Source organism: Hibiscus syriacus, unplaced genomic scaffold (assembly GCF_006381635.1).
Source record: "Hibiscus syriacus cultivar Baekdansim isolate YM2019G1 unplaced genomic scaffold, ASM638163v2 tig00113124_pilon, whole genome shotgun sequence".
Classification (NCBI taxonomy): Eukaryota; Viridiplantae; Streptophyta; class Magnoliopsida; order Malvales; family Malvaceae; genus Hibiscus; species Hibiscus syriacus.
The window spans coordinates 2,575,645-2,647,733 of NW_024063444.1; the positions used below are offsets into that span (position 1 = coordinate 2,575,645).

General features: G+C 34.4%; 7 protein-coding genes across 8 annotated transcripts; 1 reads left to right on the forward strand and 6 right to left on the reverse strand.

The window, feature by feature from the left end:
* Positions 1–11,329: 11,329 nt before the first annotated feature.
* Positions 11,330–11,952, forward strand: LOC120185585. The gene is made up of 2 exons (XM_039189761.1): positions 11,330–11,752; positions 11,865–11,952. Exons 1-2 carry the CDS (start codon positions 11,401–11,403, stop codon positions 11,879–11,881), a joined length of 369 nt encoding a protein of 122 aa, XP_039045692.1. The 5' UTR covers positions 11,330–11,400; the 3' UTR covers positions 11,882–11,952.
* A 1,623-nt stretch (positions 11,953–13,575) lies between these two features.
* Positions 13,576–15,359, reverse strand: LOC120185547. The gene is made up of 6 exons (XM_039189730.1): positions 15,163–15,359; positions 14,589–14,687; positions 14,391–14,499; positions 14,213–14,284; positions 14,069–14,074; positions 13,576–13,865 (listed from the first exon to the last, which is right to left on the reverse strand). Exons 1-6 carry the CDS (start codon positions 15,342–15,344, stop codon positions 13,746–13,748), a joined length of 588 nt encoding a protein of 195 aa, XP_039045661.1. The 5' UTR covers positions 15,345–15,359; the 3' UTR covers positions 13,576–13,745.
* Positions 15,360–17,170: 1,811 nt separating this feature from the next.
* Positions 17,171–23,325, reverse strand: LOC120185556 (uncharacterized protein At2g33490-like). Its single transcript, XM_039189738.1, has 11 exons — positions 23,044–23,325; positions 22,096–22,168; positions 21,607–21,678; positions 20,853–20,914; positions 20,176–20,244; positions 20,008–20,036; positions 19,721–19,928; positions 19,386–19,610; positions 18,758–18,811; positions 17,594–18,611; positions 17,171–17,492 (listed from the first exon to the last, which is right to left on the reverse strand). Exons 1-11 carry the CDS (start codon positions 23,155–23,157, stop codon positions 17,482–17,484), a joined length of 1,935 nt encoding a protein of 644 aa, XP_039045669.1. The 5' UTR covers positions 23,158–23,325; the 3' UTR covers positions 17,171–17,481.
* Positions 23,326–37,657: 14,332 nt separating this feature from the next.
* LOC120185658 (NAC domain-containing protein 41-like) lies at positions 37,658–38,814 on the reverse strand. Of its 2 annotated transcripts, none has more exons than XM_039189825.1 (3): positions 38,658–38,814; positions 38,295–38,560; positions 37,658–38,205 (listed from the first exon to the last, which is right to left on the reverse strand). In XM_039189825.1, the coding sequence occupies exons 1-3, from the start codon at positions 38,797–38,799 to the stop codon at positions 37,963–37,965; spliced, it is 651 nt and encodes a 216-aa protein (XP_039045756.1). In that variant the 5' UTR covers positions 38,800–38,814; the 3' UTR covers positions 37,658–37,962. The 2 variants fall into 2 exon arrangements, with proteins under 2 accessions (XP_039045756.1, XP_039045755.1); XM_039189824.1 differs by having other exon boundaries at positions 38,295–38,563.
* A 21,796-nt stretch (positions 38,815–60,610) lies between these two features.
* On the reverse strand, positions 60,611–61,100 carry LOC120185757 (DELLA protein GAI1-like). The gene is made up of 2 exons (XM_039189889.1): positions 60,895–61,100; positions 60,611–60,761 (listed from the first exon to the last, which is right to left on the reverse strand). Exons 1-2 carry the CDS (start codon positions 61,098–61,100, stop codon positions 60,611–60,613), a joined length of 357 nt encoding a protein of 118 aa, XP_039045820.1.
* A 1,159-nt stretch (positions 61,101–62,259) lies between these two features.
* Positions 62,260–63,834, reverse strand: LOC120185758 (26S proteasome regulatory subunit 4 homolog). Its single transcript, XM_039189890.1, has 3 exons — positions 63,740–63,834; positions 62,876–63,173; positions 62,260–62,773 (listed from the first exon to the last, which is right to left on the reverse strand). The coding sequence occupies exons 1-3, from the start codon at positions 63,832–63,834 to the stop codon at positions 62,711–62,713; spliced, it is 456 nt and encodes a 151-aa protein (XP_039045821.1). The 3' UTR covers positions 62,260–62,710.
* Positions 63,835–65,820: 1,986 nt separating this feature from the next.
* Positions 65,821–68,186, reverse strand: LOC120185634 (glycerophosphodiester phosphodiesterase GDPD2-like). Its single transcript, XM_039189803.1, has 8 exons — positions 68,043–68,186; positions 67,749–67,937; positions 67,187–67,246; positions 66,821–67,102; positions 66,645–66,740; positions 66,352–66,548; positions 66,058–66,243; positions 65,821–66,018 (listed from the first exon to the last, which is right to left on the reverse strand). The coding sequence occupies exons 2-8, from the start codon at positions 67,860–67,862 to the stop codon at positions 66,003–66,005; spliced, it is 951 nt and encodes a 316-aa protein (XP_039045734.1). The 5' UTR covers positions 67,863–67,937; positions 68,043–68,186; the 3' UTR covers positions 65,821–66,002.
* Positions 68,187–72,089: the final 3,903 nt, after the last annotated feature.

The window sequence follows — 72,089 nt, forward strand, 5'->3', positions numbered from 1 at the left end:
GACCTTTAACCAAATGAGGGTATAAGTCTGAAATAGAAGTTTGGAACACTTCCAAAGTTTTTCTTGATCGCATGACTTTCATTGGTCGATCCGAACAACTACTTGCTCTTTTTCTTTTGCAGTGGCAGGGATTCTGGATGCGACATTCATTCACATCACCAGCTTTCACTTTCTGATCCGTCGGGCTCTTGGATGTGACTTTTGAGTTTCCTTTGTTGATCACATTTTCAATTAATTCTCCATTTATCAATAAATTCTCAAATTCCTTCGTCGGATTTGCCAGTATTAACTCACAGAAAGGAGCAGGAAGAAAATCACGAAACATATGTGATATTTCTTCTTCTAACATAGGAGGTTGAACTTGTGCTGCCATTCCTCTCCATTTTAAAGCATACTTCTAAAACCCTTAATTGGCTTTCATTTTTACTTCTTGAAGATCCATACGTGTTGGAGCTAAACCTTTAACATACCAATATTATCCCAAAAATACATTAGCTAGATCAACCCATCTCTTGATATGTTCTTGGGTCAAATGATTGTACCATACTACTGCTGGTCCAATGAGGATATCATGGAATGAGTGAATTAACAAATCATCAGAATTTAAATATCTTTCCATTTTTTGCAAAACATTCTCAAATAGATTAGGGGACAACTGGTGCCATCATTTTTCTCAAAATCAGGCATTTTGAATTCATGGGGAATAACCAAGTCTGGAACCAAGCTGAGCTCTCTTGCTTCTAATTCTTTGTGGTGGGCACTAACACTTTTTATATTTCTGATTGTTTCATCTGCCCTCTTGAATCTCTCCTCATATTGTGAATAATTAATGAGGTTATTCTTTTGGTTTGAGTGGGATGCCCCAGGGTATATTATCATTCTCGACTCATTATTCTGATAGCACTGTTTCTCCTTAGCAGTTATCTCTTCTTTATCAGATGTCATCCCCTGAGTAATTTGATTTGATCCATCTTGTGATGCTTCTTTCCTTGTATCCTGAAGTAACCCTGACAATTATTCTGGCCACTGATCTTGTAGTCTTTCATAAGATTGCTCCATTGTTGTCATGATAATGGTACAATAATATGAATGAATGATCTCGATTTTACTATTACAGAAACCTCTCAGGAATTATTTACATGTTTTTATAATTAATGTATATAACAATACTTAAATAAATAAAAATGTAATATAAATACGAAAATGCATAAAAAAAATAAGAATGCAAACTGAGCAATGCAAATATAAAATGTAAATGAAAATATAAAAATGCAAATGCAAACATAAAAAATGCAAATGTAATGAAAAAAATACGAATGCAAAATGCAAATGCAACAAAGGTGTTAATCAAGAGTGATCATCTTAGAACAGATTTCATTGAACACAAAAGTTTTGGTGCATCAAACAAAACTTTTACATGTAAGGGATAGCTTTCACTCCTAACTTCTCTATTTCCCTTAAAAGCCAAACTAACTTCCACTCATGCTCAGGTGTGGAGTTGTCAATCTGCTTTAATTCTCTCGTGAAGCCAACTAAGTCCACCAGCTTATGAGCCATATTATTTGCTTGAGCAGCAGCTTCCTTCATGATATTGTCTTTTTCCTTCATCTTCTGTGTCAATTCCCGGAGTTGTAAACAATGTTGTTCATTTTTTCTTGTGAGAGAAACTTTATGTTCAAGAAGTTCTCATACAAGATCTCCATAATCATCTAAACATTTCTTCACTGTCTTGTTCTTGGCCATAGTGGCTTTTAATTCAGTATCGATCTCAAGCTGATGGATCTGATATGATGCTTCCATGTTGGTAATAGCACTATTCAACCTTTGATTTTTGACTTGACATTTTCCCAATTCGATGACAGTTGTATTGTGTCTTACTTCTGCAACTCTTAAACCGTGAGAAAACTTCTTGGCTCGACTTTCATGTATGTCACAGTTCTTTTTCAGTTTGGTGACCCCTATTATCCACTCTTCTGGGATGTTTCATATGCCAACATTTTGAAAGCTTTGGCTGACCTTCTAGAAATCTTCATGCATAGTTTCCATTTTGGTGCTCAATTTATCGTTTTCAATCTTTAAATGACGTAATTGAGCCTCAGACCTCAACAAATGTTCTTCTTTCTGTGTGCCCTTACTGATATTCTTACCTTTGACCACTTTTGGTATTAATCTAGCAGGACCTTCAGTTACCAAACTAGGTCGATCATTTATCATAAATTGTATGGTTCCATGATCCAAAAGACTTTGGACTCGACGTTTGAAGGCAAGACAATTCTCGATGGTATGTCCTTGAGCTCCGGCATGATATTTACAATAAACGTTGATGTCATACCAATTCGGATACGGAGGTTGGAATGGTTTTATGTAGTACGGATCCACTTCTCGTGCTTCAAGTAGCTTCTCATATAACTCTTTATATGATATAGGGATAGCATCAAAATGAGAACCGCCTTTTGTCTTGGATTGAACCTGAATTTTAGACGTCGGGAGCAGACTAAACTTCGACGATTTCAGATTACATGATTTTTCTTCATCTCTGGGAGCTTTTACAGTTGTCACCATTTCTTTGGTATCTCCAGACAGTTTGTGAATACGAATGATGATTGTTTGTAATTTGTTAAGATCAGAAGTCCCTTGTATATATGAGATTGCAGGGTTATGTTCATTGACTTCTCTATCTTTTTGTGCAGGGGTCTCTTTTCCTTTGGTAAGAACAGATATTCTACCCATCATCTTGGACATTTGCTCTCTTATATCTCGTATCTCCTTTTGCTCTTCAATGGGCATACGATCTTTGGATGCATAGCTCTCCTCTATCCTCGGAGTTCCCTCCGGATGCCATTCCATGGTTGCGTCATATTTTATTCGATCATAAAACTTTTTGTCCATTTATGAATTCTTTCCAATTTGATGAACAGTCTTTCAGGTCAACACCTTTTGGTTATGTCATGATCATGCAATGTAAACAAAATAAATCAATATAAACAAGTTAGAGCAAAATAACATGCATGGGAAAAAATAAGAAAAATAAAATGGTTAGTATCAACTAATAGAAAGAAAATTTTATATCTATCAAGGTATAAATCCTAACCTCGTGCTCTCTAGTTCCATGCTTTGTTGGGAAAAATTAACCTAACTGCATGATTTCTAATTCGCATGCATTTATTCAGAAAAAAGGAAAAAATCAAATAAATTAAAAAGACAAAAAGTTAGAACTTATTTCTCCCTTGTGTACACCTACGGACAGAGGTTCAGTACTGTCTTAGATCGGGTGAATTTCTAGGGTTTATTATATGCAGAGTTTCAGTTCTAGGAGTAAAGGTACTCGAATTGTCCTTGTTGGTGCCCCCTTGGGCTGTCAAACCCTCAATCCTAGTCCATCACAGACTTAAGTGGATCGAGTTCAATTCGAGGGGACACATTTCCCTATGCCTGACACGGAGAATAAATTCTCACGAAGACGTCGCTTTCACTCCCACTTCGAAGGGACAAGCTTGATTATAAAGCTTATGTTTATGCAATGCAAGTGTTATGTGTGAGGAGAAATTTTCACACAAAAATTAATATCTAAAAACTAAAATTAAATATTAATATACAATAATATAAAATAAATTGAAGAAATAAAAAGAATCATAAATTAAATAAAATTGAATTCTCAATTTCTAATTATAGAGACAATATATACTCGACTTTGGTTGACCAGGGTCCCCAGTGGAGTCGCCAAGCTGTCGTAACCGGTTTTTGTTCGGGCACGAAATTTTACTTGGCGGGAAAAATAATGTGAATAAATGGTTTTTAATGAAATATTTTGGAGTCCTCATCGGCCATTTGGGTTAGGTAGGTCGAATACCTAAAAAATCATCTTTTAAAAGAGTTTTTAAGAAAACATCAGTTAAAAGATAAACTGGTCTGCGTTAAACCAAAAATTCATTCTTTTTAATAATAAAAAGAGATTTGTGGTCAGTTACATTTGGGGAAGGATTAACACCCCCACAACGCTCAAATTTGGTCCTTGTCGATTATATATTGTCTCTAATAATAGAATTTAAGAATTCGAATATAAATTTAATTTATTATCCTATTATTTCGTATTTTAATCGGATAATTCTAAGGAAGAAAAAGATATTAAATAATTTTTATAAATTATAAATAAAATATTTATTTATTTAAAACATCAAAAAATGACATCTAGTTGCTTTAAGACTGCCCTTTCTTAATACTTGATAAATAAATGAATATTAAAAATAATAATTTTCTTAATAAAATAATTTAAATAAAACAATATGTATTATCTAGTTTTTTATAAGTATGATATTTATTTATTTTTAAAATACCAGAATAGGACATCTAGTTGCTTTAAGACTACCCTTTTCTTAATATTAAAAAATAAATAAATATTATTATTTAAACAAATATATATATATTTATATGATAAAAATAAAATAATAATTTAAAGTACTAAATTAAATATATATAAATATAACATGTACTAAAATATGCTAAAATAAAATTTAAACACTAAATTATAAAAAAAACAATTTATTGATACGGGATCTTTCTTGAAGATTTTATCAAAATGATGAGGATTGTTTATTTACAATATGCATATCACGTGCATATAGTAACAAAATTATATTAATTTAATTCTATACCCTACATACGTATAATATAAATTTATTAATCAATTTATTGACAATCATGCTACCACTAAGTCAATATGATCATTACCTGTCTGTCAATATAGCACTATCTTCGAAAAGGTTAAATTTTAATAGAAAAAATCATATATTTGTCATATCTTACCCTATATATATATATATATATATATATATATATATATATATATATATACCAAATTAAAATAAATAGAAATATGCTTTTATAGAATTAAATTATAAAAATATTAAAATTAAGGGTCAAAAATGAAAAGAATTAAAATATCAATGATTAAAATGTAAAATATCAAAATTAAAGGCTATACTTCGAATTATTATAAAAATATAATTACTAATAGTATAATTAACCCTTAATTATTAATCAGTGATTAAAATAATAATTATTAAAATTAAAGGCTCTGACTCGAAATAAAAAAAATCTAAGTGCTAATAATGTAATTTAGCCTTAATTAATTAATTTGGGTTAAAATATAAATTATAAAAATTATAAGGGACTAATATAGTATTTACCCTAATATATAAAAATATGGCAGTGACTAAATTATAAAGAAAATAAAATCAAGAGATCGAATTAAAATGATTATAAATTGATTTAAGTGACTAAAACGTAAAGTTACAAAACTATGGGTATTGCGGAAAGGGTTTAGCCATGAGGGAAATTACACAAGCACCCCTCCTCCAAAATGACGTTATTTGGGAGAGGGTATATAAACCCTTTAGCTGGCCGAGAAAGGCTCTAAGCCTTTCATTTATTTTTTTCCTTTCTCTCTCTAAAAGAGAGATAATCAATTCTCTCTGCCCTCTCTCTTCAAACCTCCCGTCGGAGGTTGGCCGACCACTAACTGACAGTCGTGCTCCGACACCGGCAGCCCTTCACCGGCCACCATCCGCAGTGGCCGGAAATGAAAATTTTACACCAAAATTTCCCTGAACCCGAATCTGAGTACTTTTAGTCTAAAAACTCCCTTAAAACCCATAGATCTAAACAAAATCGAAGGTTTTACCTCAGTTTTCGGTGGTTCCACGCAGGTTTAGAGGCTCTGATGAGGGTAAGTTGCTTCACTTTCTCCTCTTTTCTTTCGGTTTGTAGTTGTGGGTTGATTGTTTTTGGTTGGTGTCTTGCTTGCTCGTCTATGTTGTTATCTCTTTGTCACCGTTGGTGTTGCTGTTGGTTTTTTTTTGCCGTCTGTCTTTGTCTTTGCAGGTGGTGGCTTTTTATAGCCTCACTGGTGTCTTCTTCGGACCGGTCTCAAATGGTGACCCTAGGTGAGTCACCATAGCTATGGTGGCGAGTCACCATAGCTATGGTGGCGACTCACCATAGAGCTCGACGTGTGGAGGGGCAGATGGCTTTCTGGAAGCTTCGGCGGCGAGTTGGCGTGGCAGTGAAGGTGTCGACAGCATTTAGTTGGGTTATCTGGCAGTGGAAACGTTGGCAGCGGCGGCTGGAAGCTGAGGCGGCGGCGGTGCTAGTTGAGATAGGGTTTAAAAACCCTATCTATATTAGGATTTGGATCTTGTTGGGCCATTCGGGTTTTGAAAAATGGGCCAGAGTTGGGCCTCCTCTTGGGCTTGTAATTATTTATTTAACAATAATAATAATAATAATAATTTTAAAAATGAAAATGAAAAATATTAGTGTTTACAAAGTGTTTTTGAGAGGTGTGTTTATAGGAAGCGTCTTCTACCTACGTAACGTATTACTAGCATGGGTTGGGTTTGAAAAAATCAGTGGTAAAATATATATAAAGAATTATACGAATTTTGTCTAATAAACAAACACGTGCAATGCATGTCAAGGACATTTATTTGCACGAACATGAACCGGACAACAATGACATACGTGTATTAACCTTATCTTCAACCACTTAAAAATATATATTTAAAAGATTATATTTAAACCGTTAATATCTCCATACCTAAACAATGTAAAATTAGAAAAACTCACGAGACTTTTTAAATTCCACATTATTTAGATATTAACGTTTTTTAATATTTAGATATGGCATTAAAATAGCATTATTAAGTGATTAAATATAAAATTAAGATATACACCACACACATTTATTTTTGGTTGCGATAAAAAAAAGGTACTAATTTAAAAATTAATAAAATATAAATATTATTTTCGGAATTAAGCCAAATAAATGATATTTTTGGTACAAAATTCAAGTCCCTTAATCACGTGGCAGACAAGCAAGCATTCACCGACAAACAAGAGAATCTTACCACTGTTACTGAGCCCAACATCAGATCGATGAAGAGCTGAACCAAAGCCGTTTAGTAAGTATGCCTACAATTTTAGGTAGAAATTTCACACTCCCACACTGTATATCTCGTGAGATGCTTGAGATCGCCAAGCCGCCACCACCCCTCTAATCTCCATCACCAGATCCAAATACCCCCATGTCTACTACTAGCACTACCTTGTTTGTTGCCTTGGTTCCATTCCTCGTTTTCCTGTCTAATTTGCAAACTGTGACCAATGATCCTGCAGTTTCAGCCTCTCCACCTGTTTCGCCGCATGGGAATTCACCCAATATGTCTTCATTTTTCCCGACTGAGGCTCCACCGCAATGGCCGCGTTCAGAAGTCTTTGCACCCGTACCGAGCTCCGGCGAGTTCGTGGGGAAGATTTCAGGCTGTTCAGCTAAGTCCGATGGTGCCATGGCTAATCTTTTGCTGCAACTCTTTATCTTGTTTGTCATGAGATTAGTCTCGTCTGTTTAACCACATAAACATATATGTAGTTTATAATAAGTAATGATCTTGAACTCCCTTTTCCTGATTTCATTTATGTTTTTAATTATTTTTTTTAGTTTTTATTAATTACCTCAATATATTTTAATTTATATTATAATTGATATTATAAATGTATCTTAAAATGTTTTATAATTTATATTATCATTAATTTCAATTATAATTTAAATATTAAAATTTATATTGATGTTAGGTGATTAACCTTTACCCTTTTGGATCTAGTTTTGAGCCTTCCCTCAAGTATTTCTGATTTTTTTTTATTACCAATAAGTGGTTTAGAGTTAGTAATTATTTATTGTACTATTTGATTTTGATTTGCGTGAGATTTTATGTTTGAATTTTTAAAATTGTGATTTTGGCTTTAGATCGAACAAATAGTTAGCATATGGATGGTGATGTACGTCTTTTTTCTTTATGGTAAGAAAAGATTGAAACTACTTTAAACTAACTTCCACTACTATTAGTTCCATCCTCGCATAGGATTGTTAGGATTGCTTGTGGAGGCAACGTCCATTCCTTTCCTTCAAAGTCATCTTTCTAGGTCATCTTTGCCATGCAATCTGCTAGTTTATTGGCTTCCCTCCGAATCTGTGAGATTGTGACTATCCAGTTTCTTTCCACCAAGTAACGTATGTGTTGTAGGATAGACGGGGCTATTGCCCTTTGTACGTTCTGTGTTAACATCCGATAAACTTCAGCATTGTCTGTCTCTAGGATTACGCGTCTCATCCCTATTTTCCATGTTCAGATAAGCTTTAAAAAATCCCCCATAGTTCCGCTTCCACCAACGAACATATTCCGATTGTTTTTGCGAATCCTATCATCCACTCGCCATTGATGTTCCTAATTACTCCTCCGTATGCCGTGTATCCATCTCGTTCGTCTCTTGCGCCATCTACATTTACTTTTGCCCATCATTCCCTTGGTGCCTTCCATCGACTCGTCGTTTGTGCCTCCGACACATCCCATATTTCTTGCTCTAGCCGCTGATTCCATGGCTCAGATTCCCTCCATTTGGATTTGTTTGCTTTGCTCTAACACTGATTGTCTCCCCATTTTCACTGGATCAAAGGCATGTAAATTTCGGTGTTTCCAAAGTGTCTAAAGTAGTGCACCGAACATTAAATCCCATTCCTTTTCATCAACCGCAAAACAGCTTGGTTGCAGCAGGTTGGTTAAAATCCGCTTTTTAATACCCAAGGTTAAAAATTCGGACAGCTTCTCTTGTTGAACAAGTCTCTTCCAGGCTTCCAATGCAAGCGGACAGGTTCTAAAAAGATGATTAATTGTTTCCTCCGTCGCTCCACAAAGTCCACATTTCGCTTGTGTGTCCATATGACGTCTTACACGTTCGCTATTTGTTAGTAGTTTTCCGCTTGCGAGTAGCCATAAGAAGATCTTTATTCTTTGTAACCCTCGATATTTGGCAATAGTTTGCCATATCTTCTCGGTCGGTCCTGAGTAATTTTCCGTCTGAATCTGGTATGCAGAACAAACAGTGAACTTTCGATTTGGTTGCCATTTCCATCCTGGGGTATCCATCTGTTGTACTTGCTTCAGGGTCATCGTAGCCTTTAATCTATGGATTATTTGTACGGGTAGTGTCTCGTATATGATTGGCCATCTCCATTTACCTTGTTCATCTATCATTTCTGCCACCGTTGTCGCTGGTAAGTTTGAGCCGTCTTGCTGGTTTAGTAGATGGTTTTTTAAAGGACCAATATCACTTAGCCACGGGTCTCTCCAGAAGTCGATTGACCTTCCATTGCCCACCGTCCAAACTAGGCTTGACTTTACGTCGCTCCAAACCGTACTCACCCCTTTCCATAACCGCGAGCAATTCCTCAGGATTATATTATCAGGAACGAGTCCCCTCCATTTATATTTTGAACGCAACACCTGTGCCCAGAGTTTATCTGGTCGGAGGACTAACTTGAATGTTATCTTCATAAGGAACGCATCACTTTGCTATTCCAAGTGTTTAAAGCCAAGGCCGCCTTTCAATATAGGCTCGCATAGCACATTCCAACTCTCCAAACTAATTCCTTGTCTCTTTTCTGTTTTGCCCCAAACAAATCCCCTAATAATCTTCTCGATTTCCAAGCAAGTTCCTTTCGGTAATTGTGTCGATGGCATAGAATAATAGGGTATGAAAGAAAGCATCGACTTGGCTAGTGTGATTCGACCTGCAAGCGATAATATTTTTACCCCCCATCCAGTAAGTTTGTCCCGTACTTTTTTCACTAAAAATTGATACGTTGCTTTGGTAGCTCGATTGTGCAATTAAGGTACCCCTAGGTATTTGCCTAGATCACCAACCTCCGCAAACCCACACAGATTGTTGACTGTTTCCCTACAATTGCGTTCCACGTTTTTTGAATATAGAATATTGGTTTTGGTTAAGCTTACCTTTTGGCCTGACACTTGAAAGAACTCATGCAAGATATCTTTAATGGTCTCCATTTGTTTGCTCGAAGCTTTTGCGAATAGCACCATGTCATCGTCGTCGTCGAAAAGGAGGTGAGATTTTTTGTCCTTTTCTAGCCATTCTAATTTATCATTATAGTAGATTCAATTTATCAATTTCGCCCATGTTGTATTTTCGCATCAATTTAGCTTCGAAGTTGTTCAATTATATTATTCTATATTCTACTTCTAACTTAAAACCCTAAATTATAAATACTAAATCATGACTTTGTTACCCTTAAACCCTAAATACCAATTTAAAATTTAAAATTTAAGGTCTTAAGTTATGGGTAGGGTATAAAATGATGCAATTAAACAACTTCGAGACTAAATTGATGTAAACATACGATAGAGGCGAAAGTGATAAATTGAGTTTACTAAAGGGGGCAAAGGAGACCCTTCAGCCAAAAAATAATGAGCAGATGCAGCTGATTTACCTTCTTAACGTGTGATGGCATGGAAGTATTGGGATTAACAACTGCAACTTTTATCCACATTTGCATTTCTTCTGTATGTGCATACAAATTATGTTTTCAGCTGTAGTTGGTAATGTTAGTTTGATTTTTGATTACCAAATGACACTGGAACGCTGACCTGCCATTATTAGAAGCAAACCAATGTCTTACTCAATTCCGAAAGCAAGGAACTAGCAGCGTCGTTTCTGATTGTTAGGATGTAATTGAATCATTTTGAATGAATAAATATTTATCTTTAAATATGTACGTGTTTATTAAGAATTTTAAGATTTTATTTATTTATAATGATATGTTTGTATTTGTGTGTTTCTTTAATTTTTGTAATGTACTTGTTTAATGTTCAAAAATATATATTTACTTAGCATGTTCACAAACGCTAAATGAATATGTTCGTGCACGATTAAAAATCTAATCGTAAATAATAAACATGCTGCAAATTAAAATATTTATTATATATATATAATAATTAAATATAAATATTAATAATTATATCAGAAAGACGTAAATTAAGTATGTATGATTTTTTTAAAATATTTTTATAATTTGACTCATGTAGAGGAGTCCTTGGATCAGAAATCGCAATACTTGGGATCTTAACTTCAATTACTATTGGTGACTCAACCCACCCCACAGAAACAAAGTAAGAAACACAAGTGGATGTAAACAAACGAAAACCATGAGCTATAATAGAAGCAAGCAATGTATTCAATTGATAGAGTAATGGTAGAATAATATCTTCTTTTGCTTGTTGACTTAGACTAGCGCAGCATGATTCTAGTTGGTATGGATACTTAAACCATGGATCAGTTTCGTAAGATTGCTGCAGCGAACCAAAGACTTGTTCTCTGGTTCCACGTCCATTGTAATTCATGGAATTCATATTCATTTGCCTTTTCTCAATCTATTTGCTTTGGTATAAATAGTCGAGAAACGTCTTCGTTTGAGTTCAAGCTGTCGAGAAGCATTTTTGTTTGAGCTCAAGTTGTTGATCGAAAGTGTCCCTGCTTAATTGCATTGTAAAAATGGAAACCCTGGTTAAGTACATGTGCGTTCTCTCGTTTCTTGTGAGTATGACCATTGCAGGGCTCAACGGAGTCGAGGGAACCGGTTACTATTACGGTCCGTGTGGGAAACATGACATCGAGAAGGAGGCTGAGAAGTTGGAACCATGTGCATACGCAGCACAGCATCGGAGAGCCCCGGTTTCCGAGCATTGCTGCACCGTAATGGAGAAAAAGGTCAAGAATCCAGCCTGCCTTTGCGCTCTTCTGTTTTCTCAAACAGCATACAATGCCGGAGTGGGGCCGGAAATTGCAGTGACCATTCCAAAACGCTGCGACATTGCCGACCGCCCTGTTGGTTACAAGTGTGGAGGTACAAATCGCATACTGCATTACCTTTACTCGTTTTATTTTCAGTGCATAGTTAATGGCTTTATGGTGATTGTTTCAGCAATTGTAATGGAACTATTGTTTGTTTTTGGCAGCTTTCACTCTACTTTAACTCTGAAGACTCGTATCGGCAGTATTAGTTTATGTTAAACAACATCTGCACCTGTATGTTTCAATAATAAGTAAGATGTGCACTTGTTTCTTTAAATAATAATAAGTTAAAGGATACTTTACTTTGGATAATCAAGTAAAATCTGCATTTGTATGTTTCAATAATAAGTAAAATGTTTATGTTAGGCCATTGAATAATTTGAGACTGCAATTCTTTTTTCGGCCAATTGGGTTTGGAAAAACAGAATATTTTCTTTGCATAATCCAATACTAAAACTAAAAGCTAGAAACTTCCAATTTAAATTCAACGACTCAAGCCAATGGAACAATAGCAGGAATAAAAGGAAGAGGACAGCATCAGATTGGTCCTCTTGGTAATGGTGATGACATTGTTTACTAGTTCCTTCGAGGTGGCAAGTCATTACATCTCGTATCATTGACACACCGTCTCCTCATATGGTTTCCAATCATCTCCTCCACCAGCACATTACTATCATTTCTTCTTCTTCTTTTCTGGTTAAAAAATGGCTACAAGGATGAAATTAGAAAGAGCAATGATGAACAAATACATGAACATATTTGAAATTGAATTTAAAATCTTAGACTAGTACCGAAACGAAGTCGATTAGAATCAATCTTACTTACCAAATTTAGGGTCAAACTAATATAGAAAATTGATATTGAAGATTTTCAAACAAATGACATATTTCGGCCTAATTATTCGTATCAAACAAATATTAAATGAGGATCTACCCCTATTTTCTACCAATGACTCCTTAGCTGAAAATTAAATATATTTTTTAAATATTTAAATAAATAAACGAAATACTTTTCATTGTTTTAATTACATTCTAATTCTAACTTATAAAAAAATCTCATAATAACTCTTGTAAAAAAATTTATTATTAAATTATGTCACATTGAACATGTTGGTAAACCAATACATATATACAAAATATTAAAAATATATATACACAACCAGAACAAACCTTTTATGGATGGGATAGTTTAAGGGAATGTTTAAATTTCTAAAATAAAATATCAAATACCAAATAGAACAACATAAATATTCTTATCATATTATTTAACATCTTACTGATAATTTATTTTGGGTTTAAAACCAAATTCTGAATTGAATTAGTATTCACTTGATCCGATTCGTGTATCCTTCAACCACAATCTCAACTTTAGGCACGGCTAACCAAATTATGAATGCACGTTGTTTAGTTCCCCAGAAGCCAGAACCGACTCTGCTACCAAACAACCTAACTTGGTCCATGTCCGCCATAACCTACAAAATATTGTTCTCTTCGCCTTATTATCCTTCAATACTTTTGTCTGCATAAAACACCACACTGGATGAAAATGAGGTGATGCCTTAAATTCCACCACCAACTCTAACATAAAACTGTGATGGGAGAGATTCATGGCTCTCCTCCTCTTTAGGGTCATGGGCTCATGGCACCCGACCATCCGCATATATTCAACACAGCTGAGCCCTTTTCTGATGGCAGGACCAGCCGGAGTCCATGATCTCCAAACAGACATTACATTTCTAAAATCACTCACCATCTCTTATTCACTTCATTACGTCAAAACAAACGAACACTGAAAAGGTTAAATGTAAAAAGTTCTAAATTTTAAAACCGACACCGGACTAATTTCTTGCATTACCTGTTTCAATCAAGTCTAAGCTTCAGAAGTAAGAATTAGTTGATTCATCTTGCACTAAACTCATTTAATATCCATCTAATTATGAAATTCTGCAAACAAACAAGTTCTAAAACAACAAAAGCAATTTAAAAAAAACCTTTCGAACTGCGAACGGAAACTAAAGTCCGTGTATTCAGCTCAGCTACAAATCCTTAGCGCTTCTTCTTGCTTGCTTTTGCACCACTGGATTTTGATGGGGTAACCAACAGGTAGACGAAAAGAGCCACAATCGATATCACAGAGATTTGAGATCCATACTTGGCCAGCAATATCTGCACAAGATAATGCTCACATTAATTTTTGTTGTACTCCATAAAGCAGGCTAAAAAGTTTAAGAACTAAAAGGATGGCTCATCAAGGATCCATCAATATTCATTCGTTGTGTAAGAAGAAACACTAAACCACTACAAGTTAATCCCAGCAACAGATTTAGAAGCATGACTATTTTGAAAAATACAGGAATAACCATTCATACCTTAGCCTTCAGTATTTAGTCCCAGCCGATGAAAGATTAACAAAAAGAAGAAAAAAAAAACAGGCCTTAGTAACATGGAAAGAAGGATAAAGACATTCAATAAATTCGAATTCTTTACTTATTGTTATTCGAAACAGAACTTACCCAGTCAAGCTTCTTCTCGGGAGGTACTTCGGCAAGTATATCTAACGCCAAGAGTGAAGTTGAATATGCCTCCTAAAACACCGAGCAAATTAAAGCATCAAAGCTTGTTCACACTTTTTTCCCCTTTGCTTTGGCTTATATTTGAAGAATAGAAAATAGACTGTTATGGATCTCAAACCTGTGGAGCAGTCTTTGTGGGAATGCGGAAAGTGATAACTGCAGGGGCACCATAGAACATTCCTTGTCTTTTGGCCTCTAATTCAAATGAATGTGACAGAACACCACCACTGCAGATCGTAGAGTTTTGGAAAATTAATTAAAAGATATAATCCATAACAAAAAAATTAAATCGAATTAACAGAAACGAAATACTCACGCATCAAGTTTCTCCCATGACTGTGAAATATTACTACTGATGACATCAAATGCATCTTGGGGCCAGCTATGATCCACGAGAGTCACATCATATGCTGTCCTGAATTTTTTTCCAGAAAGATTTTCCTCAAGTAAGAAAAAAATCTTCACATAGGAGCATAGTAAAAGGGGAAAATATATGAAACAGGCAATATTTTAGGGAAGAAAAACATGCAAGAAAATAAAATAAAATTTCAAAGTAACAGTTCCAATTTTACCAGATTTGCATCCCTCTCAGATCCAAGTACCGAAAAAATAAAATAAAAAGGTCGATTTAAATCGACTTATTTTCTCTATGTTCTCTAAATTGAATCATCGGCAAAAACAAAGTAAAATTTGATCTTCTCTCAGACATGCAAATCAGATGCTTAGATGAAAAGCCTAAAACGAAACTGTGAGCTACATGAGATAGTAAGGATAGGTAAAATTCAGGCATAATCAATTCAGAGCTTCAATATTTCCATCTCAATGGAGTAATTAGAGCTCGATCGGAACTAAAAGGATAAAAAATGAATAAAATGAAAAGAAAGACGCACGAGAAGCCTTGGTTGTAGATGTCGATGGTGACGGAGACGCGTTCTGCGCCGGATTTGAGTCTAGTGAGCGATGCCTTCTTGTGAGCGATGATGAAGGGGGAGTCGCCGACGGCGGTGGCTGCAGATATCAAGAAAAGAGCAATGAATGCATTGAGCGGTAGATTTGCCATAAGCGTCGCCATGAATCTGCATCGACTTCGATAAGAAATGGAAGTAGTTAAATAAAGGTTTGCGAGAGCAGGATTCATCTATTTTGTTTGAAACGGTACCGTTTCGGTTTTTTACCAATATGGACGGAATAGATCCTACGGAACTATGATTTTATATATAACGACACTAAATCAGTAAATCCCATATGAAAATCTAGTTAAAAATCTTTTAAAGAGTTTACATAAAATGATTTTTAATGATTTTAATATAAAAATAAATGAATAAACTATACAATTTTTTTCTCTAAAGGTGTTTAAATTAAATTTCAGTTAATCTAAGTGTTTAACACTTTCATTTAGGTGCACAAATTGTTACCGCAATTAAATTTTGTTGTTAAAATATGTGTCGACTTTATAATTAAAATTTTATATTTTTAAAAAAATAAAATTTTTAAAATTACATGAGTCTGACATGTGTCACTTAACGATAAAATTTAATGTTTGTTAAGGTTAAGACACCTAAAAGTGTAACATTGGAAATGTTAGGCATATGGATTGATTGAAAAAAAAGTTTAAGCAACAAAATAAGAAAAATTGTATAGTTTGGACACTTAATTTTATAGTATGCATTTTTTAATTAAAAATTTACATAAAATATTGAGTTATTTTTAAGTATAAAATCAAGTCTGATCAGGATTAAATTTAGAGTGAAAATTTCTCAATTGGACCCGGTAATTGTATAACCATCCCTTATATATTTTTAGATAATTACAATAATATTTGTTTTTAGATTCTTTTAATTAAAACCCTATCTTACCAAATTATATATATATATATATATCGAGTCGAACGTAAATTTTTATCTTAAAAATTGAATCAAATTTCGAGTCATAAAATCTCTCTAAACTCAAATCGAATCGGCTGTCAAACAAAAAATATAATACCCAGATCGAACTCGAATCAATTAAAACTTAACCTAACTCGACTCATACCTATCCCTAAATATAATGTAGCGGAGTGCCTAAGTTTATACTTTAACAATGTATCAAATTCAAATTTGGATTTATATTTTCATGTTGTGTCTTGTATTTTTTTTCTATATAGAGGAGAGAAGTTACCATAATTGAATTTGGAAGTTAATATTAATTATGATTAAAGTGGTGTTTTCTTTATCAGTATATAGATTTTTGAATTTTTAAGTACATAAATTTAATTTCCCTTAAGTCCATTTCGTATCGGATGAAAATTAATAAATTCAAACAATGCAAGTCTTAGTAAATGCCTTCAAGCTATATAAACTGTGTTGATTCCAGGAACAGTTATACATATGAAAAGTTTCATCCAGTTAATTAACTTAATTAAAATTAAATGGCTTCTAATTCATGATTTTAAGAGATTCATGACAGAGAAAAATAGGTGATTTGATATTAAATGCTTAATAAAATATGAAATATTGTTTATGCATTTTCATAGTAAAAAATGTTCTTTGAAGCGAACGAAATAAATTTGACTGTTCTTGAATCCTGCAAGATAAATGCAAGTTTGAAACGAGTCTATCGAGTTATATTGAATTATCTTAGTGAAAAAAAAGGTGTTTTTCTCCTTAAAACATTCTGATTCGAATAATTACATTCACATGATAAATGTAAATTATCAATAAGCTAAGATAAATTTTAAACTAATATTATCTTATAATCATCTCAGACTATTTCATCTCCAAACCTTATGCATGACATTCATTGCATTTCGGTTCTCAGATCTGTTTTCCTAAATCAGGGCTTTACCCAAATGCTTTGTTTTCATTCATTCGCATGCGAAACAAAGAAGAAAAAAACTATGAAAAAGATTGAAGTTAAACATATTTCTGGGGCTTTTAACTAGCAAATCCCAAATCCTCTTTCCCTCTGGGTGCTTCCACAGCACAGCGTACGTCAAAGATCAAACAGCAAATACAATTTCCTTATGTGAACAATGGACAATATACGTGATAAACAACGATCACTGCAATCGTGGGAACTTCTTATCATTAATACTCAATATATATGCCAGCCTAATCAAGATTTGGGATCACACACTTAACTAACACATCGCTAAATCTCATATTTACACACCACACCTCACCTCACCTACTCCGGCTTTCTGGATAATGGTTCGACAAGTCGCAAATGAATCAGCTCCCGCCTGCATACACTCCAACATTATCTCACAAACGTATAAAACATGACAAATAGTAATGAACCGACTTGCAGGAAAAAGAAGTAATGGAATGAACCTCCAATTACCTCTGATTTGGTCAGAATGAGATGCCATTTCTGAAACACCGGGTATTGGTTTAATAGGAGTCAGCAAAGGCAATGCAACCTCTCCATCCTTGTCTGGAACTTGTGGAGCCTCCAAAAGCCCGGAAAAATGATTCGCCGATGCTCTTTGATTGCGAGAAGGCATAGAGAAACTTCGAGGTACTATCAAAGGTGGAGTTGGAAGACGAGATGCTCCACTTGCTGCCAGTGGAGGAATATGACTTGCAGAAAGTTCTTGATTTCTCGACATTAGTGAAGCATAGTGACCAACCAAGGAAGGAGGTTTAGCTGACTTGGCTGCTAAACTATCAGGAGGCCTCGGAAGCTCGTGAAGCTCATTTGGTCTGGGTGAAGAACCAAGAGGAGGCGATGTACTTGGGGATACTTTGAGAGGTGACAATGATCGAGGAATCGTTAAATGAGAAAATACAGCAGAAGCTAAATTGGGAAGTTCGGCAGACGGAATAGAACTGCTTCCCGATAAAACAGGCTTTGTTAAGAATTGTTTACTAGTTAACGGGCCAGATACAGCTTTTCTCTTTATATTTTTGGCTTCAGAAGAGATATCCAGCTGGGTAGATTCTTGACCTTCAGTCAAAGGTAGGGGTAGTTGCGTAGAGGTATTATTACTGTTGCTGTTCTTGGGAATTGACTCAGAATTCAAGATGGTAAACTCTGACGGTTGACCATCACCAGAATCTTTCTCACGGTTCTTTTGCTCTAGCGGGGAAGAATGCCATAAATTGTGTGGATGTCCAACTACACTTGTTGGTCTCGAGTGGGAGACGGAGCTAATTGTTCTTGAAGAAGATGCTAATGATGAATCATTTGGTGTTGGAAGGACATATGCGTTAGACCTCCTTGTAGATGACTGCAGCATCTGTTTTACTCTTTCAGCAGAATCAATCTTCCTTTCTGGAAATATGGGGGCTGAATGGCTACCCACTCTATGCTCCCTACTTGGTACCTGAATATCCCCATGGCTTTTCTCTGGGTTTACCTACAAGCAGACAGCAGAAAATAATATTTTAGGAACCACATATATACTTTAAGAACCACATACTGCAAGCATCAAAACTAACAAGTCAAAATTCATGATTTAAGAAAAAAAATAGGGCCAAAATTGACAATTGAGAAAAGATTCACCTCTGCATTTTCCATCTTTGAAGTTTGGGGAAATGAAGAACTTACTTCATCTACCTGAAGAATAAACAAACATATTTTAGGAATAAAATGTGCCAACACAGACGCACAGAAAAGGATCACTATAAAAGATCAATGTACAAAAAATAATGGCATCATTCCTCTCCTCTAGAACTAGAATGAACTGAACACTAAACTGGCAAAAATAAACTACGACTTGTGTGGAATTCTGGCTGAAGAAACCAATCTACTATGGGGTAAATAGGGATAAGGGAAAAGTGGAATATGACAAGTTTTAGACCTCATTTTTGCAAGGTGCAACTCTTGCTTTCAACTATAACAGCTTCAAAAATGGTATCATCCCCTTCCTCCAGAACTAGAGTGAATTGAACCATTAAACTAGCCAAAATAAGCTACAATTTCTATGGAATTCTAACCCAAAAAAAAAGCCATCCTTCTAGTAGTTAAAAATGGGGGGAAATAGGGGATAAGAAGATCAAAGTGAAATATGACAAGTTTTGGGCACCAAAATCATTTCTCCAAGCCTTTATGTTTAAGGGTGCAACTCTTGCTTATAACCAAACAACTTCAAAAATGAATTAATAAATTTACAATAGCGTAAGAATCTGACCTCCATTGAATTCCTTGATGCAGAAGTAACATCAACCCCCTTCTCATTTGTTCTATAGTCAAAACTTAATTCCCCCTCTTTGTTTGGGTCATAGGCAATCTCAGCTTCTTCCTCATCATTTTCAAGGCCGCAGAACTGGTAATCAATGTGTTGCTGTTCTGTAACTTGCCTAAGATGAGGCTCAATTGCCTCAAGTGTTTTAAGTCCTTTCCTAAAGAAATTCAACTGCACTCACAAGAGAAACAGAAATGAGAGGGAAGGAAGTTATCAGCATTGAACTTATAATAAGGCAGAAATCACTGACATGAGAAACTTTTAGAAATAAATTCAGAAACCTGAGCTGCATAGTGACGAGCAGCTTGTGTTACAAGACTTCTGGATTGACCTTGCTTCAAAGATTTCAATCGGAAAACACAAAGGGTAGCCATTTCATCGTATTCATCATGTGCTGTTTGCAACTGCTGCAAAGTGAAAGTTTCACCTTTTCCACCTTTAGACCTTCCTTTTTCTTTCTGTTGTGCCACCAAATATTCATAGACATTTCTGAAGATAATGAACCAGATTCAGAAAAAAGACTTGCATAGCCCAACCAAAATAAGCATGTAGAGAAAATGTGATCCACCTTTTTTCATCATACTGCCTCTTCATATCCTGCACCAGTATACAAGACAAAGGCCACTAAGCATGTTAGTTTCAACATAATATATACAAAGATAAAAGAATTATCAATGGCATGTAAGAAATAGTTTTCAAAATTTCTTAATTAACATAGATAATCAAGCAAACGAACCTCAACTGTCCTAAGCTCATTGAGAAATGACTCAGATGGATTTGTAATTGTCAGTAATATATGTGAGCGCTGAAGCACAACGAGCATCAGGAAGGCAAAGCAATAGGATTATTGGAATACACAACAGATAACAAATTTCTTGTAGAAGTCTATTTTATTCAATTTGTGAATAGACTAATGACATATTCGGCCTTCGAACTTCTAAAACAATGTCTTTTGGGACCTTAAACCTTTTAGCACCTCTTTTGACCTTCACACTTCTATTTTTTTTTTTTTTTTGTCAAATTGAACCAACTAATGGGAAAAGTAATGAACCTGTTTGGTTCTGTCAACTATTTTGTCTGTTTCCCAATACTGACGTCAATTATGTCTTTTTGCAAAAATAAAATATAATAATTTAAAAACAATAAAAATATTTTATATTTTAAAAAATTGTAAAAGAATATAATATGTATTTATGTTATTAAAAATTATAAAATCAGAAAAAATATGAAAAATTGTAAAAAAAGCTATAAAAATCTTCTACTTTTTCCGACAATTGAATTGGTTCAATTTCACAAAAAATAGAAGTTGAGGGCCAAAATAGGTGAAAAAAAACTTAAGGGCCAAAGTGATTTTTCTAAGAAGTTCAAGAGCAAAAGTGTCCTTAGGCCTTTGTGAATATGATTAACACTCACATAGTTATCCACAAGTTTTCGGAGTTCAAGCTGCAAGTTGCCCAACATTAACAGAATCCTCCCTGCAAATAAGTGCAATGTAATTACAGCAGAACCATTATATCACAATAACATGGGGCAGGGATACCATCTTCTGACATTCCCTATTCCACCAAAAAGAAGATAACAGTTGATGCCAAAGTATGCAAATGCATAGTTACTTGATGGCATTGTTTCCTCAATGCAGGATAAGTATCTTTATGCAATAAAAATCAAACATCAAAGAAACAGGATAGGATTGAAAAATTTAATGAAAGGCATGAACTATGAAGCCTAAGACATGGAATAAGGAACATCATTATCTGCCCTGCCCACTAAATGTTGCTATGTTCAAGTAGAAATTCTGATTCATTTCAATCTTTTCTTTCTTTTGGAGGAGGGATATCCAAGAGTGTAGATGTGCTCACGCAAATTGGAAAGGGATATCCATGAATACAAGTAAAAATGGAAGAGATAAGGTGAAACTCAAAAAGTAAATGACGTAACTTAGTTGTTTAAGATGTTGCTTGAACCAATTGGAAGTTCTACTACTACAGTACTACATGGGATATGCAGCCTCATTCAACAACATAGGAACCTTTCAAAAGAAATGGTAAATTCCATAATTTGGTTTAGCTTTACAAGTCTGTAAAATTTCAAGTTAAGTCTTCACAACATGTGCCTATTAATGATCAAACAGCCCAAGCAACTTAAGAAAGCAAAGGAATCTACTTACGGCTTTCTTCATCAGGTAGAAGTCTTTTTCCTTGCAGACAGGAGCCCATTTCTTGTAGTGACTCTGAGAATTCTGAATAAAATTCTTGTCAAAGGTATAATCATTCAACACCATGTTTCATAAAAGTTTAAGTTTCTCTGATTTTAGGTAATTAAACAGCTTGAGCAAGGTGGTCTTAGAATGGATGCAGGGTAACAATAAAAAAGAATTTTTTTTTGTGCTGTTTATAGATTCATATGGACTCCACATCAAGGAACATGTATGACTACACAACAGCTGATATTGAAACATTCTATAAGAAAATAAAAACATGATCATGTTATTTCTGAAACTGACTGTTTCTTCAAAATCCACCAGTTGCCTTTGGCTGGAAAAGCACCATATAACATTAACATGTAATTGGCATAGCCAACCTTTAGGTATACAAAGGGTGGAAAATCACAGCGATACCTACAATTAATCTGACAATATAACACATATTATGTTTACCATATGCACTGTTAGCTGTTGCTGCAGCTGCCAAAAGTAAGCTATCATAGCAATTTTTCATCTCTTGCATATCCTGTAAATGCAGCCAAATGAAAAAAGAAAAATCTATCTATAATCTTTCAAATTGACCAAAGATAACCTCCACGAAGCATTAGTCATTAAAGAAGAATGTTGTAAGTTGTCATATAGAAATACAAAAGCATAAAGCTATCACTAAATATTAAATCTAACAACTCATTTGCTACAAATAATAAGAAATAATAATTAACTGCTGAATTAACTAAATAAACAAAAAACATAAACAAAACAAAGGACAATGGATATTCAGAGTGGCAATGGTCAGTAAAGTCTTCAATTAATGAAAATTAATACCTATTTCAAATCATAGTCAATTTAGGGTTCCTAACAAGGACAAGAAGGTATAGGTATCTAAATTGGTGTATAGCATATTTCATAGCTAAAGCTTAAGAGTTTCTTTCACATAGGTATCTGGTACTCCACTTTCTTTCTACTTCGTTGTCTGGATTATGTTATTAAACCCATCTACTAAGAGCTCACACACTATTATTAAACACAGAAGCCTGCAACTTCTCTGTAGATATTCTAATCCGGATTTAGATTCTTCCAATCCTTAAGCAATTCATGTTTTCTCAACATAACCTAATGGATTAAAATTTCTACCCTTCCCCCAAAGCAATAATACTCCATATATATATTCTAATTTCTATGAAATTACGCTTTTGAAACTCGCTTCACTCAACTGAACTCGATCCATTCAATTACAGTTCAAATAACATGAAATCATTTCTACACTTTCAGAAATAGAAACAACAGGAGTCGATTCAGTTCCCAATTAACAAAGTAACCTTAATCTGCATTTAAATCCAACCAAAGCTCAAACATAACTTAAAAAGAGATAAGAAAAATGAAATAAATAAATAAAAGTACCTGAGCTGCCTGCGCGAGTTCGTCCAAACGAGCTGAGGATAAAAAATCAGATTTATCGTTTCCATCGTTCTTGTGAAGCGCAAATCTTCTAAGTTTACCCCACGAAGACTTCATTTCAAAAAGAAAAAGAAAAACCTAAAGCAATTAGTCAAACAAAGAGATGGAAAAAATCCGTGAGTTCCTTTCGTTTCCTCGGACAATCAAAATTTCCTGAGAATATTAAACGAAAATCCAAGCAAATTTCAATTCTGGAAAAACCCGGGCCATGGAAGAACCCGATTCACGCTCTAATTTTACACCCATTCCCTTGGAGCGAAGAGATTTTTTAAACAGGAGGATTAATTCATAAATTACTATTTTGCTACTGAAAATATTGGTTTTTTTTTTCGAAAAATTATCGGTGACCGGTATATTTATCGATCTAACATCGGTTAGATTATATTTCTCGATCTAACACCCGTAGCAGTAAAGCGCGTTCACTGCCCCGCGTATATGCTGATTTGACGCCACGTGGGGTATAGTGCACCCCTGTATCGTGCTATACGCTGACATGGCGTACACGTGGCTATAGCACCCCTGATCCGCGTTATACGCCACGTAAGGGTATAGCGCCGCCCCTACTCAACGTTATACCTGGATATCTGACAGAATTATATTTAGTGCAGACCATATACCTTTTATCTAAATAATTACATATAACGCGGTACAGGTACCATGCCTTATATGGTTATAAATACCCTTCACTCCCGGTTAAGTTTCTCACATCTCCTCACATCTCTCCTCTCAACTTATAAATTAATACAACAATTTTGTCGACGAGTAATAATTCTGGTAATTTTCTCATATTTGATTTAGAAGTTCGTGCGATTTTTCGTTATAAATTTTGTTATAATTTTTTTATTATACTTATTGTTTGTTATGATTATTTGAAAAAATATTATACTAATTATTTTCAATTATTTTTTGTGTTTATAAAATTGAAAAGCAGGAGCATGCGTCAAAATAGTTTTGTGGTGCAGATAATAATATAAAATTATATTATTTAAATTATTTACGTTGATGTGTAAAAAATTTATTGTGTTATATTTTCGTTCATATATAATTTATTTAATCAGGTTTGATTAAGTTGTTTTTTTACAGATATAATATTGCCGCACTTTTAAACTCAAAGAATGATGCGACTTTCAGCTATTGTTTATTATGATGGTAAAATTCGAGAAGATGAAACCGGCGTTGTTTTCGTATCAAATGAGCGTGTTAAAATATCATTCAAGAGAAACATAACTCTTGAGGAGCTGATAACGAAGATTTCGAGGAAGATTCATGTTGGAAGTAGTAGAAGAATGTCGTCGTTGCAGTACAGATTTCCAACATCATTGTTGCTATTAACTTATACAGCGTTCGAACTTTCGAACAATGATGATGTTCAAATGATGGTTGAAGCTCAAAGTAATTATTCATACGCCGCTATTGAGATGTATGCACATTTTGTTCAAGTGCGTGCTGTTTGGGGTCAATCAATAAGCTCTCACAATGGGTTGGCTGAACAAGTTGATCAAGTTGACAGCCTGACTGCAGTAATGTGTAATGATTTTAATGCCATAATGGGGAGACATTTATCCGCAACTCCTTACGATATGTACCGAGGTGGGTCAACGAACAATCCGTATGGCAACACCGCGTCCAGTTCAAGGGAAAGGCATTCATCTACAAATTTCTTTGATCATATGGAGATGCCATCGATGCAACCATCTGTGCAGTTTCAATTTGACACGATGGCTTCAAGCTCCAAGGGGAGGCATTCGACTGCGAGCTTTTTCGATCTCAATGTCGATATGCCTTCCAGTTCAAGGGGAAGGCTTGCAAGTAGTAGGTTCTTCGACCTAAATGTAGAGAGCATGGAGGAATCATCATCTCCACCAGAAGAACCGATTCGTGAGCCTGGTGCGGATGATGCTGAGACTGGACTATTCATTCACCAGAACCGTAATTCAACTCCGATGATGATGAGTTCCAGGAAATGTGGCACAAACTGACCCTCCTGCACACATGTATGAAGCTGATTATGGTGCAATGTACGGGCCAGAATTTGCGGATATGCCTCATCTCGATGACTATGGATATTACTCATCAATAAATAATGGTGAGTTATATTTAGGCATAGAGTTTTCAAGCAAAGAAGAAGCGGTGATGGCTATAAAAAATTACAATATTCGTAATTCTGTTCAGTCCAGAGTCAATCGATCGACGACCGAAAAATATGTATGTTATTGTGCCCGACGCGAAAACGGATGCAATTGGATGATTCGCGTATCGAAAATGAAGAGGAAAAACAACATATGGGAACTAACAGTATACAACGGTCCTCACACATGTTGTGCTGGAGGGGTCAACCAAGATCATCCCAACTTAGACTCTGAAATGATATGCCAAGTCATCATGCCCATGGTAAAAACAATCTCTCATATAACTGTTGCAGTGTTGATTTCAGCTATATAATAGCAGTATGGGTACACTGTCTCCTATAAAAAAACTTGGTTGGCAAAACAAAATGTCATTGTCAAACTTCATGGCGAATGGGATGCATCTTACAATGAACTTCCAGGTTGGTTTAGGTTGGTGCGGACGTTGAATCCTGTGACAATTGTGGACTTCGAAAGCTCCTATGCATACTATAATGATCGAGTTCTTCGCGATCGAAGCCAATTCTACCAGGGTTTTTGGAGTTACCCACAGTGCGTTAATGCTGCCAAATACTGCAAGCCTGTGGTCCAGATCGATGAGACTTTCTTGTATGGAAAATACAAGCAAGTTTTATTATTGGCAGTTATCCAAGACGACAATCACAATATTCTTCTAATTGCTTTTACTCTTGTCGAATGAGAAGATACAGATTCTTGGGTTTTTTTCCTCCAAAATTTATGTGCACATGTTATCACTAGGGAAAACATCTGTGTCATATCAGATCGCGGAGCTGAGATCAAAGTAGCAATGGAGTCTTTGGGTCCAATGTGACAACCACCCTTTGTCCAACATATGTATTATCTCCTACACATTGCTGCAAACTATCATGGAAGATACAAGAAGAATGATGAGCATCAATTAATTGTGCGCATGGGTAAATGAAACTGATGTAGTTTGTTTTCTTTCAATCGTTTTAATTTTGCAAAGAAAACAAGTTAGTAAGTTATACATTTTTTTATCAGGTTACGAATTACTTCCTCGAACGTTTGAATCAATGCTTCAAGATTTGTGGGCTAAGAACGAGAAAGGATACGATTACATCAGCCTCATCAATAAAGAAATGTGGATGAACGCATATGATGGTGGATATCGATATGGACAGATGATGACCAACTTGGCTGAGACAATCAATTCAACCTTAAAGGGTGCACGTCACTTACATGTAGCAGCTTTGGTAAAAACTATATATTTTTGTTTGGGGGCGCTTTTTGCAAAGCTCGGGGGGACAAGCTCAAACCTGGATGCAAGGAGGTCATGTCTATCACCCTAGATTAGTTGCAGATCTACAGAAAAAAATTGATGCATCAAATGGAATGTCTGTAACAAGCTTCTCTAGAAGGCATGAAATGTTTCGTGTCACAGAGTTGTCGCGACCTCTTCAAGGGATTGAAGCTGTGTCGTTAAGAGTAAATCTAAGGGACAGAACGTGCGAGTACGAGTTTTTTCAAGCTCTAAAGTATCCATGCTCTCATGTGATAGTAGCTTTCTCGCATACACGTCAATACTATAACCATTTTGTGGATCTCGTATACCTACTATCTGAAGTTTTTAAGGTATATGAATTTGAGTTTCCCCCATAGGTAATGACAAAGACCCTGATGAGGTTCAAGATTGGCTTCCGATTGTACCAAATCTGAGTTTATTGAGGGAGCGTGGTCGTCCAAAATCCAATTGAATTCATTGTGATATGGATATTCGAGAAAGATCTAGACAAGACAGAAGATATGGGCATTGTAGAAACCCAGGACACACTAGAAAAACATGTCCACTTCTATTGTCATCAAGTAACAATTGATGAGGAAATGATGTATTTGTTTATCAAATAATAATTCTTGTACTTTAATTTGCATTTACTGCAAGTTAATGTCATTCGATAATCGCTGACGAAGATTAAAAAACGAACACAATCATTAAATTTTATCAAACTAATAACAATTTGGTATTTGAATATAATTTTAAATACAACAAACTTACAATAAGAATTAAATGGTAAATAATAACCAAATTACAATAACTGATATTAAATGGTAATAAACAAAATTAACTGAATACATTAAAAAAAGCCCAACAAATTTAACAAAATAAAGTAAGTATTAAATGAGAAATAATAAAAAATTACAATTTAACAAAATAAAGTAAATACAAATATAATAAAAAAATCTATCGATGCCTGCGACGCGAATTTGTTCCGCAGGGCGGTGGCTGTCGGTCTCGAGGAGGATTTCTTCGTATCACTGGTTCTGACTCCTCATTGTCATCATCGTCATCATCATCGTCGTCGTCGTCGTCGTCGTTTTCATCCTGAGCAGGTACATTAGGTTGATGAGGAGCTGATGACGATGAAGCACCTCCATAGAATAAGGACCCTAGATGTGTATGACTAACTATCCCACCGACCTGCGAAAACTGGGAAAACTCATAAAACCCAGACATCGCTGAGTGTGAAAACTGTACAGGAGGTGTCTGTGCTGCGGCCATGGGTGATGAGGCTGAACCTGCCAGATATCCAGCATATGAATCCCAAGTTGGATCTGCAAAGGAGAGGTCATCTGTGATGGTGGCGGCGGCTGTGGCATCATATATGGCTGCGGCATCATAAATGGCTGCGGTGGCTGTTGTGGAGGTCCTACTGGTGCAGCTGAGGATGAACCGGAAGCACGTGCTCTCCGTCCACGAGTCGAGGGACGATGGTGCTGTGTCGGTAAACGTCTCTATCGACATCGCGGAAAGGTCTGCCCTCGTGTATCCTCAGGAAGCAGAAACGGTTTCCCGTTACTGTTGAACCACTCATAATAACCGTCAACAACACTCAAGAGGTCAAGTAAAATGGGCTCTCTACGGGGAAGGCACCGATGTCGATCCTCGCACATCACGACACACTCATGATGCCTCACCAGTCAATCTTTATATGTCTTGCCGCGTCTATCTAAGCTATGCAACTCGTCCATATTGCGAGGTGCTTCCGGAATTGGTTGAAAATAACCAAACTGTCGGAGCACGCGATCAGTAGAGTACCATTCGACAGTCGCATAACAGATCAGAGGGACCATCACCATCCAAACATCTGATGAGACCCTCAACTCATGTGGGATCACCGCCTTCACATCATCAGTACAATATGGTACCCATTCAAACTAAAACAAATATTATATAATTTTTTATCAAAATAATAATCTAATTATATATAACTATAATCTAAAATTGATTTTTAAACATTAAAATGCATACCTGTGTGCCAGCCTTCTGATCGATTAGCACCCTAATTTTTTTAAATCATCAGGTAGCTCCTGATGATTTTTCCTATCAGTAGACCACCTATTCAAGGAAAAAAATTATTATACGCTGTATAAAATTATTAATATACAAAATCAGTTTTATAATTACTTCAGAAGTAGTGGAAATACGAATGGGTTCTTCACAACGGGACATAAAAAGGGCAATCGATCCATGCCCAAGACTGCAGCAGCAGGAGACATCCGCCGATAGCATTACGCTTGTAGTCAGTGGCTCCACACATTTCCCTGTATAGCAAAGCCAAAACTGTCGAGCTCAGCTAAATGATCCGGCCAGACGAAAGTCGCTAAGATGTCGCAACCACATGCAGTGAACTAGGTTGCGCGATGCCCAAGACTGCAGCAGCAGGAGACATCCGCCGATAGCATTACGCTTGTAGTCAGTGGCTCCACACATTTCCCTGTATAGCAAAGCCAAAACTGTCGAGCTCAGCTAAATGATCCGGCCAGACGAAAGTCGCTAAGATGTCGCAACCACATGCAGTGAACTAGGTTGCGCGATTTGTCCGATATCAGCAACCCTCCTATCAACTGCAGTATGCATGCCCGTGCATACATCTTAACTTCATCCTCAGAGGCATCTGCGCTCAACTCCCGAAAATTGGCATCTAACCAATTTAACGGTATCCTACCTCCGATAAAACTTTCCGGGACACGTCCTAGATTATCCCGGCACAAAGTAGTCCAGGAACCCTACGAGATCCCTGATATCACATCTCCATCCACCGGAAGCCATAGGTGCATAGCAACATCCTCAAGTGTAATCGTGCACTCTCCGCACGGAAGATGAAATGTGTGGGTCTCCGGCCTCCACCGCTCTACTAAGGTAGAAATAAGGTCTGGTTCTATCTTACAGTTACCCTTATATCTACCTATGTAACCAAATCCAGCCTCTATAAATACGGCAAGACACAACTAGGTATCACTAACTTAATATTCCTAATAAAATGATCTAATACACGGTCATTCTCCTAAAATTAAATAATTACACAAATTAATTCTTAATCTAATAATCATGCATTAAATAAATCAACAAATTATTACAAATAATTTAAATTAAATTAAAACGTTAAAATGTTACCGTATCAGCAAGTGTCGAGATATATGATTTCCATCCAAGCGAAGTAGATCTTCCATTATATATCTGCAAAAATTATATTAGTAAAATATTAATAAAGTAAATGCTTAATAAATTAAATACATAATATTAAAAATATTATAAAATATACCTTAAATAGAAAGAGTATTTGAGAGAATATGGTATGATGAAAGTAATAGAGGATGAGGGTATTTATAGGGAGGATTGGGGGTAATTAAAGGTATAGCACGCCCCTTGTAACGCGCCATACCCCACGTGTCAGATAAACAGCTATAGCGCGGATCAGAGGGCGCGCTATACTCACGTGTAAGCCATGTCAGCGTATAGCGCAGTACATGGGGGGCGCTATACCCACGTGACGCCAAATCAGCATATAACGTGGGACAAAGAGCGCGCTTTACTGCTATGGGTGTTAGATCGAGAAATATAATATGACTGGTGTTAGATCAATAAATATGTCGGTCACGGGTGATTTTTCGAGAAAAATGCAGAAAATATTACTTATATTTAATTATTAACATTAATATTATTATTTACCTACGCCTCTCTCTCTCTTCATTATTTGAATAAAATAAATAAAGTCGATTAGAAATTTTAACAATCCGAGTTCTAAGTATGTCTCTCCATCGTGCTACATATATTTATTTGAAGATATTATTGTGTGATTATTCTATTGTTATATTATTGATTAAATAATTTGCTTGTTAGGTTGAATTTATGTGCATATTCGATTCTGATTACGGACTTGTATATGTGTACGCTTATGATGTGATAGGGCACTGTTTTTTTGTTGTTGATCAACTCACATTTTTTTAAAGACATCACATAAAATTGATTTTTGGTCCGAGAAGACTCGTATTGTTTGATGTTAGCAGTTTACACTGAATAGTTGTGCTTACTGGCTCAAATATCCCTGACGTGAACTGTTGTTTGCATATATTTTCATGGAAATGTATAACGTTTAGCAGCTTCAATATACGGTTTAAAAAAATTATCAAAAATATTAATATTTTAAACATTTTTTATAAAACACCGCTTAAAATATTATTTTTTCTATCGAAAATGTTAATATTAGGCGTTACTTAAAATGTTTAATATTTCATGTAAAATATTACCTAAAACATTATTTTTCTATCAACAACAACATAACACTATTCTCATATGCAATGGGGTAAGGGGGAGGTAGGGTAGTGGGCTGCCCCCAACACCAGGATTGAGAACAGCTTCCGTGGAAGACCTCCAGTAGTCAGAAAATTAAAAATAAAGATAAAATGCAATGCATGTATAAATAAATAAATACATAGTTCAACAGTCTTCATATACAGTCTTCATATGCGCGTCTGTAATGAGAATTAATCCCTGCAAATAAATCCATGCTTAAAAATCTCTGCATATAGACAGAAACGTAAGACCCGACTAAATTTAAAAAGAGGAAACCTAGAGAGAATGATACACAATAGTCAACGATAGAAAGCTACGAGAAGGAATAAAGTCAAATGGGTGAAAACCTAAAACTAAGGCAACACTACTCCGCTACCCTAGTTCTAAGCCTTCATAAATTCTAATGACATAAACATATATAAAGTAGAAGTCATGGAAATTATTACAAAGGCATTAAAAAGAAGACATAGATGTTACACCCTATGTCTATGACCCGCACTACTCGGCTACCCTAGTCTTAAGTCTCCATACTTTCCTATCAGAGGTCATGTCCTCAGTAATGGCTAAATCCTTCATATCAGATCTCAAGCAGTCTTCCCACTTCCGCCTTGGTCGTCCTCTCCTCCTGGCACCGTCGACTGTAATCGACTCTACCCTCCTGACCGCATCCAATGGTTGTCGCCTAAGGACATGCCCAAACCACCGTAGTCTTCCCTCCCTCAATTTTTCGAATACATGCACCACCCCCAAGGACATCCTAATAGCAGAGTTTGGTGTCATGTCCCACAGAGTCCTACCACATGCCCATCGAAGCATTCTCATTTCTACGGTCTTCATCCTCCTTACGTGATTCTTTTTGATTGCCCAGGATTCTGATCCATACACATCGTTCAAAACTCCAGTAGAAGCCCTCCATTTTAGCCATCCCGCCTTTATACGATGTGTAATGTCATCATCTACACCCCCATCTTTATGTATCATATACCCTAGGTACTTGAAACATTCCTTTGAGGGGATAACGTGTCCTTCTATGCATACTTCTACATCTTCATCGTTTTGGTTCCCACTGAAGTTTGAACATAAATATTTTATCTTTTCAATATTTATCCTTAGACATTTTTCTTCCAAAGCAGTCTTCCAGGCAGCCAGTCTACTATTCAGCTCAGTTTTTGTTTAAAAACCTATGACAATGTCGTCAGAGAAAAGCATACACAATGGAACACCGTCTAGTGTCCCACAATAGATGTCGTCCATAATCAAGGCGAAGATGTAAGGGCTAAGAGCCGACCCCTGGTGGAGTCCGATTTCCACCGGGAATACCTCGGTTTCGCTAACTGTAGTCCTGACGTAAGTAGTAGATCTACAATACATATCACGAATCGCCCGGATATAAGCAGTTGGGATCCGTCTCGTTTCCAAGGTCTTCCAGATCGTATCGCGGAGAACGCTAACATACACCTCAAGGTCAATGAACGCCAAATGAATATCTCTATTTTTCCCCTTATATTTCTCCATAAGCCGTCGAAGTAGATGAATCGCCTTCGTAGTAGACCTGCCTGACATAAAGCCAAATTGGTTTTCCGAAACCCTAGTAACCTATCTCAACCTAGCCTCTATGACCCTCTCCTATAGCTTCATGGTATGACTGAGTAGTTTAATACATTTGTAGTTGCCATAACGTTGGGGATCTCCTTTATTCTTATAGATTGGTATCACCATAGACTCTCTCCACTCCTCTTGCATGTCATTCACAACTAACTCCCAATATGCACTTTCAATATCTTTTCCAAATTGCACAAGTTCCCTGAATTGATCATTGTAAGCATTTTTCTATCAAATATGTTAATATTAGGCGTTACCTAAAATATTATTTTTTTCTACCGAAAGTTAAGTAGCGAAATTAATATTTCTGGTAAAAAAATGTTTTAGGTAACACTTTACCGAAAATATTAAAAAAATTAACATTTCTGATATGAACTTTCTTTAACCGTATATTAAAGCTGTCGTACGACAAAACTACCCATTTTTTTTGTCAAAGTTATTGTTATGCTTACTATAAAGTTGTTTTATGGCTTAAAGTAAAAATAGGGGTTAACTATATGGATGATAACTTATCTTTATATTTTGTCAACTTTTGGTCACTAATTTTAAAAAATATAAGATATGATCACTTTTATTTTTATTTAATTAAGATATGGTCACTCAAAGCTAACTGCCATTAATAACAGTTAATATTTTGATATATTCATACATTTGATTTCTGTTATTTACATATTCTCTCAATTTAGTCATATTTTTAATAAATTAAAATAAATTATATATTTTTAAATGAAACTAAAAATAAAATATTTTTAAATTAAGTTAATAATAAAATATATTTAATAAGTTGGTATAAAAATATTTTAAGTTAATATATATAAAAGTATATTATATATAATATGGGTCACAGGTACCCGCTCCATAATATTTTTATTTTTTCTTTAAGTAGTATTATTTAAAAAAAAAAAGTTATATAAAAAATTCTAAAATTTAAAACTTAAAAGGCTATAATATGTATAATTGACATATAAAGTTTAAAAATTCAAATTACATAATTGAAATAAAATTTATTAAAATTTAAAATGCATAGATATAATTAAAAGTTTCCAATCAAGTGGTGACACGTGACACTTCATGATTAGAGAGTTGATTTTTTAAATTAAATTAAAATTAGGACTAAATCGATAGAATATATAAATAATATGGACCAAATGTAGAATTATACTAATTTTACTAACTGCCACATCACCACTTTCGTTAACTGTTAATGATTAGTGGTCTGATTGAGTGCATTTAAATAGTTAGGTGGTCTGATTGACAATAATTTAAAAATGGTGGTCAAAATGAAAAGGGGCTATGGTAGGGTGGTCTCTTAACCTTGAGGTCGTGGGATCGAATCTCACAGATGCCATTTCATAATTCGGAGGTCTCTTACGGAAGTTGCTCTCAACCTGGTGTTGGGGGTAGCCTACTATCTTACCTCCCCCTTATTCCATATATATATATATAGGAAAAAGGGACAACCATTTTTTTTCCTGCTTTTTAGATAATTCAAGATATTAGGAATTGATGATTATATTGGTATTCGAACTAATCAGAATCTCATTTGTTTCTTTTAATTTAAATATACAAATTTTATTTTACACTTTGTTAACTTATTTGTGAGATATTTATTATCAATATTTTACTTATTTTATAAATAACAATAATAATTTATAAATTATTTAATTAAGTTTTATTATTTTATAAGAATTAATATTTTTTTTGGTAGCAAAAAGAAACACTGTCAGAACAGCGAATAAAAACCTCAACTTAACTCATTCATATGAATAAGGATAATTTTTGTTTGATTTTTATAAATGTATCGTCACCCGTTTAAATAATTTAATTCGTAATCATTTTTATTTTGTTTTAATTATTAAGTTATCACTTTTGTTTCGTTTTAATTAAGATGTGATCATATATCATAAACAACCGTTAAAGGTTTAACAATTTATGACACGACACATTAATAAAATGGTTTAATTTTTATTTTAACCCGTGAACTTTAGATAAAATTTAATTATGATGATTATAAAATAGTATATGTTTAGATTTTTTTTAATCATTGACAATATAATAAAAGAATAACATTTCTTTTAATAAATGAGATTATTTAATAAGTTTTATGAAAGTTGAGTTTATATGAATTTGGACATATAATTTGTTTCAGAACGAAGTTAAGAGTAAGTAGGGTCCTATTCGTGTGATTGAATAAAAATTGTATATGGTTAATCCTTCTAAAAAGTTAATAATTTAAGTTAAATAATTTTAGATCCTTTGTAATATATATATATTTCAAAACTTAATAATATAAATGAGATTCCTTTTAATTCCTTGGTAAAATAAAAAGTATATTTAAACCCTTGTAAATAAGTGTTTACTTTAGCTTTAAAATTTTATAATTTTATTTTTGACATTTAATAAAAGGGAAAATTATAAAGTTGGTGACTGAACTTTGCTCTTTCTCCTATTTCACTTATTGTACTTTAAATTATTTTAATTTCCTCACTGAACTTAATATATTTAGTTTTTTTGGGTAAGTCAGCTGTTTCCTCGCTAACGGCGTTATAAATGAACTTTTATATAAATGTAAAATGATGTCACTTTTGTGAAAATTTGTTTTTTTAAATGCCATCGTTTTAACGCCGTTAACTATTTAACCGCGGAATGACAAAATAACTCCAATGTATTAAGTTCAATGAAGAAATTGAAAACTTTTAAAGTTCTATGATCAAAATAGGAGAGAGAGTAAAGTGAGTGATGAAATTTGTAATTTACTCCTAATAAAATTCTTAACTTTGTGACTTGATTCGATCGGATATTTACCCATAATCCTTGTAAGATTGATGTGTTCAGGTTATCTAGTAATACATGTATATGTTATCTTCGTATCATACCGTATACCCATATCGAATACATGTATTATATGTTAGTGTTCCCTAAAAATGATGAGGACAAGCATGGATAAAATTAGAAACCAGAATCCAGTGAAGAAAAATCTTATTAAGAACCGATGAAGAGCTCACGTACCCTGTTAGTTTCCCTGCACTATTACGATACACAGAACAAAAAAGGAAACAAAATTATTCCTTCAAGAGCTGGCTGAAGCTATTGAAGAAAAAGAACGTTAAATCTGTTGAATGTATCACCAAGAAAACCTTCCAAATGAGCCTTTGAATTTGATGATGTTGCCTTGACGAGTGGAATATATATATATCGACAAAACCGACTCCTAAAACCCTTCCTTTCTCTTCTTGGGGCATTCGTCGGCTTCCCATATCCAACGCTCGAGAAATGAACATCTATCTTTCGGTTCTCCTTTGTTTCCTCTGGATTGCTATCACCCTCACCGTTGTCATCGTCGATGGGAGATGACACGTAGTACACCCTGAAACTGGGTGCTTGCATGAATGAATCAATGCCATCATCTCTATCCTCCAACTCCTCACTGCTGCTGCTTTCCTATTCGACGCAGGCCTCTTCCTTCTCAACGTTTCCCCTCTTCTTGTGATCAGCACCGTCTCTTCTTCCGGTCGCATCTCGATCGATGGTCAATCGAGTGTATAGCTGCGAGGGGTCTCCTCCTTCGGTGATGTCGAGCTTGGAGATGCCACAACCCATTAGGAAGAGGCTAGGGAGAGAGACCTGCCTGCGGGAAGGAAAATGAAAGGGGTGTGGTTTCTAGCTCGGGTGATTAGTGGGAAGGACTTGCAGGCCTTCTCATGTGGGTGAAAAAAGAACGGAGTTGGCATGAAAAAAGAGGAAAAATCAAATGAGAGATCCGACAACAATTGTGGGTTATATGTTATTGACTGCTAAATTTATCGTAAAAATTTCATGTTGAAAAAGTTTTTTCCCCTTTTTTTAGTTGGAGATTTTTACAGCTGGTTGCTTTAACACTGTTTTTCCAGTTGTTTAATTTGAATTGTGAAGATGGTCACCTCAATTTGGATCAATACCAATTGATTTAGGGTCATATGGTTGTCCCTTGTTTACATATGTAATGGGATAAGGAGGAGGTAAGATTAGATAGTAGGCTGCCCCCAACATCAGGATGAGATGCAGCTTCCGTAGAAGACCTTCGAATTATGAAATGCCCTCCGCGAGATTCGATCTCACGACCTCAAGGTTAAGAACCTTGTACTCTACCAACTGAGCTGGATAGTCATTTCAAAATGGTTGTCTCTTGTTCCCATATGTAATGGGGTAAATGAGAGGTAAGATAATAGGCTTACCCCAACACTAGGTTGAGAGCAGCTTCCGTAAGAGACCTTCGAATTATGAAATGCCCTCCATGAGACTCGATCACACGACCTCAAGGTTAAGAACCTTATGCTCTACCAACTGAGCTGGATGGCCATTTAAGGTCATATGTTTTTTCAATTCAATGCATGCATGGTGGGTGGATGATGGTCACGGTGCTGTCCTCAAGTTGTACATTACATGTGCGGTAGACATTGTGATGTGAGTAGTCATTGACCATTGGGTCCTACCCAGAGAAACCGAAGATAATATATCTTGTAAAAGAGGGAGATTGCACGCTTCTCATCATCTTTGATGAAACAACTTCCTCTCATCATATCTAGAACTAAATGTTATATCGTCTTCGAATTTCTTTTGTAAATAGTATTTATATTGTCATATATTTATCGAATTCATCATTAAAATATTTTTATTTATGTGAAAAGAATTTTTATACACATCAAAATCTCTAAAGTTTTATATTTTTTTATCAATTATGATGATAGAATTATATACTTTGTCAAAAATTAAATCTTCATATTTATTGATCATATTAATTTGGAGATAACAATCATGACTTTAAGACGAGGCAAACACTGAGAACTAATATATAAACAGTCATGCATAACTGTAGAGAGGATACTCTCTCCTTTCTGTCACAAACTCATTCTTAATAAATCTTATTATTCATTACAATCTTCAGATTATCCAATCTCCATCTCCTTTGCAAAACGATCGATCACGACCATCTTAGTAAACTCTTTCGTCGACATTAAGCAATCCATTTCCTTGTTGTTTATAATGTCTCAAACTGCGTGCTTGCGGTCGCTTTAGTTTTCTCCCTTTTTTGTAAGCATCTTTTCATTTGGATAATTTGATAGGAAAACTGAGTAGGTTAGGTAAAACAACTAAAATTACAAACACATTAATACAAGCAGGACCATTTCTTAGCCGTAACACAAAATTCAAACAGAAAGGCATCATTGGCATGGAATTAAAAGATAGTAAGAGGATCTCTTCGACTTTAAGCCAAAAGAAAAATGAGAATAATTACAAAAGCCTAAAAAAAGTAGCACAGATTCGATACATGGAAGCCTATTTTACAGGGGCATTGAATTCTTCTGATGTAGCCGTGTAGGGTAGAATATCAGCCCCCATGTGCCTCCAATCACCATTGACACGATGCTATGCTATGATTATATTACTGCACAACCCTTCTTTCCTCGGATGCTCTCCATTTCATATGCATTTGTTTCATAGTATTTATCTACTTTTGATCATCTTTTCACTTGCAAAAGCTTAGATACCGAAGCAATAATTCGTGCCACCACTTTCCCTGTCACTATGATTGTTTTCTTCCTCGTTTGAGCTTGGTGAAGTAGGTTGAGGAGGACCAGACACGGAGCTGTCTTCCACTGTAAAATCGATCCAACAATGCATGTTAACTGCACTAGTTGTCTTGTTAGAAACCAGTCGTTTTTTAGCTCTTTTGTGTCTCTTCCCCTGAAACAGTCGGAAAACTAACCAATCTCCAATGGTTATCTGCAAATATGGGAAAACCCCATTGTTAAGATGATGATTTTAATCGATTCTGTTTCGTTTACTGGTACTTTTATTTGTTGTTGAATCACCTGAGGTGAATCAAGAGTTGCAACAGAGTCAACCAGGCGATATTGGTGCACCAGCCATCGATTCTCGGTCCCATTAGAACACTTGCCTTCACAGAAGATGAAAGCTTTTCTCATCCCAACTACTACATTGGTTGTTCCAGAAGCTAAAATTTGTTTCTCTTTGCCTATGGGCTTCCAGTAACCAGAACCATCTACTCTCTTGCATTTTTTGGTACTGTCACTATCTTTTCTGGTGCTAAAAAAGTACTTATTTTCTTTCCAATCCCCTGAAAATAAACGGAAAAAATGGATCAAAGGGTTTCAATTTTCAAAGAAGAATTGAAAGTTTTTGTAACTTTGAGAATCTGGTCCGAGCAAAAAAACCTGGCAAGCTCCAAGGATCAGTCTGGAGAACATCGAACTCGGGAATGACAGAAGCAGGTAAAGGGAGACATAATGCTTTTCTCTTCAAGTAATGAACCACAAGCTCTTCATCTGTGGGTTGGAATCTGAAGCCGATGGGCATTTTGATCCCTCCATTTACAACAGAGAGAATAAACAAAAGGGAAACGGGACTTGTGTGGGTTTTATGGGCTTATAGGGACTGGGAGTTTCCTTTATAGAGAGAGTAAATGGCAATCGGCAAAGTGCAAACAAACTCCTTAAATTAGCGTCTCTCGTTACAACCCCATTGCTTGCTTTACGCCGAAGGGTGGTTTCTTAGACAAACGTGTAAGAAAACAACGTCGTCCCCTTGTAAAGTGAGCCCCACGTGTGCCTCTTTCCTGCTGGTTCTTCTATTTCCATGGGACATGAGAAAGGTCCAAACTAGTTTTGGATAATAGAGTGCGTTTGTATTTGTGTATCGTCAATCACTTTCTGTGTCCAACTTGCTGCGTCCAAAATAAGCATGGTTGTCGCTTCCCCACGTGATTCCAACTTATCCCATGCTTGTTTTGTTACAACGCAATCGTGTGGGTGAACATAAAAATTGGCCTGTTCCCGCCCCTTTCCTACACCGGAAGCAAATTCCGTATTAACATTTATGAACATGTTTGGAAGGTTTAGCGAAACTCGGTTGCCTGTTGTAATTAACTGATCATAATATTGATTGAGTTTTAATCCAATCAATATTATTATAATATATAAGATGATATATTTAAGGACGAGTCTGTCACGTTTGACGAACCACTGAACATTATTAATGATTAGTATAATTGAACATTATTAATTTAATTTATAAAAAATTTAAATTATGAAAGATTTAATGTATAATTATAAATTAGTTAAAATTTTAAATGTAAATTATTTAAAATAAAATATTAATTACATTATTTTTCATAAATTTTTTAACAATAATTGGATCAAATATCAATCTTTAAATTAAAAACCCCTAAATATTTAAGGGTTGATATTTTATCCAATTATTATTAAAAGAATATTATAAAAGATGATGTAATTAATATTTTATTTTAAATAATTTACCTTAGATTTTTTATAATTTATAATTACACGTTGAGTCTTTTAGAAATTTAAAATTTTATAAATTAAATTAATAATTCTCAACAATACTTAACGTTAGTGGCGTTCAGCGATACTCGTAAAACATTATAAAATTTTACTAGATTTAAACATATCTATGTGCGGTTTATTATCTTCTGATAAACATATTTATATATGGTTTATTATCTTTGGATTTATAAACGATCAATCAATATAACCTTTAGTTAAGGGTAAATTATATAAATTGTCTTTCAACTTTATTTTTTTTCTTATTTTAGTCACTAAACTTTAATTTTTTTCAATTTATAACTCAAAATTAGAGATTATTTTTTGATAACTCATTTGTTATCTCTCGAAACTATGTTGACTTCCTTTTTTTTGGTTAATTTTTTTACCCATGTAAATGATCAACTCATATTCCAATTATTGCTCGTTCTGATCAATTTTGACACCGCGTATCACTCTCGACGACTTTCATACCCTAAAATGTTTAAATCATTGTATTACAATCTTCTAAATCTGAATTCGACCACTGTTTCATCTGGACCCCAAGACCACCACTATTTCATCAAATACCAATGATTAATTCAAAAAATCTTTTTTCTTATTTTATTTAAATAAATTTTAAATAAATATGATATTAATTTCATTTCCTTTAGTTTGGAATTTAATCATATTGTTGAAAAGCTTTAATTTAATTTTAAATTTAATTCGAATAAATTTATATAACTCAACTTTTATTTCGTTTATCTCAATTAAAAAAGATCGATTTAAGTTAGATTAACAAAATAGAACTTATCAATTCAATAAACTCAAAAAAAATACTCAATCAAATCAAATGCACACCTGCATTGCCAATAGCAAAAATTAATACTCCATGCATTTTTTTATTGTAAATTCATGAAGATTAAGTCATCAAATTTTCACAGTTCAGAATTCGTGAAGTGATCTAGTGGTTAAGAAAAAATTATTCTTCTTAGAGGTTTTGATCTTCTGGGTTCGGGCAGCTACATGTCTGTAGCGTGTGTGCATTGACAATATGCTAATTTTTTTTAACAAATATTACTTATAATCATCACGTATTACTAAAAAAAATTACAATTGAAAAATTAATGACAAAACAAAGCAAAATTATCAGTCATGGATACTCAAGAACAAAAAGGAAATAATAACTTAAATAATAATGGCAATCCTTGATGAGCACAAGACCAGTTTGAACACACTAATCTTGATATCTTAATTTCTCGAGAACTGGCCATGTTTGTGCACAGACTCATAGACATAGACAGGGACCCTTTCTGTCCCTATATGTAAGTCATATAGGGAATTTGACATAACTGACATCTTTTTTTTTTAATTTTTTCTTTTTGATACCGTTTGATCAATATTTTCAGAAGTAGCACTCTTTCTGCTGAGTTGGCAAAGGCGCATCCCCGGGGACGCGCTTTACCCGTGTTTTCGTTGAGTTGGATGCCACGTGTAGAAGGCGCATCCCCGGGGACGCGCCTTTGCCAACTCACGGGACGCGCCTTCCATTAAATGTCATAAATGCCCTCATCCGTTTTTCCTAACTACCCCTCCTCCTCCCCTATATAAACCCCCTCAACCCTCCCCCATTCTTCACACCAAAATCATCTTCTCTTCTCTTATATAACTCAAATTCTCCAACTATTTGAGTTTTAAATTTGTTATTAGTGGTAAAAAATTTATTTTTATGTTAGTATTTTTTTTAAATAGTTATTATTTTTTATATTAATATATTTATGTAAATATTATATTTTTATTAAAATAATATTTATAATTATTATTTATTTAGAATTATTAATTTTTTGCTAATTATATTGTTTTGTCTACAGTTATAATGGAAAACGAAATGCTGTTGCGATTGGATATTGATCATCTCCAGACATTTTAGCGATATGGTAATATTTTTTATAATTAATGTTAATATTTAAATTTATTTTTATTTTAAAGTTATTATGAATTTATATTAATTTTTATTTTTTATAATGTATTATTTAGGATGCTGATCGTATTTTAGAGACTTTTATTAAAAATCCACGAATACCGACACCGGACGTATTTTGCCATATTTGGCTTCTGCCGGGTTCGGGTATATTGCAACAATTATAGGCGGTTGCAAACTCGAACCTGTCCTAATTTCTGGACTGATTGAGAGGTGAGGCCCGAGACACACACTTTTCACCTTCCATGTGGAAGGCGACAATTACATTGGAGGATGTCTCTATGCATCTGGGCTTCCCGTCGACGGAAATATGATGTGTGGTATGGCGGATGGTGATTGGCAATCAATGTGCATTGATTATCTTGGAGCTGCTCCGCCAGAGTTTAATGGAGGTAGAATAGCTTTATCTTGGTTGAAAGCTAATTTTGAGGTTTTAAATGAAAATGCTTCAGAGGATCAAGCAAAGGCATGTGCTCGGGCATATATTCTACGAATAATTGGAGGAATATTGATGCCCGACAATCTCGCAACCAGGTGCATTGTATGTGGTTGCGGCATCTGATCGATTTTGATGAAGCTGGAAGATATAGTTGGGGTGCTGCAGTTTTGGCATTTCTCTTTAGAGAAATGTGTCGGGCGACGAATTAAGAAAACTGCTATCGGTGGATGTCTTCTGCTTCTACAATCATGGGCGTGGTTCCGCAGCCTTTCTATGCCCGATCGTGAATGAACCATACTATTACCCTTATTGTTTAGAGTAATTTTCGAACTAAATTTTGATTTAAATATTTTCAATTAAATAGGGTGATATTTAGTGTGAATGAACCATACGTATTACCCTTATTGTTGAGGTAATTTTCGAACTAAATTTTGATTTAAATATTTTCAATTAAATAGGGTGATATTTAGTTTATATTATATTTCATAGGTGGTCGATGAAAAGGACCATAAAAGTATACCTACTGGTTAGAGGAAATTCGTTTACTTATTGATACAAAAGCTGGGTCTGAGGTATGTTTTTAAATTTGTTTAATTATTAATTTTAATTTAAAATGTTAGATAATTAGAATATTTTATTTATTTGAATTGTATTTATATTTCAGTTTCAGTGGATACCTTATGCGAGCGATGAAGTGAAAGCTTGCATCCCACCCCACCTTAGTGGGTCATTAGAGGTATGGATATCGGTTATACCTCTTATATGTTATGCTATTATTGAGTGGCATCCAGTTGATCGCGTGCTCCGTCAGTATGGTTGTACGCAATATATTCCTGGAGCTCCTAGAATTTAGACGACGTGCATAACATAGATAGACGAGGGAAGAAAGATGTTAACTGGGTGGTGAGACACAGAGATTGGATTGCGCTTTGGGAGAACCGATATACACTGGTGGCCCCTCGACAATATTACGCTGAAACTGGTCATATGGTTACGGATAACTATATGGACTGGTTTAATGAAAATGGGAAGCCGTTTCCGGAAGCACGAGGGTTAACATTCCTAGGCGCCGAGAAAGACGTCAACCGTCTCAATATCATCATCCCCCGACACGTGGACGGAGAGAATGCGCTACCGGTTCTGCATCAGTCCCACCACAACATCCTTATTCGTCGATGCCGCAGGGGTACATGCCCAGCCCTCCACTTCATATGCCAAACCCACCAGTTTATATGCCATCTCCGCAGGGTTACATTCCGAGCCCGCAGGGTTACATTCTGAGGCTGCAGGGTTACATTCCGAGCCCGCAGGGTTACATACCTAGCCCGCAGGGTTTTATACCATATGGAGGTGCATATACGACTATGTTTAATGATCCAGCATATGGTTCATATGCATCTTATTTGGCTGGTGGTGCTTCTCCGCAGACACCTCAATCTCCATCTGGATCACAGACATTGATGCCAATGTTTCCACAGTTTTCACAGTTCCCTGGGAGCGGTGGGATTGTTACTAGCACTCCTCCAGGGTCGTTATTTTATACAGGCCCTTCAGCCCCTTCAGCGTCATCTACACCAAATGAAGAAAATGTTGCTGATGATGATAGTGAAGATGAGGAGACTGAAGAACAAGTTCCACGAAGAAATCCTCCACGAAATAGACAACCACCGCCATATGGAACTCATTCGAGAAGACGACATCGGTGATCCAGTTATATTTAATGTTATTTAAATAATTATATTTCAGAATTTTATGTAATTTGGTTATGTTATTTAAATGTTTCATGGTTGTTACATACATATTTTTTAATGTTATTTTTTATTCACATTTAACATTAAATGTTTGATAAATGTTTTTAAAATACAAATTATATCATTCGAAATTTAAAATAAAAAAATAATATTCAAATTTAAATTTAAAATATAAATTATAGTATTCGAAATTTAACATTAAATTTCAACTTAATATTCTAATTGTATTCGAAATTAAAAGTTATATTCCAATTATAGTTCACAATACTTAAATTGAAATTAAATTTATCCATACATATGATTTTATCATTAACATATATATTAAAACGTATACATTAAAATCAACTTATGTTGAGTTCATCGATCGACGGAATCGGCCAAGAGGGGGTGAATTGGCAATTTATTCAATGTCACATTTCAATGCTCATTCCATACAATTTCAATGTCACAATCAACTTATCACTTCACATTTATTCAATTTATCCATAACATTTTATCTAATTTATTCAAACTTCACATAACGTTTTAATTTAAGTTATTCTTAACTTGCCGAACTTTCAAAAGAAGTTAAATTTTGGTTATAATTTACCTGATTTACTGATATATCTAGTGTCCCCGAGGGACATGAGTGACATAATAGGGCAATGATAACATATTCTATGACAAAATAATGGAAGGCGCGCCCCCGGGAACGCACCTTCATGTCCCCTGAGAAATAATAGGTACTGATATATCTAGTGTCCCCGAGGGACATGAGTGACATAATAGGGCAATGATAACATATTCTCTGATGAAATAATGGAAGGCGCGCCCCCGGGAACGCGCCTTCATGTGAATAGTGAAATAATAGGTACTGATATATCTAGTGTCCCCGAGGGACATGAGTGACATAATAGGGCAATGATAACATATTCTCTGACGAAATAATGGAAGGCGCCCCCCCGGGAACGCGCCTTCATGTGAATAGTGAAATAATAGGTACTGATATATCGGGTGTCCCCGAGGGACATGAGTGACATAATAGGGCAATGATAACATATTCTATGACAAAATAATGGAAGGCGCCCCCCCGGGAACGCGCCTTCATGTGAATAGTGAAATAATAGGTACTGATATATCTAGTGTCCCCGAGGGACATGAGTGACATAATAGGGCAATGATAACATATTCTCTGATGAAATAATGGAAGGCGCGCCCCCGGGAACGCGCCTTCATGTGAATAGTGAAATAATAGGTACTGATATATCTAGTGTCCCCGAGGGACATGAGTGACATAATAGGGCAATGATAACATATTCTCTGACGAAATAATGGAAGGCGCGCCCCCGGGAATGCGCCTTCATGTGAATAGTGAAATAACAGGTACTGATATATCTAGTGTCCCCGAGGGACATGAGTGACATAATAGGGCAATGATAACATATTCTCTGATGAAATAATGGAAGGCGCGCCCCCGGGAACGCGCCTTCATGTGAATAGTGAAATAATAGGTACTGATATATCTAGTGTCCCCGAGGGACATGAGTGACATAATAGGGCAATGATAACATATTCTCTGACAAAATAATGGAAGGCGTGCCCCCGGGAACACGCCTTCATGTGAATAGTGAAATAATAGGTACTGATATATCTAGTGTCCCCGAGGGACATGAGTGACATAATAGGGCAATGATAACATATTCTCTGACGAAATAATGGAAGGCGCGCCCCCGGGAACGCGCCTTCATGTGAATAATACTCCGATTATAAACACTATTATATGCAACGTATTATAAACTTTCAAAATAAACTTCAGTTCACAATCTTTCAAATTCTCAAATTCCCAAACTCTAAATTCTCAAATTCTCTGAAAATGAGTCGTCTTTCTGTTGTTGTTTTGTATGATGGAGAAATTAAGGAAGCTGAAGAGGGGGTTGTTTTTTAGTCAGATCATTATATCCCCTTAACCTTGAAGAGAAACATCACAATTGAGGAGTTAATCACAAAAATTTAGTTAAAGATTCGTGTAGCGGGCCAGAGAAGACTATCTTCACTTCAGTACAGATTTCCTACTGAACTTTTTCCGCTCACGTATACATCATTTTAGCTTTCAAACGATGATGATGTTTCTATGATGGTTGATGCTCATATGGGGAGTTCACAATCTCTTATTGAAATGTATGCCACTTTTATTGAGGTTCGTGCAACTCGTGGTCTCTCATATTCCTCTCACTTTGGCATTGCATATCAAATTGATCAAGTTGATAGCCCGACATAACTGATCTGTAATGATTTCACATCATTAATGGCGGATCCAACGCCATATACCATGCCATCAAGTTCAATAGGAAGGCATTCATCTGCAACTGCTTATGATCTCAACCCACGTGGCTTCACCAATAATCCATATGGCAACATCTCTTCTACTTCAAGGGGCAGACATTCATCTGCCAATGTTTTCGACTTACATATGGAAATGCCAACGAGACGACAGTCTATTCACATCCCACATGATACAATGGCCTCAAGTTCAAGGGGACACGCAAGCGGGAACTTATTTGACCTCAACATTGGATTATCGGAGGAACCCTCATCTCCACCAGAAGAACCTCTTCGGGAGCCAGGTGCAGATGGTGCTGAAACGGGATTATTCGTTGAACCTGACTCACCACAGTTTAACGTACATTCTGATGATGACGAGGATGACGTTCCGATAAATACAACACCAGCCGAACTTCCTGCACATATGTATGAGGCTGATTATGATGCAATGTATGAGCCTGAATTTCCAGATCTTCCTGATGTTGGCAACTATGGACTTCAATCATCAGTCAATGACGGTAATTTACATATTGGAATGGAGTTCGCATCGAAGGAGGAAGCAATGATGGCAATAAAGAGTTACAATATTCGTAACTCAGTTCAGTCCCGAGTTGATCGATCTAACACGGAAAAATATGTCTGCTACTGCGTCCAACGTGACAACGGATGTCAATGGATGGTCCGTGTATCAAAGAGGAAGAAGAAGAACAACTTATGGGAACTAACCAGATACAACGGTCCTCATACATGTTGTGCAACAGGTATAAACCAGGATCATCCCAACTTGGACTCCAACATTATTTGTCAAGCAATCATGCCCATTGTGAAGCAAAGCTCTCATATAGCTGTTGCAGTGTTGATTTCTGCTATACAGTCACAATATGGGTACACTGTCTCATATAAAAAAGCGTGGTTGGCAAAACAGAATGCCATTTCCAAACTTCATGGCGAATGGGATTCCTCTTACAACGAGCTGCCGAGTTGGTTTCATGTTGTGCAAAGACTTAATCCCGGGACAATTGTTGAGTTCGAAACTCAACATCATTACGTGAATGATCGAATGGTTCGCGATCGCTGCCAATTTTACCGAGTCTTTTGGACTTACCCTCAGTGTATTAATGCAGTCAAGTACTGTAAACCAATTGTCCAAATTGATGGTACTTTCTTGTATGGGAAATACAAGCAAGTTTTATTATTGGTTGTGGTCCAAGATAGAAACCGCAATTCTTCCTGTTGCGTTGCCCTCGTTCAAGGAGAAGACACTGAGTCTTGGGCTTTTTTCCTTAAAAATTTACGTTTACATGTTGTCACCAGGGAACGAGTATGCATTATTTCAGACCGAGGAGCCGGGATAAAAGCAGCAATGGACTCTTTGGGTACAATGTATAGACCTCCACATGTTCAACATCGTTATTGTGTCCGTCATATTGCTGCAAACTATTACGGAAAATACAAGAATAACGATGAACGTCAGTTAGTCGTGCGGATGGGTATGTTACTTTTTCCCAATTTTTCTATCAATTTCTTATTACTTATTTATACTTCATATTAACTATTACATATTCCTAATGGCTTAGGTTACGAACTCTTACCTCAAAGGTTTGAGTCGATGCTACAAGAGCTGTTTGGCAAAAATAAGAAGGGGTGCAAGTACATTATGGACATCAGCAAAGAAATGTGGACAAATGTATATGACGGGGGTATCGCTATGGTCATATGACAACAAACTTGGCTGAAGCAATAAATTCAACCTTAAAGGGGGCGCGTCATTTACCAGTCACGTCGTTGGTTAAAACGACTTATTTTCGTTTGGGTCAACTCTTTGCAAAGCTCGTGGACAAGCTCTTACTTGGATGCAAAACGGACATATTACCACCCAAGACTAGTAGTTGATTTACAGAAAAAGTGGTTGCATCAAATGGATGTTAGTTACAAATTTTTCTCGCACCCGTGAATTGTTTCGTGTAACCGAAATGCCACATCCCCTGCAAGGGATTGAAGCTAACTCTTTCAGAGTTAATTTGCAAGAGAGGTGGTGCGATTGTGGTTTCTTTCAAGCACTCAAATATCCATGCTCTGTCATTGCTGCTTGCTCACATTCGCATTGGACTACAAAAATTATGTTGATCCCATATACCAACTTTCACAAGTATTCAAGGTATATGAATTTGAGTTTCCGCCCATAGGAAACGAAAGAGACCCAAATGAGATTCAAACTTGGCTTACAATTGTACCAGATCCATTGCTATTGAGGGACTCAGTCATCCAAAATCTACTAGAATACATTGTGATATGGATATTCGGGAGAAGTCAACAGAACAAAAACGATGTGGGCATTGTAAAACATCGGGCACAATAGAAAAAAATGTCCAGCTCTGTTATCATAATATAACCGTTAACTCTTATGTAATTATTGTATTTAAATGAATGTTTTGTTTCTAATAATTTAATGTTATTGCATTTATATAATTTGTCAATGTATGTACACCTAAATAATTTTTTTAACTTTTAAATACATAAATATTTAATATATTTATTTAATATAATTAATATTATTGTTAATTTTTTAAAATATAATAATATTCCACCTTCTAAGTAGAGAAAAATATTAAATTAAACAAATTAAAAGTTATTAAAAAATTTATGTATACGATGACACATTTCATATTCTGATTGGAGGTTAAATTTATTAAATTAAATTTTCAATAAGACTAATTTTATAAATATGTAAGTCTTGAAGATAAATATGTAAGTATACTAATTTATTAACTTATACATCAATATTTTCGTTAAATATGGATATGAGATGACTATATGATAACATTTAAATAATTAACTGATAAAATTAATAGATCGATAATCAAAATCAAAAATAATAATATAACCATATGTGTAATATTATAATTTCATACATTTTTCCTATAATCGAAACATTTTATAATAATAATAAAATACGTGTCTGCTGATTCTTACATTTGATAATTCTTACATTATAATCGAAACATTTTACATAATATATTATTAATTTATAATAATAATAAAAATAAACTATTTATTATTAAATAAAATACATGTCTGCTGAGTTGGCAAAGGAGCGTCCCCGGGGATGCGCCTTCCACACGTGGCATCCAACTCAGCGAAAACACGGGTAAAGCACGTCCCCGGGGACGCGCTTTTGCCAACTCAGCAGAAAGGGTGCTACTTCTGGAAATATTGATCAAATGGTGTCAGAAAGAGAAAATTAAAAAAAAAAGGGTGTCAGTAATGTCAAATAGCCAGTCATATATCCTTGGTTGACTATTTGGCTAAATGATTGGGAATAATGAAGTATTATGTGTCGGATTTTTGGTTCACGTTATCAGGTCCTTATTATTTTCTAATACTCCAAAGAACATTTCCCTTAATTGCTTATACAAGACTGTTGTAATCCCAAAGATGCATGCATGTTTCTTCTTCATTTTCTGAAACGAGTCATTTCATATATATATACATATTTATAATAATTTTTTCTTTTTTCATACTATAATTAATTGTATTCAGTCTATGTTCATGCATCGTACAACGCTTTATTAAATTTAAATATTATACATTGATTAAGAATTGAAATGTTCAGAGACTAGCTGCTGCTACTATTACAGGTTTGTGCAAAGTGAGCCTATAAGGTGAGTTTTGAAGATGAAAAAAACAACTTAATAGCTTGAAAAAAAAGAAGTGGGCTAATGAGTCCTCGATTCCCACTATATCATTTGTGGTCTCAATAAATAAAAAATCATTTATTTCACTTTTTTTAATCATTTCATTAATTTACTTATAATTAATTTTCAAGTAACCATTAAAAGAGAGTGAAGTAGATAATTTTTATTGATTGAGATCATATATGACAAGATGAAGAGGATTTATGTACAAATTTTTACTTGATAGAGAGATGATAATACATAATTCAATTGGATCTTTTTCGGTCAAAATGTTTTTCTTTTTGGAAATACTAGATTTGAATAGTTACATCTTTAATTATTGGTATAGACTAAATAAATTCTAAATATATATTGTTTTATAGTCACTCAAGACTATTTAAAACATTTATTTAAAAGAATGATTCTTCCACGCTCGACGAGCAGCGATGAGCGCCATTAACGATTAGTACCGATAAATTAATTTATAAAATGATAAAATTATAAAATACTTAACGTGTAATTATATTTTATTAGAAAATGTAATTGTAATTTTAAATAAATCACAATATTAATTACATTTTTTAATCTTTTTTTAAATAATTAGATCAAATATTAACCCAAAATTAGAAAACCCTTATTTTTTTAAAGCTTTGATTTTCTCATCGTCGCAGCTGCCACCAGCGGTTTCATCTTATTCCGTCGATTGAATCTTTATCGTTCATCCTTCCTGACGTGGACGTCATTCACCGCTGTTCGCGCAACCAACCCGTTAAGGTAAGCTAGATTAAATTTATTTTTTTCGAACTTGGTCTTTCGTCCAAGTCGTCAACTGCAGATGGTGGCTCACAGATTGTCGGTGTCTTCACCAGCAGTGATCGTGGTTGCCGGTGTGGGACTACCCCTCTCATCCTTTCCCCCAACCCCTTATTTCCTAAACCCTAACCCTACTTTTGTAATTATTCCAATTACATAACCTGAATTCCCTAATTGATTTCCATAATTCCATATTTAGAACCCTAACTAAAACTATTAGACCTTAATTCTTACGTTCAAACATAATTTTTTCAATCTATTTCCAATTTTCGATTTGAATCAAGAAGGGTGTATCGGTATGCTAGCCATGTGTACTAGTACTCGGGCGTCCTTGTATCATTACTTATAGTGTACCAGTACCATAATTGTATTCTGGTTTTTAAATTCCATTTAGTGTACCGATACACTAATGTAGGGTATCGATACAACATGCTTGGTTTGTACATTTCATGTTTAGTATGTAGGTATGCTGTCATTAACCATTTTAATAATGTTGGCTTTATTTATGTTTGTGCATATAAAGATTTTTTTGAGATAGTTGATAATAAAGATATCAAAATTCACACTACAGAGTTGGATGGTGTTAATAAGGATGAAGATGGCTATAATCAGGAAAAAAAATGGATACAACAGTGAATCGAATTGTGAAACTTATACTGAAGAAGAACAAATTGATTATCAAATTGATGATGGCAAACATATAGATGATGAGAAGATAATTGACAAATTCATTGACGAAAACATGTGAGATAAGATTGGAAAGGAATTAAAAGATTACGATGAGAATGATATGAATTTGTTGAAGTGGAAGACTTTAGATGAGTGCATTGAATTTTATCATATGTATTTTAAGGTGATAGGTTTTAGAGTTCGAGTAGACCAGATATTGAAAAGTCGAAATGGTGGTCACGTAATTACAAAGAAAATTGTGTGTTGTAAGGAGGGATATAGAGAGGATAGGTGGACTAACCTTTGAAATAGAAAACGTGTAACACCCTAAATTCCAGGCTAGCAGTTTCGAGTCTACCTGAGAGGTAAGTGGGCCATACATAAATTATAACTCAAGTTGTTGGGCTTAATTGGTTTAGACTTGGGCCCAATTAGCCATAAACTGGGAACTTTTGCATAGTAAAAAGATGAAGAGGGACCAATAGTATAATTAACCCATTCTCTTAAATATGAAAACCTTATATCATTTTCATCTTCATATTCTCTTTATTTTCTCTTTCTGTCTTCCACCTTCTTTCTCTCCAAGCCATAGCAAAGGTAAGCTTTTTGAGCTCTTTTTATATTTCAAATTCATCATAATTAAACCCCAACAACATTTTTTTAAAGATTCAAGTTTAGGTTTTATGTTTGTAAGAGAAAATTTGAGGTTTTTATCCAAATTGTCAAGGAAAGGATTTTTACTAAGCAATGAGCTCAATTTTAGGATTCAATCAACAAGGTAGTGCCTTTGGAATTTTAAGTTTCCATAAAGTTCAAGAAATTGCTAAGATTTGGACACTTGAGCATGTTTAGGGTTTATATTTTGATTTTATGATTAAGCCATGTTTTAGGTGTTAAAAATGTATTTTTAAGACCCTACGCAACTTGTTAAAACTTCAGAATAAGATTAGAAACCAACCCAAGTCATTTAGAATGATTTTGAGAGTTTTTATGAGCTTAAAATATCAGTTTTCGGGTTCGAGTATCATTATTGGGATGAACAGTATTGATATTGGTTAAATTGGGGCTAAAATTAGGATTTTCAAAAGGGAGTATCGATACTAACAGGGTAAGTATCAATATTGTCCCTGTAGTATCGATACTCAAGGTAGCAGTATCGATACTAAGGCCCTAATTTCACTGCAAAATGCATTTTTGGTACCGATACCCATAGGGGGTATAGATACTTGACCCTAGGGTATCGATACTACCTATATCAGATGATGAGATTCAACTCGATTAAGGTCCATAAGAGCTTGGAATGGTCCACAAGGATAAATCTTAGTTTGAGAGGAACATAGATAGTCAAAGGAGCCTAGAGACACTCATAGGAGTAGGTTATAATCAGTGTAACCATAGCAAGCGTAATGTGTCCAAGTATATTCAGTAAACACGTAACATATAGTTATGGATCGAGGATTAGTGCATAGGGTGTACCGACGAGAGGTATAACTAAGTAATTAGATTATAAGACAGTGGTGTCGTATACCGCAAGAACGATCGAGATCGAGAGTGTTGGACGTACATTTATTCCTTTAATTCAAGGGCGGATTAAGGGAAATTGTAGGATTTCCGAATAGAGAATCGTTACCCAGAAATGAATCAGTCATATACCCGGTCAATCATAACCCTAGCCAGTAAGCAGTAAAAACAATAATCGTCGTGAAGTCTCAAAACGCGTAGAGACTTTTCTAGAGTCAGAGAATGGCTAAAATATCCTTGAGTAGCGTATAACCAGATCAATATATATTATCAGAAACAACATACTAGTAACTCATCGCATAATATTCTAAATTAGAGAATGAACGAGTTAACAGCTAGGGTGAATAGTAAACAAGATTAGTAATAACTCAGAACAGCTAAAAATAGAAATAATAATAGTAACCGCTAGAAACAGTAACAACTAATATATAAAAAAACCTTTCATCTAAGCTGGGTGTGGAGCATTTATTATATTCAAATTGGATGAGCGTTATCAATATTGGAAAGTTGGTAATGATGAACATAACCATGAAATGATTCAGCCAACACATGTTCCTTACATCAGGTATGCAATTCATCTAAAAGTTAATTGTTATATACTAACTGTTATATTATATATATAATGTTCTTTAATGCCTTATTTTGTAGGTCATTCTAAAAATTAATGGGTTAGACAGAATTAAGATTAAGAGCATACTCAACTCTATAATTGGTGCACGTAAGATGATGTGAAATTTCATGAATACAGTTAGTTCAATTGCGAATGTTGGATTTCTACCGAAGGATTTGTACAACTATCTATATAGATTGAAAAGAGAGGAAGTGCAAGATGGTAATGCAGAAATGGTGATGTCCTATTTATATGGAAAGCAAGAATCTGATCATTTCTTTTTTTGTGAGTCACACGAGGGATGAATTCAGAAACTTAGAGAAATTACTCTGGGTTGATGGTATATCATGCGCAGAATATAAAGAATTCGGGAATGTTCTTGTATTTGATACGACTTACAAGTGCAACGCATACAAGGAGTCGTTTGTTGTTTTTGTTGGTGTTAATCATCATCGAAACACATTGCCATTTGGATGTACATTGTAGGTGAATGAGAAAGAGGATACATATGTGTGGGTGTTACAACAACTGATTGAAGCAGGAGATGGCCACATACCTCTTACTGTTATTACTGATAGAGATAAGGACATGACAAATGTCATTTCTGAAGTACTACCCTGGGTAAAACATAGATTGTGCTTATGTCATATCATGAGGAACGTATAGTCTTATGCTGATCATAGTTTTCTCGACGGTTTTTTGAGATACGTCAACAAGTGTATAACTAAATATGATTTTGAAACGACTTAGAAAGAATTAGTAGACAAACACAAAGTTGAATAAAGGAAATGGGTTCAAGAATTATATAAAGATAAAGAGAAATTGATATAAGCATATTTGCAAGGATATTTTTATTTAGGTAAAAGTATATACATTTGATTTATAGTGATTATTATATTTATTTATTGCATTTAACAAATATATATTTTGGTATGCAACAATGAGGCCAACTCAACCGTGTGAGTAAATGAATATAACATTGAAAACTTGGTTAAATAGAAAGGTAATGTTGTATCAATTTGTTGAGAATTATCATAAACAATTGCAAGCTCTAAGATGGGAGGAATGTCATCAAGACTATAAAACAAATGATGAACAACCGTGTTGCAACGGTGTGTTATCAACTTTAAAATGTAATGCAGCCCGAGTATATACGAAAAATATTTTTGCTATATTGTTCAAAGAAATGACATACTAGGGTTATTATTTGGTTAAAAATGGAAGTACATGATGAGCGCATGTGTTATTAGTTAGATCATATTGAAAATGTAACGCACCAAATTATGGGTTAGGAGTTTCAGGTTTATTCGATTAAACCTTAGAATAAATTTCCCCTTAGTTTATGAAGCTTTGGACCAAATGGATTTGATTTAGGCTTGATATGAGCACCACAAGCTTTAAAAAGGGTATTTTTGATCTTAACATAAAAGAGGAATGACCTAAAAGTTAATTGGATAGTTTTTCAAAACTAAGGTTAATTTCCAATTAATTGGGATGATATCACGCATGTTGCCCATCTCTTTTTCCTCACCATTGTTTGTTTTTCCCCCCACTCTTTCATCTTCTTTCTCTTCAAGATTCAAGCAAAGGTGTGTCCTTTAAGGAACTCAAACATCTTTTTTAAATTCTAAGGTAAGAACTAAAATCTACACCTCTCAAGCTTCAATTCAACCCCTCATTTGCAAATTTTGATTGGGTTAACAAAAGATGGGTTTAAGTGGGTTTAGGAAACCTTGGGGTTTTAATCCATTTTTGGGAGAGTTTTGAGTTGTAGGATCGTTTCTAACATCCTCATAAGTTCCAAAATGAGTTAATAACTCATCTTCCTTATTTTAATTAGTGCAAGAGAAGAGTCAGAGCTATAAGACAAGGGGCAAGGAAAAACTCACTCTTAAGTGATTCAAGAACGTATTTCAGTCACCTAGCTTCAACGTAACACGATTCTAACTTGTCCATACCACATGTAGATCATTATATATGAATATATGGTATGTTTTGTTCATGGAAGCATGCTAGAGTAAATTCATGGTAAAATTTGTATTTGTTGTTTTTAAGCATGAAAGATGATACCTTTTGACCACTAAGACCTCAAATAAGACTTTAATAAACATTGTTGGTCTTAGGGAGTGAATAGGTAAGTTTTACATGCAATTTCATGTCCAAAATAGGGCACTCTGTAACACCCCCAACCCGTACCCGACCCGGATACGAATTTGATGTGTCATATTGACTTTTCAAAAAATTTACTCTTACAAAATCATGAAAAAAAAATTAAACTTTCATTAAATAAAGTGAACTAATTTACATAAATATAATCAAAATTGATCAGATCATATGTGATTTAAACTTGATTACATGCCAACATAATTAATACAATAAAATGACAAACTATTTGAATCACTTCTGATCTTCTATAAAAGTTATGTTGCCTTGTTGGATCCTAAATATGATCTTCCTACTTTTTGGTACCTACGTGTGAAACAGTCACAGACTTAGTGAGACATATAATACAATAATGAAATATCTAAGTCATGAACATGCAATTCAATCATTTCAGCATGTAATCACAATCATCATATAACTACTCAACAATAACATATATAATCATGCATTTAACGAAAAACACATGTCATCTTATCATAAAGTTAATTCTTATTATATATTTTATGTGATCATGTACATTACTGAGAACTTACGGTATTATAGTACATTGAGGTTGTGCACATATGCTGTCACCACAGCTCATATAAATTTGTATTGAGTGATATATAAAATTGTCCCAAATAACCTCATATATGTCCCGAAAGACCACATATATGTCTCTAAGGACCATATATATGTTCCAAAGGACCACATACATGTCCTGAAAGACCTCATATATGTTCCAAAGGATCACATATATGTCCCGAAGGACCACATAGAACCCTCGACTTTTGGTATGCATATTATACCCACAACTCTCATATCACATAACATGGGCTTGAACATTTATATATTTCACGTGTTCATATAGTCAACTAATTCATCACGTATATATGTACTCATATAACTCATATCATTTCTCATATAATCATATATGTTCTATCTCATAATATATATAATATGTGCATATAATCATTTATCTCATATCATATAGCTTATGTTTTTTGTTTATGTTCACATGGATCACATAGCATATATCAAAACATATAAACATATATTACTTATGGATGTACTCATAATGATCATAACATATGCATGTTCATAACTATTAAACCATGAAATTTAAACATAAGAAATAGATTTATCACAAGTTTTGTTTCCATAAAATATATATACTATAGTATGCACTCACCTTAGCTTCACTTAGTCCAATTCAACTCCTATAAATCGTTATTTCTTGATCGATCGATCTTAACTCTTTGACTGTTCCAGAACTTGCTTATGTTCGATATCTACACCAATGTACATATGATACGAATATTAGAATTCTAAACCTTATGAATCAATCATCAATAATCTAAGCTAAAAGAAATACCTAATTCATATTTTCACTTTGAGTAGTATCGGTACCCAAGGTATGGTACCAATACTTCCTTTATTGCGGTATCGATACCATGCTTTGGTATTGAAACCCTTTCCCAATTCTGGAATTCTATTTCAAAAATGGTATTGATACTCGCTTAATGGTATCGGTACCCTTGGTATCGTTACTACCCCTTAGGTATAGATGCTCCTCGAGTATCTTATCATCTTTTAGCATACAATATCGATACCCTACTCCAAATATCTCCCATTTCACTTTGAAGTATCAGTACCAGATGAATCAACACCGATACTCCTTGCCCAAAAGTCACTCATTTAACCCGAAAATTTACAAGTACTTATTTAAACCTTCCATTTTGAACTCTCTTCTTGCCACTAAACTTAACTACACTTACTTAAATCATTTTATATCCATATAAAACATTATTATCTTCAATATCTCATCCAAATTCTTGAAACCAAGAATCTTACTAAATTTCCAACATATTCTAATTTCATTTCTAACACTTTATACTTCTTATTCTAACTGATGACAAGTAAATTTTATCTAAAATTTCACTTACTAACTCATTTCCACAATTTCACTTAACCACCTCTTATATTAAATCCTTCCTAACTCCTTCATCTTTTGGTTTTAAGAAATCTTAAGCTTTCCTTAGGCTTAAGTATTATCTAAAGAACATAAATCAAGCTTAAATTTAATAAATAATCAACAAACATAACACTTACCTTCTCTAAATGGGGTTCACGATTGAAGGAGGAAGAAAACTCGTGAAATCTTGATTTTTAGCTTCCCCAATCTCCACGTGGTTATTATATAACCATAACAAGTTAGTAATTATCTTACTTGTCAAATGACCATTTTGCCCTTCTATTCCTCCTTTGCTATTCAATCCTACATAAAATATTTCACTTAAGTCCTTGAACTTTTCAATTTATCTAATTTAGTCACTAAATTCTAAAATTTTACAATTTGTTCACTAACCCAGTGTTTGGGATGTTACACACTCAGTACCGATATTGTTCTTCAAAAAGCAAAAACAAGGCAAATTTGAGGGGAAGTATCGATACTATACCCAAGGGGAGTATCGATACCGATGACAAGTTTCAGATTCTAGTAGCCATTTTTGGTATCGATACTCATAGGAGTATTGATACCAAAGGTAGAGTATTAATACTCCCCACGGGAATATCGATACCAAGGCACTTTACAAAACATCGAAGCTATTTTTGGTATCGATACTCAAGGGTCAGTATTGATACTGCTGACATAATATCAATATCATCGCTAATTTTGGGGAAATTTTGTTCAATTGATTTGGAGGTTTGGGCTTGGGTGTTTTGAGTTCGTACAAGCTTCAAGTATACGACACAAGTTAAAACCATCAAGTTAACTAAATTCTCACCTAGAAATCAAGCAAGTTAGGATGACATAAGATTTGCCTTTGTATGATGCTCGGGAAACGGTTAGGATACCCAAGTTACTCTAGCATTATGATGATCATCCTTTGTTGTGAATATCTTGATATTATCTATGTGGTACGCATCCAATGCACGTAAAATTTTGGATCATATCGGTATAAAATCTGATGCATGTAAAATTTTGGATCGTACCTTATGCTAAAAAAAGTTTGAGATATGAGCTTTCAATACACGTAAAATTTCGGTCCTCACCTGACCTCTCGAGTATCCGAGATAGACTATGGGCTTTAAGTTCCAATGCACGTATAAATTCGGTTCTTACCCCGAAGCTCTCACGCTTTAAATAGGTTGGTATGTTATATCTTATGGATATCTATATGATTTGCTTGTTTAGGTCCTTACACACCATCATGTTCATGTAATGAATGTATGTAGTATTGCCTAGTTATTTTCATGGCACTAAGCTTGTGAGCACAGCGTATGGAATTTGTTTCCATGCACAGCTCAGTAGGGGATCGTTGAATAGCCTATCGCATCAGTATATTTTAGACCAGATGTTGCAGAGTATGACTTGAGTATATTTTAGAGGGCATGTATTTTGTATGGACTTTGTATTATTCAAGTCATAACTCTATTTTGAATAAATTCTATGGTTGTATTGTATGTATTTGAGAGACTCCCATATTTTGTAAACTTTGATTTCAATTTCGTTGATATTATGATGAATGATTTTGATGTTATAAATGTTTTTGAAAAGAAATTTTTGGGTTGACCATTTCGGTGGTCCCGTGTAGCATCTTAATCCATGGATCTTCGGGTCAGACTGGATTAGGGTGTTACAGAAAATTAGAAGTTGTATCTTGTACTTAAAGATACCACGTATGATATCATGTATTATTGTTGTATGAAGTTGGAGTTCGTTGGTTTTCCATGTCGTCATATGTTTACCATGTTGAAATATAAAAAGGAAAAAGAGATACCTCAAGGATGTATAATGAAACAATAGACTATTTATGCGAAAAAATATGTTGGATTACAAAATAGGAATACAGATGTTGAAGATAATAATCCAACAACAGTTCAAGCCAAGTATTCCACTCTAGCATCTTATTGTATGACTATATGTCAACGTGTATCACAAACATTCAAAACTTTTAATGAGGTTAAAGATCAATTTGTAAAATTGAGTCTCAACTTACGAACGATGAAAGTGAGATGTAAAAAGAGAACCAGTCCAAGTGGAGAGACTATTAGAATTGGCAATTACTATAACAAAACATGTTTTTAGCGACGTTTTTAAGCGTTGTAGCGGTGTTTTCAAGTGCATTTAAAAATATTCTAGCGCAAGTAAAAACGCCGCTAAAACTAATGCCGCAACTGTTAGCAGCGTTTGTGAAGAGAAAATACCACAAAAGCTTAAACTCTATAGCGATTTTTTCTTACAAAAGCCTTGAAAGGTCAAGCTCTATAGTGGTTTTTTTACAAACGTCGCAAAAGGTCAAGCTCTATAGCAACATTTTTTATAAACACCACTAATTACTTTATCTTTAGTGACGTCTATTTAGTCAAACGTCACTATATGTTATGATATTAGTGATGTTTTTCTTTACGAATCCCACAAATATTTACTCCATTAATGGCATTTCCAACACAAAACACCTTAAAAGAACCTGACTTCTGGTGGCACAAACGTCGCTATGGTTAACTGATTTCGTAAATATCATTTTTTAGGCATAATGCAATAAAATAACCCTAACGTTTGATAATATTGTCAAATTTACCCTCACTATTTTTTTGGATTATTTGACCCCTTAATGTTTCATTTTGGGTTAAAAAACATCCTCGTTGGATGAAAATTGTTATTCAACTAACGATCAATGCATAGAAATGACATGACAAGCTTACATGACATGGCAATGCCACATATACAAAAGGTGATGAAGTGGTAAATGTCACGTCAGTAAAAATTATTATTTTTTAAATAATTATCAACCAATGTAATGATGACACGTGTTATCTTTTCATTGGTTTAAATATGAAATTGTAAAATTTGTTTTTGGTGGGTATTGAACCCAAGTTACATAGATTAAAGCCTTTTCACGCTACCACTAGGCAAAGCCTATGTATTGTGTTTCTCACACATTTATCCCAACATCAAACACTCGTCGTTCTCCTCTACGTCGTGAATCGTTTCAGCTAATTGAGCTAACTTCCAACCAACTTCCTGCAGATGATCAGAGTCTCGTGACCGGGAGGTCCGATCGCCGGCAGACCACCGACTCTCAAAGCTAAAGCTTGCATCAAAGTAGGCCATTGCATGTCTTAGTTTATTGAGAAACCGATAACATGGACTCTTTTCTTACCTTCAAAAGCTTTGAGAATTGCTTGGTTGGCCGTGAAATGAGCGAATTTTAGACAAGGGCAGACCTCGCAAAAGTGCATGTGAAGAGCATCCGATAAAGAGTTGTCGAGTGGGTTTTGAGGGTATAATCTGTAAATCTTCCGGCTTCGACGAAATACATTGCTGCTTTTCTCATGGCTCTGGTTTGAGAAATCGCCAAGAACCCAATTTGTCTAACTAGGGCTTCGGTGAGATTGAGGTTGTTTTGTTGTACAACTTCTGCACACACCATTAAAGCATGGACGAGCCGAATTCCATTCTCTTGCAAGTCGACGAGGCAGAGTTCTATACAAACCAGCAGTAGCCTGAGAAGGAAGAGGGAAGATAACCGAGTTCAACCAGGTTGTAAATTTCAAACGTTTTTCCGATTTAATATTGTTGTTAGTCGAAGAAGAAGATGAATAAATAGCCTTAACGGGAATTGCTTTGAGAACATAATTCAAGTAGAAATCTTCCTCAAAGATTTGTTTCCACTTCTCCGATGTTTACTGTTGTCGTTCTCGAAAAAAAAAACTGAATATTCTATACATACATGATGAAATGTGTTGAAAATTATAATGAAGAAGGTGTTGATGAAATGCGAGAGAGACACAATACATGGGATAAATATTAAATCTTGCAAGAGATAACCAAGTCCCAAACTTAGCGTGAAAAGGCTTTAATATATATAACTTGGGTTTAATACCCACCAAAAACAAATTTTGCAATTTCATATTTGAGCCAATGAAAAGATGACATGTGTAATCATTGTATTGATTAATAATTATTAAAAAATTAATATAATTATTTTTAAAAAAATTAATTCTTGCTGACGTGGCTGATATGGCATTTACCACGTCATCACCTTTGTATATGTGGCATTGCTACATCAACATGCGATGCTATGAAACTTGTCATGTCATCTCCATGAGTTGACCGTTAATTGACTAACGATTTTCATCTAACGAGGATATCTTTTGACTTAAAATAAAACATTAAGGGGTCAAATATTCCAAAAAAATAATGAGAGTAAATTTAACAATATTGTCACGTGTTAGGGATATTTTGTTGCATTATGCCCATTTTCTACTTTATATTACCCAAATTTAATATTATGTAGTATTATCTAATAAATAAACTTAAAGTTTTAATTACTATACAAATTATGTAGAAAAACAAATCAAAAATTATAAAATTAAAATGAAATGTAACATAATTCAAAATTGTTCACCAGAATAAAAAAAAAACATTATTCTAGTGGCAATTTTGAGCACTGATATGCAACTTCAGTTGATTCTTTTCATCAAGAACGTACCTTCAATTCAAACACCAATGAAAACAATGGATTCAGGGACAATATATTACAAGGAGATAAGCGGGAAGAAAAAGCATAATAAAATATTTACTCGTATACATGGGCAAGGCAATATCCTTTTCCCCCTCACTAATAATGAATCTATAGCATTATTTCAGCGCATCATATGGAAAAAAACTAGAAGAGAAAGCAGAATTAGATGCATGAATGTATGCATGGCAATTTGCAAAATATTTGCTATTATAATTGATATCAGACCAGCTTTTGATTCAATTACATGCATATCGAGAATGTAACCTTGTAGTGTTGAACTTGTATGGAAGTAAAAGTATCAATCTGGTTTCAATTCCATTACCTATGGATCGAGGGTGTAATTTTGTCAATTAAGCTTAATATGTCAGAAAATTTACCTGCATATATTATAAGAAAAGAGCAAAAACTTTCATTATTATGAATTTAACAAGTCTAACCTTCAATGCGTCGCTCTCTTAAAGCAAGCAAACCAGTCTCAGTACATTGCCTTTATATCAGCTCCAGAAAACTCATCTTTAGTCAATCACAAATTCTTCCAAGTTCACATCATTAGCCAGCGTCATCTTTGATGTGTGTATCTGTAGTCCAAAGATTTGAAAGAGCAAAACTTTATGAGTACAAGAGAATAATGAAACATGTTTGATATAGAGAATCAACACTCTCATGAAATAATCACATACCTGGAAAATGCGACTCCTTGTTCTGATGTCGGGCAGGGGGAATTCAATCTTCCTATCAATTCGACCCGGACGAAGCAAAGCTGGATCAAGACTTTCAATTCTATTTGTGGCAAGAATCACTTTGACATCTCCTCTTGAATCGAAGCCATATAATTGGTTCAGCAACTCCAACATGGTCCTCTGAATTTCACGTTCACCACCAGAATGGGCATCATACCTGTATTGCAGATTAATGAGACAGATTCCAAGTGTATATCCATCAAGGTATAACTTTTTCACCGACTTACCTCTTTTAGTTCTTGATTGGAGTAAAATGAATTAACAATTGCAGTAGAATAGAATGAATTAAAATATTAACTAACAATCGTTCCTTGGCATTTGCATGAGTATCAAAAATTATAGAATCATACATTCCAAATATATATATATATGGATGAACTAACATTTCGTTCATCTTTAGTAAACTATATACAAAAAAACAATTATGCTGTTGGTAAATTATGACACGGTAAGTACATTAAATAAAAAACTACAAGTTAATTTGGGTCCTGTTAATCATCTAATTTCCGCATTTAAACTACAAAAATAGATCTGATATAACACAAAAGAAAATAATCATTTGAAAAAAAATGGATCAAATCAGAATCATTATATGAAAGATGTAATCTCTTGGATTTATCAGATAAAGAAATGAACTGACCGTCGGACAACCGAATCCCCAAAAGCGATGACGACCGGAACTTCTAGATTCAACGGTAGCTTTATCAAAACTGAGTATATCTGGGCAATTCTATACTTCGTCGAAATTCAAAAACTCATACCAAAATTTAAATGATTTCGTTCATCAAGGTAATCTCTCACGACCTTCCTGGACCCAACTTTACACCGCTCGGTAAACCGGAAAACTGGTTATCTTGGAGCGCCTTCAGTCTCTCTCCTATAGGAAGTGAATCTTCCATTGCAAGTGAAAAAGTACAAGAAAGGGAGTGAGAGCGGCAGAAACCTAAAAATGAAAAAGTGGATATGGGAGATATCAAAACTTGCCGGAAGTTATGCCGTTAGGCAGCTTTAATATATAGATGAGTAAATATATTACCGAAATTATTATTATTTTTTAAATATTTTTAGTACAAAATTTCTTAAAGTATTATTATTTTTATCAAAAATATTATTATTGGTACTTTATTAGATTTGTTAATATATTTGGTAAAGAGTTATACAAAACAGAAATATTATTTTTGGACGTTTTATCGAATTTATTAACATACTCGGTAAAGTGTTATTTAAAATATTATTTTTTTAACGAAAATATTAGTATTGAACACTTTAGAGGAGATATTAAAAATATTAATATTTTAAGTAAAAAAATATTTTTTATGTAATTTTTTATTAAAAATATTAAAAAAATAATAACATTTTTGATACCATATTTTCTTAATCGTATATTTCACTGTTGCACTTAAACTCCCCCAAACTCGCCGCGTTTAGAAAACAAACCCACTAAAGTACAGAAAAATTTATGGCTTTTATTTTTTTAAAAATAAAGTTATGGTAAAAGACTAAAAAATTGTGGAGTTTATAATTAAAAACACTATTGATAAATTACGGCATTTGATAAAAAGTGCCACTATAAATTATATTTATAACGGCATTTGACTAAAAAAATACCATTAAAGTAGGAGGTTTTTAATAGCGTTTTAATAAAAACGTTGCTAATATTATTATTTGTGAAGTTTTGGATGTAAACATCGTTATATGTGTAAAGTTGGCGGCGTTTAGTCTCAAAATATCATTACAAACTTATTTTGTCGTAATAGACCATATAGTTCTTGAAACTGAAAGAGGAAAACCTAAGATATCTCTACAAGAACTAAGATTTTAGTAAACTTTCATCACAGAAAGTATGTTATTTATGATAAAAATTATTTTTGTCACTTTTGAATTGAGTAATTGTGACTTTTATGATTATAAATATAAAATAAATGAGAAATAATTTTTTTGAAAATAATTGAAAACAAATAGTTAAGATTTATATTATAAATTTATTTTATGATTTATGTTGTTTTTGTGACTTTGGATTCTCTAATGAATTTTTAATATAATTTTATTTTGTAATATAATTCATATAAATTAATTTAATTTAAAAATATAAAAACATTAAACTCATTTTTATTTATAAGTCTTGTATTACATATAATTATATATGAGTATGCAAAGTATCATTTATTTATTAGATTTGTTTCAACAATTTAATATTGTGTAAAATAATACAAAACACAATATATATATATATATATATAAGAGTTTGCAATATTATAACATATGGAGTAGTCAGTCCAGTAGTTAAGGCTTACCTAGGTCACTAATGGTCCTTTGTTCAAAACTCCTGGTAATGCATTTTTGCAATTTCTCTATAAATTAATTAAAATATAATTCTCTATAGTGACACATACTATTTTAAAATGTGTCATAATAATATGTTGACGTGTGGTACTTTGGATTGGAGAATTAATTATTTTAAATTAAATTAAAATTAGGACTAAATTTATAGAATGCGTAAGTATTGAAGACCAAATGAATAATTATGTCATTTATATTAACGGACACATCACCATCGCTATTAAAATTTAACAGAGAATGACTTGAATAAACCATTTAAATAATTGAATAATCTGTTTGATTAAATTGAAACATCGATAATGAAAGTAATTTTTTACTATAGTGTAGTGTAATTTACCCTAAAAATTTTCAGTACTTCCCTAAAGGGAGATTTATCTCTTGAAGGAACACCTTGAGTATCACAGAACGTGTGTGAAGTGAGTGGTGAGGTTTGGACTGATGCCCTGATGCATAAAGAATATAAACATTTTATAGAGTTTAATACCACTTGAAACCATTTGAAGTGATGATAAGACTATATATATATATATGCAAATGCAACATTGTTCTATAATACATGATATAATATAAAGTTCTTCAAGTCATCACAATAATCATAATACCAAATGCTATGTTTACATAAAAATATTAATCCCCCGCCACATCCCAAAATAAGGGTAAAAAGGGTGGCATGACAACAAAACTATGTCGTGTTAAATTCAGTGCTGTATCAACTCTGGAATCAGCTTTAAAAGAAACGACAGCTCCTGCTGTGAGAACTGCACCGCTTTAAAAGAAACGACAGCTCCTGCTGTGAGAACTGCACCTTCGACTTCCCCTTGTTCTGCTCCTCATTCCCTCCTTTAAAACTCTCGTTTAATGGCTTAACTATCATGTCGTCAACAGCGTGCGATATCTCTTGAACAAAATCAACTATCACCCCATCGATCCCCATTAAATGTTGCATGCAAACAGCCTCCGGCACATTGCTGCAAACATCACAATTTTTTGAGACGGATACAAGATTTTATGTTAAGATGGTCCAACTTATAGTATTTTAGAGGTTGAACTTAAGATGGTACGATCTGCATACTTACTTGAGTTTTCCATACGTGAGGAGGGAGAGGTTAGCCTCTTTGATCTTGGGGACTGCTCCTGGATTTCTGAACACTCCTTTGATCTCAGAAACAATCCCTTGTAAACCACCTTCTAAACAGACCTTTATGGCCTCCTCCAGTGAATTTCTTCTGACATCATAGTAAACTTGTGTCCCACCATTTGTCAAGAAGAAAACCTGTTCATTTTCCAACGAAAAACAGTCTTTTAAGAACAAGATTCACAAACATGTTTAATTATAATGCCTGAAAATTGTATTAGCTTAAGTGCTTACAGGATACGTGTTCTGCAATTTCCTAACAAGCTGAGCAGCATCAGGGTGAAAGCTAGAGAAGATTATAGGCCTGTCTTTAGCATATTCAGATACCACCTGTGACAAAATTATAGAGAAATCATATTTTTTTTCAAGTATTATAGGAAAAAAATAAGTTTCACTCCATTGATTTTTACCTGCAGAATGACTTGAAGAACACGGGTGAGACGGTCATGGTGGTAAACAATATTGTCATCAAATTTCAACTCAATGTTAAACCCTAACGAAGAATCAACTTTCCGGAAAGCTTCAGCAAGTGTACAGAATGAATCATCAGTTTGAACATTCCAGTTAAGGATTTTCCCATCTCTTGATTTCCTCAACAAGCTTTTCCCCTGTTTCCCTGCCTCCCTCTGGGGTCCAAAGCAAAGAAATTCTTCCAAACTCATGTCTGTGATCCTCTTTTCATACACAGTTCCCTGTAGAATATCATGTAAATAAAAATTTAACCTTGATAATTACTCAATAAAAGATAACAACAAACAAAATGGAGAGCAACGTACATTTTCTTGAGAGAAAAGGAAGTCGTCGTGGAAAATGACAGGGCAGTCATCTTTCGTCACCTACAAAAAACCACAATGGCTTTCTTTACTTTCCTGTGATTGGCTCAGGGCCAGTTTTTCATCACCTCCATAGCTTTTTTTCAATCCTTTTAATTTCGCAGAGTCAAAGAGTTTTTTTTTTTAAATTTTATTTAGAAAAAAACCCACCAAAAAATAAACATAAATCAGTAATCTTACGCTTGAAAATGGTAATGGAAATCTATTGCTTCGATTAAGGAAATATTATTATTAAACTTAGGGTTTTGTTTATCTTTCTTCAAAAATTAAAGTTATCAGCAAATGCTTTGGAAACGCGCTTATAGGCACGTGGGGCGTGATCCACCGATCCGGTCTGATAAAGACAGAACATCAAGTCGTACGCGGCGAGAGTACGACATCTGTCGGTACAAACAACGTGGTTTTTCATCTTTAATGCGATCTAGACGTGGAAGAAGATATCGAGGTAATTGGGAAAAAAAGACTTTTTATAATAAAAAAAAAACTTAAGAATTTGAAGATTTACCTGAACGTCGAACTCGATGAAATCAATGGGAAATTTAGCAGCAGAGTTAAAGGAGAGAATGGTGTTTTCTTTAATGGCTTCCATCCTCGAATCAGAGCTTTGCATAATATTCATCCCATGTCCCCTATGCCCTATCACCAGAAACTTCGGTGCCGTAAAAGACGTCGCTTTCCATGTTCATCTCCATCCCTAAATCCCCCCCCCCAAAAAAAACAATCATATAACCCTCCTAAACCCAAAACATGAGAGAAGAAAACCCAGAATGTAATGAACATAAAGAGGAACCGCACGTACCGTCAGAATTGAAACGGGATGAATAGAGAGAGGCGCTGTTTTCCGGGACTTGGTCGAGATTAGGGACATCGGAGACATTGACGGCTTTAAGAGCCATTGTTTGTAATAAATAGGGTTAAAGAACAGCGAGGAGGAAGATGAAGGATTTTGACGAATGTTTTTTGATTGCGCGGAAGAATTGTGTAATGTATATAAGGAGGGAGAAGACGTAAGAAGCATCTAAAAATAGGATTTTAGGATATTCTTTTTGGAGTTTGCAAAGGTCCAAACATATGCCGTCGGATATTCTCCGTTATGAAATTCTCCGTCAGCTTCGGTCTCGAGTCACCAATTACACGTCGACATGTCAACTTATTCCGTTAGGTTTAACGGCGATTGTGTAATATATTTGTTTATTTTTGTTAATTTATCTATTATTAGGAACTTTTATTGACCCAACACTTGGAAACAAATGATAAAATGAATCATAGAAATAGAAACTGCACCGCATTCAATGAATACATCATCAGATAAAAAATAGATAACTAGTGTTTTTCTCCGGTACATATATAATTCGGTATTTTTGATTTATTGTTATTTTTTACACATATACATACATATATATATATCTTTAATAAAAATATATTTTAAGAGATTCATACGTATGACACGGGTCGATATAGATTAATTAAAACGATATCTTGAAATCGAGAGGACAACAAAGGAATATTTTAATTACATACATATAAATATTTTTATATAGAAATATAAATCTTAAATTTAATTAATTAAGTATAACAACTTAATTAGATTATTACAGTTTAATTATGAATATAGTTAGATTAAAAGTAGCTAAAATAGAATAAAGTTGATAAAAATTGTAAAGTTATGGGTTAAACTTAGAATAATTTACTTATTACATGTGAGATTTTTACAGACACGTGGGTCGGTGGATGCCAGTACATAATATTAATTTAAGATGAAAAGTTGGTTGGGGATATTTAAGGGGAGCCGAGGAAAAGGCGCGAAGGGCTAGGGTGATGTGTTTCCACGGCAGACTTGCCTGTCATTGAATCGAGGATAATTTAAAAATGTTGACAATTGTTTGCTTTCGATTTGGGACATGTTTGGGACGTGCAGGTCATCTAATTGATCGGATCAACACAATTTGTTGGATACACATTGCTTTTTATAATCATTTTCAAAGTATTGCTGTATTGGGTACACATGGAAATTACCTGGCTTCTATGTTAAGTACTGACGTATTTAATTTAAGGGTAAAGTATAGTAATGGTCACTATATTTTTCTAAAAATTTCATTTAGGTCCCTTAACTTTTAAAACTTGCAATACAATCCCCCCAAAATTTTGTCCGTTTGTATTATGGTCCCCGACGTTACACTGCCGTTAATACATTTGCAATATGGTCACTGAACTTTTCAGACGCTTGCATTTAGGTCCCCTAACTTTTAAAACTTGCAACACATTCCTCAATTTCATTCTAAACCCCAAATTCCTTTTCGTTCTCAAATTTCATTTTTCACTTCTCTCTTCTAATTTCCAACGTAACTAAGTTTTGTTAGAAATGCAGAGTTGACAAATACAACTAAGTATTATTGTTGAAAGTTACCAATAAAGCTGGAATTATTTTGTATAAATGACATATAATAATTTCTTCGTTTAATCCTTGTGGTTAAAGATTTTCCAACAGATGATCAAATATAATGAAATCTCAAACAACACATTTACCTTTCAGTCTTTTTCGCAACTCGAAAGGTATCATGACTGGGTCAAAAGATGTTCTAAATACACTACCCCTGTCATGATGTCTTTCAAGTTGCGTGCATGCAGAATTGTCTTCTAAAGCTATAATTCAATACAATTCAATTGTAAAATTTCCAAAACATGTAAAAAAAACAATTCGTTCACAATATATCAGTCACATAATCAACATGAACTTATTAAAAAGAATACGAGCTCGCAGGACGCCGAAAACCACATGTCATATCAATACAATTCCCAATAAACTAGTACCATCTGTAACATCCTCCGTGTCGGGTTAGTGATTAATTTGCAAAGTTTCAACATTTGGTGATTAAAGTAGAATAATTATATAGTTTAAATAGTATGGTTAGTAAATATGAGATGGGGTAAGGACCAAATGGTCATTTGCAAGGAATTTCTAATTAAAATAAAATGTTATGGGGTATATGAGAACCACGTGTGATTTTAGGTTCCAGAACCTCCCATTTCTTCTTCCTTCTTCCTCATTTTCTTCTCTTCCTTCTCTCAACGTGTGGCTTGCAATTAAAGGTAAGAAACTGAACTTGGTAGTTTTTTTTGATTGTTAAGATTGAAAATGAAAGTTTGTATGTTATATAGGCTAAAGGAAAGCTTATATGACATTAAAACAACAAGATTAGTGTTTTAGAGATAGATTTGGAAAATGAGTTTTTAGATGAAATTTTGATATGGATGAGTTTTTGATGTTTGAATCAGATTTTTGACCTTGTCAATAAGCTAATTAAGAAGTATGAGGGGTTAGAATTCAAATTAGAACATATTGGAATTTGGGTTGGATTCTTAAATTCTACATGGAGAATTGGATTTCTAGGTTTTAGAGGTATTTAATGGATAATAATTAGTTTAAGTAAGTGTATGAGAGCTAAGAGTAGTAAAGGGATTGAAATATGTATGTTTGAGCTGAATGGGATGATTTCCGAGCTCAAATTAGGATTTCTGGGTTAGGGGAATCGGTACCCATTCAAGGGGAACCGATACCCCCTCAACGAAATGAATTTTCAGAATGCTAGAGGGGAATCGGTACCCCCAGGGGGGGAAACCGATACCCCTCATCGTATATGAAATTCCAGATTGCTTGAGAGGAATCGATACCCCAGGGGGGAACCGATTCCCCCATGAGAAAAGAGAAGAAAGAAAAGAAAGCAAGACTAAGCTAAATTCTTTAAATTAGTAAGCTATTAAAGCTTAATTGCAAGACATAGACATCTGATGATCATCTTAAAAATTATGTTTATGTAGATACCGAGCCTACTCGAGTTCGGGAACAATCTACAAGTAGGATCGATCGAGGAAAAGGCAAAGAAGTATAGGTGAGTGCATATGCATAGCATGAATATAGTAGTATATTCAGTTCTAGACTTGTGATAAGTCTAGATTCCATATTTGACATATGATTACATTCCATATTATGATACATGACATGAATTTGTATTAAATGTATTACATGACATGAATTCATATTATATGTATTACATGACATGAATATGCAGAAAAAGTTATATGCACTATGTGATAAAGGTATGTAAATGATATGCCTATGTGTTAAAGGTATGGAAATACTATGTCTACGCGATATGAACTACGGGAAATGTATAAGCCCATGTTATGTAGATGAGAACTATAGGTATAGTTGGCATGCCAAGGGTAGAGGGTATACTCGGTTCTTTAGGACATATGTATATCCTTTGGAACCTGTGTGAAGTCTTGAAAGACACATACTTGATCCATAGTATATGTATATGATTCTTAAGGAATTCTACGTGGTCCTTATGGACATAATTCTACGGGCACTTCGGTGCAATTCTACGGGCACTTCGGTGCAATCTACGGGGCACTTCGGTGCATTTATACGAGCTGTGGTGACAGCTAGTGCACAACCTCACATTACTCAAATACCTTAGGTTCTCAATATGCTATCATGGGCCAATAAACTTATTAATACAGAATAATGAATGTTACAGTCATACGCTTACAGGTATGGATTGATGAAGTATACTCCATGATTAGTTACATGTTTGCATTCATCTCATATGATCCTGACATTTTCATTATTACATTGCCTTATGATTGTTGCCTCACTAAGTCGATGACTTAGCGTGTGAGTGTTTCACACGTAGGATCCGAGGAAAAATAGAAGAGACAGGTGAAGCAGCTTGACAGTATTACTCCTGCAACCATCAGATCAGAAGCAACTTAATCAGTAGGTCATTTGTTATGTAAATGACAGTTGGCATGTAATTAAAGGGTTAAGTTGTGTATGCTCTGA

Excerpts from the sequence above, each read along its gene's own strand:
- LOC120185634 (XM_039189803.1), bottom strand. The coding sequence starts at position 67,862 with ATGAATATTATGCAAAGCTCTGATTCGAGGATGGAAGCCATTAAAGAA. Across the intron at positions 67,247-67,748 it reads TCATCGAGTTCGACGTTCAG|GTGACGAAAGATGACTGCCC; the intron begins GTAAATCTTCAA and ends GGTTTTTTGTAG. Across the intron at positions 66,741-66,820 it reads TTCTTCAAGTCATTCTGCAG|GTGGTATCTGAATATGCTAA; the intron begins GTAAAAATCAAT and ends ATTTTGTCACAG.
- LOC120185658 (XM_039189824.1), bottom strand. The coding sequence starts at position 38,799 with ATGCCCATCGGCTTCAGATTCCAACCCACAGATGAAGAGCTTGTGGTT. Across the intron at positions 38,564-38,657 it reads TGATCCTTGGAGCTTGCCAG|CAGGGGATTGGAAAGAAAAT; the intron begins GTTTTTTTGCTC and ends TCCGTTTATTTT. Across the intron at positions 38,206-38,294 it reads CAACTCTTGATTCACCTCAG|ATAACCATTGGAGATTGGTT; the intron begins GTGATTCAACAA and ends CCATATTTGCAG.
- LOC120185547 (XM_039189730.1), bottom strand. The coding sequence starts at position 15,344 with ATGGCGACGCTTATGGCAAATCTACCGCTCAATGCATTCATTGCTCTT. Across the intron at positions 14,688-15,162 it reads ATCTACAACCAAGGCTTCTC|GACAGCATATGATGTGACTC; the intron begins GTGCGTCTTTCT and ends AAAAAAATTCAG. Across the intron at positions 14,500-14,588 it reads TCATGGGAGAAACTTGATGC|TGGTGGTGTTCTGTCACATT; the intron begins GTGAGTATTTCG and ends TACGATCTGCAG.
- LOC120185758 (XM_039189890.1), bottom strand. The coding sequence starts at position 63,834 with ATGGAAGATTCACTTCCTATAGGAGAGAGACTGAAGGCGCTCCAAGAT. Across the intron at positions 63,174-63,739 it reads GTAAAGTTGGGTCCAGGAAG|AACTAAAAGAGGTAAGTCGG; the intron begins GTCGTGAGAGAT and ends ACTCCAATCAAG. Across the intron at positions 62,774-62,875 it reads CAAGGAGTCGCATTTTCCAG|ATACACACATCAAAGATGAC; the intron begins GTATGTGATTAT and ends TTTGGACTACAG.
- LOC120185556 (XM_039189738.1), bottom strand. The coding sequence starts at position 23,157 with ATGAAGTCTTCGTGGGGTAAACTTAGAAGATTTGCGCTTCACAAGAAC. Across the intron at positions 20,915-21,606 it reads TCTACCTGATGAAGAAAGCC|GGAGGATTCTGTTAATGTTG; the intron begins GTAAGTAGATTC and ends ACTTATTTGCAG. Across the intron at positions 19,611-19,720 it reads CTCGTCACTATGCAGCTCAG|TTGAATTTCTTTAGGAAAGG; the intron begins GTTTCTGAATTT and ends TTGTGAGTGCAG.
- LOC120185585 (XM_039189761.1), top strand. The coding sequence starts at position 11,401 with ATGGAAACCCTGGTTAAGTACATGTGCGTTCTCTCGTTTCTTGTGAGT.
- LOC120185757 (XM_039189889.1), bottom strand. The coding sequence starts at position 61,100 with ATGGTGTGTGCAGAAGTTGTACAACAAAACAACCTCAATCTCACCGAA. Across the intron at positions 60,762-60,894 it reads TTCACATGCACTTTTGCGAG|CTTTAGCTTTGAGAGTCGGT; the intron begins GTCTGCCCTTGT and ends CTTTGATGCAAG.